Source organism: Schistocerca americana, chromosome 8 (genome assembly GCF_021461395.2).
Source record: "Schistocerca americana isolate TAMUIC-IGC-003095 chromosome 8, iqSchAmer2.1, whole genome shotgun sequence".
NCBI lineage: Eukaryota > Metazoa > Arthropoda > Insecta > Orthoptera > Acrididae > Schistocerca > Schistocerca americana.
In genome coordinates, this window is record NC_060126.1 from 28,082,768 (window position 1) to 28,154,856 (window position 72,089).

The 72,089-nt window shown below is 43.2% G+C and overlaps 1 protein-coding gene across 1 annotated transcript; it reads left to right on the forward strand.

The window, feature by feature from the left end:
- Positions 1-33,017: 33,017 nt before the first annotated feature.
- On the forward strand, positions 33,018-51,603 carry LOC124544944 (snake venom metalloprotease inhibitor 02D01-like). The gene is made up of 4 exons (XM_047123690.1): positions 33,018-33,120; positions 36,378-36,529; positions 36,850-36,995; positions 51,327-51,603. Exons 1-4 carry the CDS (start codon positions 33,018-33,020, stop codon positions 51,601-51,603), a joined length of 678 nt encoding a protein of 225 aa, XP_046979646.1.
- The last annotated feature ends 20,486 nt before the right edge of the window (positions 51,604-72,089 follow it).

The following is a 72,089-nucleotide window of genomic DNA, read 5'->3' on the forward strand; positions in this document are numbered from 1 at the left end:
GAAAGGTATAGGTTATTGTTAGTCAGGGCCATTCTTTTGTAGGGATTATTGAAAGTCAGATTGCGTTGCGCTAAAAATATTGTGTGTCGGTTTAGTGTTGATCAGAATAGGTAAAGAGCGAAATGTCTGAGTACGTTCAGTTCCACTCAGCTGTTTGAAAATCAAATAATGCAAGAGGTTTACCAGCACAGTAATTCATTAATTTTTCTAAGGGGACGTTTCACAGGGTATCCCTCTCGTGGCAAATCTTTTTGTCTTGCCCAACGTGATTATTGGCGTCCCCCTAAGAATGGATTTTCTTACAGAATAGAAGGCAGTAATGGACATGGGCCGTGGTACCATTGTATTAGGAAAAGGTGGGGATATCTGTATCCGGTTTGACGACGAAGTCGCAGAAGGTCAAATTCCGTACCACTGTTTAAGACTGGAGAATCAGGATAATGAACAGACTGACAAACGTTCACGCTACAACCGAGGGCTAAATAACAATATCCAGGCTGATACATCAATGTGTGAAGTCCACCATGAGAAATTAAATAAATTAACTGAAATAGGCAGAGAGATTGGGCAGAATTAGAGGAAATACTCAGACGCAACGCCGAGATATTTCTACCGAAACCTAGGCCCTTCAAAGGATTTCAGTACTGGTGCCAGGTAAAAGAGCACCGACCATTTCGGGTACCGCCCTACGTTATTCTTCAGGCGTATCGAGAGAAAGTACAGCTGGAATTGCAGAAAATGATAGACGATGGTATAGTAGAATATACAACATCAACACATAATAGCCCGGTGCTGTTCGTGGATAAGCGGGATGGGAGTATCCGCCTTGCCCTCGAATCACGCCAAATAAACACATTCGTTGTAGAGGAAACTGACCGGCCAGAGAAACTGGAGGAGCTACTGTAGCGTTTCCATGGCGTTTCAGTATTCACATTCATCGATCTTCGCTCCAGTTTTTGGCTGACTGAGTTGACGCCGGGGTGTCGGAAGTACACAGCCTTCACTGCGTTCGGACGATGTTTCCAATTCAAACGCCTATCATTCGGCCTAACTATGTCCTCTGCAGCGTTTATTCGCGGTCTGGGAACGATTTTCGACCATAATCTTCGTGAACGGATAACATGTTATGTGGATGACATTTTGATAGGAGAACGCAGTTGTAGTAGGCACAACGAAGTACTTTGTGCACTGCTAGACAAGATGAGAGCACCTGGGCTGACTGCTAACATTACAAAGTCCAGTATAGGGGCCAATCAGGTACTTTTCATGGGTCATATAATTTCAGGTGATGGAATATCACCAGACCCAGGAAAGTAGGTGGCGATAGCCGAATTCAGCATACCCCAGACTAGAAAAGAGTTCCGTGGATTTTTGGGAGTGGTCAATTTTTATAAAAAGTTCATTTATGTAGAACAATTAGCCACCCCAAAACTGTATTCCATGACCGGCAAGGAAACGTCATTTGTGTGGGACGAGATGACGGACAGCTAGTTTCACAGTTTAAAGGCAGGTTTGCTCGCAGCACCCATTTTCTCACACCCGAACCTGTCGAAAGACTTCTGCATGGTCACAGACAGTTCACAAACAGGTTTCGGTGTTGTCATCTTTCAGGAATACATGGAGGATGGGAGGATGACACACAAAACCATCGCCTTCGGAAGCAGAGTGCTCTCGAAGTGCGAACTAAACTTTACTGTAAAAGAACAGGAAGCTCTGGCGGTGGTCCGGGAATCCCAGAAATATAGATGTTTATTATTTGGGCAAAAGACGCGAGTGTACACAGACCACAAGCCAAAGTTGTTGGGATGGTGGATTTCCATACTCCAGGAGTATGACTTCGCATCGAACTACGTCCCAGGCCCCACAAACATCATCGCTGACGCACTGTCTCGGTCTCGCATCGGAGCCACGAAGCGGAAGGGTAGAGATGCTGAGGACGAACCCTTCTCGATTTACTGTATCAAAAAGGTGGCATTCGAAAACTTTATAGTAGAATCAATGAGGAATTTACAGGCGGAACAAGATAAGCACCCATTTATTTAGAACTAGGACACAGACGCAGCTTAGGCATCATTACCTTCTCAGGAAAAGAGTGCTTTTCTACAGGTGTAAGGTGAATAGGACCGTCTCGGTAGAGTGTGTGCCAGATGACACTGTAAACAAAGTAATCTGGTACACGCACCTCAGTAGTTCTCACTTTAGCTCCAAAAAGTGCTTCTTAAAGTTGAAGAAACTGCGTCATTTTCTAATGCAAAGTACTGGGAATTTGGAAACACTGTCAAAGTGCCAAACCACTTACGGTACGCGGGCAGGCAAAATGAAACCGATTGTTCCCTCCAAATTGCGGGAAACAGCAGCCACAGATTTCATGGGTTCTCTGCCTAGAACACCAAGAGGGTATACATACATTATGTTTGTAATTAAGTTGACGTCCAAGTCTGTGACGTTGACACCTCTAAAAAAGGCAGCAGGTACGTCCATCAGCAACGCATCGCCGTCGGCACTTCTTGCAACAAGTGGGGCCCGTCGAACGAATGCTGTCAGATAAGGTTCCACAATACAGTTCACACAAGTGGCGGGACACATTGCAACAGTATAACATCAGACTGACATACATCAGTTCCAATCCAAGAGAGCGCGTTGTAAAGGACCTTGGGGCCCTTTGCGGAGTGTATTGCGCTAAGAAACACGCGACCTGGGACGTATACTTGTGAAACTTCCAAGCCGCAACCAATGAGTTCCCACACGGCACGACAGCTTACTCCCCGGTCATAGTGCTAAACAACAAGCACCCTCCGGAATTAATACGTGACATTGTAGACTTCCCACCAAGACCCAGACTTAGGCACAAGGAAATCGTTCGTCAGGTGCTCCAACATTCCAACATAGAAAGATACCATTGCAGAGACGCAAAGAACGAGCAGACAAAAAGGCAACAGTCAGGGAATTTTTGATAGGCCGGAAAGTCCTCGTGAAATCCCACCGTCTCCTCACTGGCAGAACAGACTGTGTCATAAATTCTCTCCGGCCTACTATGGACCTGAACGTGCACGCAGGATCGCCCATGCGAATTCTGTTGAGCTCGTAAGTCTGAAGTCCGGAAAATATCTTGGTGTACATCATGCCACCCACTTAAAGACATAGGTAGAATAACAATAATAAATGTGTAGTAGTTAATAAGTTAGTTATTTTGTCTTTCAGTTGTAAGGTACATGTGATTCTAAGTGTAAATCTGTAACGTAAAATGTACAACTGTGCAAGTCAGGAATTTGTTTGAGTAAACACGTCAGGGAAGAGAATTTTGGTAAATGTCATCGTTGTTAAGGTAAACTGTGCACTGAATAATTTTGTTTTGAACAATAAATTCATGTTTTGGTTGTGTTTGCAGACACTGGGCTACTTAGGCGTGTTTTTTGAACCATAAAATGGCTCTGAGCACTAGGGACTTAACTTCTGAGGTCATCAGTCCCCTAGAACTTAGAACTATTTAAACCTAACTAACCTAAGGACATCACACATATCCATGCCCGAGCCAGGATTCGAACCTGCGACCGTAGCGGTTCCAGACTGAAGCGCCTAGAACCGCTCGGCCACACCGGCCGACTCCTTGACAAATACAGTTTTGCATAACTACGAAGTGTTCAGCCTACTGAGTTGTCAACAAGGACGTTTGGTGTGCCTTGGGCAAGTCAGCGACTTGCGTCTTTTTATTTATTATTATAAAGGATATGTTCACCGCCAAGACCCGACATGAGGTAACTCAACGGTAGTAGATGGGCTTTTTGCAGATGCAAGGGCAAGGTTACGGTTTGTCTCAATGCCGATACCTGGTAAAGACAACCATAATTTAGTAGGAATGTGTGGAGGAGGGCTTGACGCATTGCGCACAAGCGACCGAAGAATGCAAGGACACAGGACTTTAGACGGAAGAGGAAGAATAGCTCGTGAATGTCAAAACTGTATAGTCATGTGCACTGTTCGATGGGAAAATTAGAAGTTTCGGGGACGTATCGGTATGTATGTAATCCATCATCAATTCGACAACTAATGTTTAAAAAAATTCTTTTCACAGGAAAAGTACATTACAGTGCAGTTTGTGTAACCAGAGGAAGCAGTGGGGATAGCTATTCTGACCAATGGAGTAGCTGCACATTAGACAGCAAGTGTTATAAAAGGAAGTTTTAATATTCCATAGAACGGGACTAACTAGTAGTTTGTGTACATGACTTGCATGGTATATAACACTAAAACATTAACGTGTTATGTATGAATGCAACAGAATGGAGGATCCTCACCTTGTGTTTTTTCATACTTTTACTAAGTATACTTTCTTAAGCAGTAAGATCATATGTCATACTTAGACAATGTAAAATTTGCTTGTAGCAAACTCTATTTTCAAGACATTTTTTAATAAATTTGATCAATTTAGTTTTTAACTTAGAGATTCTCAAGTCATTTTTGTAATTTTGTCATTTTTACTTAATTCAACCCCTTCACATACGTGAATGTATGGGAGCTGAACACTTAGACGACTGTGGTAGCATAGCTGAAAGAACAGTGGAGGCCTCGAGGACTCCCCTCGACCTAGTACAGGCAGCCGCATTGAAAGCGAGAGCTTTCACTTGGCGCACAGCTGAGCTGGGCGGTTCAGGTCTTCGACGGAGCCGAACAATTGGCACAGAGTGCCGGCTCACCTCACGGTGTTTTACATGGGTAATACAGGCTGTGGCACAGCCACCACACACACACACACACTACAGACGATACTAGTGAATCCCCCTGAATGACTAAAAGACCTCATCAGTGAGCACCTCTCGTAACGAAACAATTCTCTTTCGACTTCGTAGGACCAAATGTCAGTCCAGTAAACGATTACATGCAAACTTACCAGTCAAGCTTCCATAAAGTTTGGACACAATCTGTCAGTGCAGAATTTCATTATTAATTTTGATGTTTTGGGGTCATTTTTGTATTTAAGTTTACCATTTAATTGTATACTTGCACAAGTTTGTTTTGTTTTGGGCGCTAATTGCCATTACCCCATTATAAAGTTTGGGTACATGTTGCCATTGCAGAATTTCACAATTAATTTTGACGTTTTGTGGGGTTATTTCCAGATGTGCTACCATAATGTTATTATGCACGGTTTTGGACAAGATTCATTTATGTTTGGGAGGACCAATTCTAGCAAAGATTTTTTTAGGTACAAGTTTCCATTTAATTTTTTTTCAGAATGGACTTTTATACGATTTTATTCAAGTTTCCACACAAGTTGGTATTTGTAATGTCTTCTCAAACATATTTTGTTTTACACGGTAACATTTTCACATAACTTCTTAATGTCTCATCACAGACGCCTTTTTTTGTTTTACATGTTACCATTTTCATATAATTTCAAATGTAGCGCAACACGTTGTCTGTACTTTAATGTTTTCTTCTACTTTTGTTTTATGTTCAGTTCAGTTCACGTAAACTATTTTTTATTTTTATGTTGATACAGGTGTTAAATGTTGTAGAAGTTCATATTTTGGCGGATACAACTTGTAGCGCGAGTATGCTCTGTTTTTATGATGTTTGCTGGTGATAACCCTTCAACTCACCTTGCACCTTTTCAGTCATTCATTAAATGTAAATGCACATCACGTCAGAAAATTCCGTGTAAAGTAGTTAAAGTTGCCCAGTTTGTGATGCTGCTTGTTTGACGATTTAATACCGCTCCAGAAAAGTATGCAGATCACCGTAGAATCATTGCTTTAAGTTAACTGAAATGATACTGCTAATTGGTTCTAAAGTTTCATGTTTTTGAAATTAACAGTAAATGTTCTGGTCACAAGAACTGAACAGAGAGATAAATCATAATACCGCTGATCCTCTAGTTTTGTCATTGTTTTTATATCAAAATAATCTTGGAAAGAAACAACAGATAACGAAACTGTAATATTAGTGTAGTGTGCGTACTGTAAGACCCACGGTACACACACCATCAGATTATTTGACTTGTCGCTCTAGCGAAGTAGGCGAGTGTCAGCAATATGTCTCGTGGTCTTATCATGGCGTGTTTATCTTCTGCCGTTAGGTCAGACGATAGAAATGCCACTTGCACGGTTAGAGTAGCAGATTGACGGTGACCAACTTTAAACAGAACTTGATTAATTTTCACACACATTTATTAAAATAATAAAAAGCATAAACCTTACTTAACTTGATTCTGGATGCTATTTACAATTGACAATCAGAAGTTCCTTCGGTCTTGGTACGTTAATCTTATTCTCACATATCTCTGATACTTGACAAAGTGTCTATTCATTTATCTTCATGGCTATGTACAGGAATATGATAATCTTATTAGGCGCAGACTGAAGCTTGACTATAGACTGGTACAGACTAAGGCAGACAAATGCAGACTGACTAATCGGAGGTCTGTACACTCGTTATAATACCTCGAGTGTTGAGGTATCACTGCGCGAGTGTGATCCGCGAGGAGAAAAGGTTCTACGTTAGCAGCAATCTCATTGGCTGCGTTACATCTACATCTACATCCATATACCGCAAGCCACCTGGCGGTGTGTGGCGGAGGGTACTTTGAGTCCCTCTGTCTGTGTGGCTCTAATCTCTCTGATTTTATCCTCATGGTCTCTTAGCGAGATATACGTAGGAGGGAGCAATATACTGCCTGACTCCTCGGTGAAGGTGTGTTCTCGAAACTTCAAGAAAAGCCCGTACGGAGCTACTGAGCGTCTCTCTTGCAGAGTCTTCCACTGGAGTGTATCGTATCATCTCCGTAACGCTTTCGTGAATACTGAAGGCCTGGCCAGACCAAATGCGGCTTGGCCGTCCGGCCTGTGGCCTTGAACCGCAGCGGGCAGGCCGCACTGTTGAATCGCTCGTTATTGTATGGCGGCGGTCACACGGAGTGCGGCTCTGGCGCACCGGCAGCCGGCCTGCCGCAGCGGCCGCCGCCTGCTTGTCACAGATTACAGATTCGCCGCAAGCCGGAGCGGCTGCTTGCCTCTGTTGGCGCACTCAACCGCTCTGCTGTCACACTGGAAGCAGCGGCGTGAGGCGGTTTTTGTCTTGCAGCTCGTAGTGCATGCGCACAGAAAGACTTGTATAGGAGGTGAGAGAATACAACTTTTTGTATGATACACGCGATCCTGATTTGGAGGTAGAATACATTTGTCCTCGATATACTCTTGATAGAAAGCTGAATAGTGTTGTCACTGTGACGTCCATAACTTCCAATATCAACTACTGTAAACTCGGTAGTATGGATCAACGATTGCCAGGAGAACTAGCGAAAAGAACTGTTGTAACAGGAGAACTGGGATCCACTATCCTTCGGGCATTTTAACCTGACAGCCTTTCCGTCTATGCTTCCAAGGCAGTTCGGAAACCCCCAGTTCTAAAAATCCTTCTTCAGATTTCTTCCACATCTCTGTTGTAGGAGTAGGAAAATACTTGGGCTGTAGAACAGTCCTTATAGTCTGGCACACTTGTTTCACAATATCTGAGAGTGTTGAACGTCCTAACCGAAAAGAAAAAGCTTTGGTCTGGTGACTGTCGCCTGTAGTCAAGTATCTGGAAAAGATTAAAATCAATTATGCCGATAGAACGAATAGATAAATTAACGACCAAAGATATGTTTGTTTCAATTCAATGACAATGTTATGAATACAATGAAACAAAATAATCTATTAAGTAGAAAGTTCTCTCTAGCGGGACATACAGAACTAGATGTTACTATCGTTTGCTGTATTCGTAAACACTGCAGATAAATTTATCACTCCACTCGTAACTACGTTGTGGGATAGCACTTTCTTCCGCCGAACCTTTCATATGATACAGCAAAACTGAAATGGAATATTTTATATGACTTCTATTTCAAGCACAAAGAGGCCACAAACGGTAAAACTTACCTCAAACAAACGGCTTGTCTGTGCCTTGTATCAATTGGCTTTCTCCAGTTCGTTGTGCACTTCTCGGTGCTACCTTTTTATCAGGCGATGCATTTCCTCGAAACATTCTCGCGACATACGAAAATATTTGAAGAACCTATATTCGTCGGACTCTCTATCAATACACAGACGACGGTATTCTCCTAAGCTTTCTCTCTTTTTATCAATGTCGTGCACCCAACATCTCCTCTTCTTGGTGTCATTTCGTATCGCTAGTGCAAGCTACTCATTTCTGCAATAAAAAAAATTAAAAAAACTCGCACAAAGATACGTGTCCCGCGTGAAGATTCCAAATCGTCTAACGCAAGACAATCGCACTACGCATGCAAGCTTAATAATGGGTTTCGGCCCCTTCCACAGTGTGACACAGCTGACGCATCAAGAGCCGCTGCGGCCGGCCGGCCGTTGCCTGTGTGGCGTCCCTGGCCGCTGACAGGTCCGGCCTACACCGCTGCGCCTGCGCCGTCCGTCGCAGCGGCAGGCCGGATTCTGTCTGGCCAGGCCTTAAGTGATCCTGTAACGAAGCGCGCTGCTCTCCGTTGGATCTTCTCTATCTCTTCTATCAACCCTATCTGGTTCGGATCCCACACTGGTGTGCAATATTCAAGCAGTGGGCGAACAAGTGTACTGTAACCTTCTTCCTTTGTTTTCGGATTGCATTTCCTTAGGATTCTTCCAATGAATCTCAGTCTGGCATCTGCTTTACCGACGATCAACTTTATATGATCATTCCATTTTAAATCACTCCTAATGCCTACTCCCAGATATTTTATGGAATTAACTGCTTCCAGTTGCTGACCTGCTATATTGTAGCGAAATGATAAGGGATCTTTCTTTCTACGTATTCGCGGCACATTACACTTGTCTACATTGAGATTCAATTGCCATTCCCTGCACCATGTGTCAATTCGTTGCAGATCCTCCTGCTTTTCAGTACGATTTTCCATTGTTACAACCTCTCGATATACTACAGCATCATCCGCAAAAAGCCTCAGTGAACTTCCGATGTCATCCACAAGGTCATTTATGTATATTGTGAATAGCAACGGTCCTACGACACTCCCCTGCGGCACACCTGAAATCACTCTTACTTCGGAAGACTTCTCTCCATTGAGAATGACATGCTGCGTTCTGTTACCTAGGAACTCTACAATCCAATCACACAATAGGTCTGATAGCCCATATGCTCTTACTTTATTCATTAAACGGCTGTGGGGAACTGTATCGAACGCCTTGCGGAAGTCAAAAACACGGCATCTACCTGGGAACCCGTCCTATGGCCCTCTGAATCTCGTGGACGAATAGCGCGAGCTGGCTTTCACACGATCGTCTTTTTCGAAATCCATGCTGATTCCTACAGAGTAGATTTCTATCCAGAAAAGTCATTATACTCGAACATAATACGTGTTCCAAAATTCTACAACTGATCGACGTTAGAGATATAGGTCTATAGTTCTGCACATTTGTTCGACGTCCCTTCTTGAAAACGGGAATGACCTGTGCCCTTTTCCAATCCTTTGGAACGCTACGCTCTTCTAGAGAAAATGAAGTTTGCTGCACAAGCTGGGCCTGCTGACACAATATGCCAGTGCTCGTGATTAACACCGGGAAAAACCCGGCTGTACCTCGCCAGCTACCTGTTACAGCTCGCAGTCATACACCATTATTGCTGTGTCATACAGAAACATTCGTCTGTATTGCACCCACGTAGCAGCAATTGTCAGCAACACTATCTAGACCACACGTTGCTGTAAAATACGGCCGATGTCAATGCGCCTTTTATGATCACAGGTTGTCAGAGCGAGCAAGCCTGTGGACGAGATAACCCTTCCCTCCCCCTCCCACCCCCCCCCCCCCTCATATTAGCTCGGCATCCACCTCCCCCTTTCCAAACGCGGCGCCGTCGGGCTCTGCGAATAGACGGCGGCCACGTCACACACGCCTCCCGGCCGCGAACAGCTGCCGCTACCGCTGACGTCACCGCTGAGGAATTTTTCAATCACGGCCTGTGCTAATTCTCGCCCCTTCCAACAGGCCGCTCTGTCCAGCAGCCGTTATTTCTGCTCGGCGGGTGCTGCCTTACGTAACACTCGCCTTCTTTCATGAATGCCCCCGTCGCTGCACAACGGCTTCTGTGCCGTACCTCTTTGTTTTAAAGGCTGCTATTCAACGATGAGGTGACTCAGAACTTCGGTGCCAAATGAGACTCCGTGGACCGAAAAATGTCGTCATTTGTCCAAGTTGCCTGACCTGGTCGTCCAAGCACCATTGTTGTGCTCTGGACCTGCGGACGTAGCGTAATAGGGTCTTACTTTTCGTGCTGGACATTTTCTTTGTGTTACACAAACCCTTTTTTTCATTGCTCAAAAAATTTGTTCTGTGTAATTTGAGTTAAAACAAGAGAAATTGAAGGGGTGTACCAAGGGTCCTCAATTTGCGAAAACTAAAAAAAATGTTACAAAAATCTATGAAGCTACTGTTTACAACGTTTGTGGAGCAAATATGACGTCTGTGATGAGGTCTCTTTTTGTGTTCTGGAAATATATGAGGATACTCAGAAGCCACCTGAAGCAAACTCTGCATCTGTCTCCAGCATTTAGTTCTCCATTAGCTTCAAACCTCTTCAGTTTCATGACTAGGCGTCCTGTATTGACGAATTCTTCATTTCCATACCACTCTGGGAATCCTTCCTAAAAGACATCAGTGCAACGAAAACTCTTATTTTATTTAAAAAATTATTTAACGCTGTTATTATTATTGTCTTACATGCTTGTTCCTTACTTGAAATCATTTCATATTTTAGTCTAACTGTTTTCTACCTCATGCCTCAGTGGGCTGGAAGGTTTCATTTTTTTATTCAGAACATTAATTAGGATCGAATATGGTCAAGGTAACAGAACGGGCAGTGTGAACCATAAATGATTTTTCAGTTTTTGTAAAGCAGCATGAATAAATTTGACAACTCACAAGTTCATATTTATTAATTTTTGAAAGAATACAGGTACTCAGATACGGTAATTCGTCTTCAAAAGGGGCACAGAATCATGTTTTCACATACACATCACTAACGGATAGTAAAATTATCACGTATTAGTTTCTCCCATTGTAGTGATTATTTAAATTCATCATGGAACTGAAACATTATCAAGCAATTAATAACTTTTCCCAATGTACAGCATGATGGATAATCTGTGGTTAACGGAAAAAGTTCCACAAATATGGTGTTTCGACAACAGATGCCACAGTTAATTTTTAAACTTCAATGTCTGTATGAATTTCCTCCTTCTGTCAACCAAACGTGGTGCACTGTCTGGAAAGAATCACTGTGGGGATAAGAAGCAGCCACATATCAAAGAGGTGAGGATGCAGTGTAAACCACAATACAACAATACCCAAATTTTATTCATCCAGTATTTGAGAATGAGAACACTTAAATAAGAGATTTGAAGTAAACGTTACACATACTTTTAAAACTTCGCCAAACTTATTTTCGCTGACAACACCCATAAGATGATGAAAGGAAGGAAGTTTATCGCTTACTACATTTCCGTTCTTCATGCAGTGAAGTATGACGTTAAAATTTATTACTTCTTTACTAATCACTATATTCGTGACACATTTTACAGGCAGTATTCACATACACCACTAAATGTACCAGAAAAATTACATCACTGTACAAAACATAGTTCAGGACATATGATGTAATAAACGTTGAATGCCAGGAAAACTACCGCACGTTGTAGGACTTTTAAATTTATTACTTCGTTGCTACTAGCTCTGTTCGCAACACTTTTCGCAGACAGTATCGAGATTTTCCGCTGAATGGAACTACAAAAATATGTCATCGTACGACGCATAGTTCAGAAGATATGAGGTCAAATACTGAGACGCGAGAAAAAACTGCCACATCGTGTATTACTTCTTTACAACTAATTCTATTCTTAACACATTTCGCAGGCGGTAGACACTTACCAAACTGGATGTAGCTGCTAAATTACACCGTTTAAAGAACATACTTCAGAAGATACGAAGTCATAAACACTGAGCTGGGTGACAATAAAACCGCAGGATGAAATAAGCTAGATATATAGGTGAAATATGTGTACAGATACGCGTGAAACATTTTAAATATATGTGAAATATATTAGACTTGTGTGTACGCCAGAAAATCCAGGGTAAGAAGCTCATCTTAAACCCCTGGAACGATTTCAGTCAAATTGCTACATTAGTTATAATCTGGAAAGAAATGCAGTAGGCATAAGAAGCATCAGTCGTCTACTGGGGTGAGTGTGAAGATGTGGTGAGAGAGTGAGGGGGAAAGAGAAGACAGGCGAAGCTAGGAGGAGGAGGAGGAGCAATTGGACAGGGAGGAGGTAGTGGAAAAGGAAAGAGGAGATGGACAAAGAGGCAGGGGCGATTCTACAAGTCGGTCAAGGGGGGGGGGGGGGCTAATGGGGGGTGGGGTATTTGGAGGAATGGAATATTGCTTAAAAATAAAGAGCTGGGGTCCTCCACCGACAAATTGGTAAAATTTGGTTTTGCTTAAAGTAGTTTTTGGTAACTGTTTTGGGGTTCAGGGTAAAAAATATGCATTAATAAATAATAAGACGCCCATTTTAAATGATATTTATTGGTTTAGATAGTAAGCTATTGGCCGCTCTTATTCTTTCGTTGAAATGTGTTTCAAATACATTGCAACTTATATTGCTACATAATTATATATAAAAAAAAGATTGACTCTGTTGGAGTAATACACTCACTGATTTCTGAAGTCATTTTATCCAGTGTAATATGATACTCCTTTGGGGGGAGGGGGCTATAGCTCCCATAGGCTCTCCCCTTGCCATCGCCCCTGCAAAGAGGGGAGAGGAGGAAATAGACGCAGAAATAAAAGAGGAGGAGATGGACAGAGGAAAGGGGGGGGGGGGGAGGAACTGGACAAGAGAAGGAGAAATGGGTAGAGAGAGGGGCAGGTGGAGGTGGGCATAGAGTAAGAGGTGGAAGAGGGGGGCGGGGGCGGGGAAAGAAGGAGATGGGCTAATTGAAGATCTGAATAGATACATACCTGGGCAGCTAGTAAGTGAATAAACCATAGCTCGTTTGTCACGGCTGCCTCTGCTCAATCAGAAATTCTTCTCTGTTTCTCAAATATCAAGTGATCAATTCCTTTCATAAACTTCTGCCTTCCTTGCAGTCGCTGATTATCACCCTCGATGTCAGTCATACTGTCTATGCACTCAAGATCTGATAAAAATCTCCAACGATCTTCCAACATATTTCTTTCCTTTTCATCATTACTTATACTAATCGTTGAATTATGTTTCTGTTTTTCAGCTCTTCTGGCAGAATTCATGAATTTTCCTAATAAATCTCCACTCTCCGCATCGTAAATGTGGCACTTAATGCACAGTTTCCACAAACTGTAAAAGAAACTCCTTACCGTTAGTTCGGCGGTTGGGAATTTACTTCCGACTATTGTATGAGAGTACTGCCAGAACAAATACACTGATCAGCCGAAACATACTGACCACCTGCTTGACAGTGTGCTGGTCCACATTTTAAACACAATACAGCACCGATTTTGCGTGGCACGGATTCGACGAGTCCTCGGTTGGTTTCGGGAGGTGTGCCGCAAATGACACTCACACTTCTGTCAATACTCGTGGTTGGTTTGTGAGCTCGGAGCTGATCCCCGACAGCGTTCCATCGGCTTCAGATCAGCCGGATTTGGTGGTCAAGACATCAACGTGCAATCGTGCTCCTGAAACGACTATAGCATGATGGCCTTTCGACCCGACCCACTTCCTCAGCACATACCTGGATGTGCTCGACATTGCATTCCTCAACGGCCCTGGGCAATTCACGACTACCACGACGAGAAACGTGTTTTCATCTGCATCTACATCTACATTCATACTCCGCTACCGCTAGCTGACGGATCAATTCGTGCCAAAGTCATATTCCCCCCCCCCCCCCCCCCCCCCCCCCCGGTCTGTTCCACTCCCGGATCGCGCGAGGGAAAAACGACTGTTAGAACGCCTCAGCACGAGATCTAATTTCCCTTATCTTTGAATGGTGATCATTGTGCTATTTGAAAGTTTATGGTAATAATATCTGATCTACATACTCGGCGAAGATCGGATTTCGGAATCTAGTGAGCAGCCCCTTTCGTTTAGCGCGTCGTGTATCTGCAGGTGTGTCCCACTTCAAACTTTCTGTGAGATCTGTAACGCTCTCGCTATGCCTAAATGTACCAGTCACGAATCTTGCCGCTCTTCTCTGGACCTTCTCAATCTCTTGAATGAGACCCAACTGGTAAGGGTCCCATACAGACGAACAATACTCCAAGACTGGACGAACTAACCTATTGTAAGCAATTTCTTTTGTTGAAGGACTGCATCACTTCCGGATTCTACCAATAAACCGCAATGTAGAGTGAGCTTTGCCCGTTACTTGTGTAATCTGATCATTCCATTTGAGATTATTTCGAATATTCACACCCAGATACTTGACGGATATTACCTCTTCCAAAGACTGGGCATTTATTTTGTACTCGTACATTAATTGTAATTTTCGCCTTGTTATACGAAGTAGGTTACACTTAAAAATATTGAGAGATAACTACTAGTTATTGCATCACGCATTTATTTTCTGAAAATCCTCATTGATTTGTTCACAACTTTCGTGTGAAACTGCTTTCCTGTAGACTACAGCATCATTGGCAAACAGTCTTAAGCCGCTGTCAATACCATCAACCAGGTCGTGACTACGTTTCAAATGACTGTGCAAAATCCTCTGCTTTCTCAGCAACTTGCTAATATGTTTGTTGTACCAAGGTGAATCCTTTCCCTCCCCTATATTTTTGCTAGGCACATACTTTTCTAGCACGTGGTTGACAATACCTTTAAAAAATATTCAAATGTGTGTGAAATCGTTTGGGACTTAACTGCTAAGGTCATCAGTCCCTAAGCTTACACACTACTTAAACCAAATTGTCCTAAGGACAAACACACATACCCATGGCCGAGGGAGGTCTCGAACCTCCGCCGGACCAGCCGCACAGTCCATGAGTGCAGCGCCTAAGACCGCTCGGCTAATCCCCGCGCGGCGTCAATACCTTTAAATCCCGACCAAAGATGCTAAATATCTTTGTGTCCCGCGGTGAATGCTTGGAGCTGACTATGAAGATATGAATTAATGACACATTTATTTGCTTTCCCAAACAAGAAAACTCTACGCTGTTTGTTTGGTATTTTTGAACTTCAACTGACATAGAAGTCACAATGACATTATGGTCACTAATACCTTCTTCCTCAAAAAGATAAGGTCTGTCTGTCGTCAAGATATCTAATATGTTCCCATCTCGAGTTCGTTTTCTAAACAATTGCTCAAGAGTGTATGTTGAGAGCGCTCTTAGAGTAACGTCACACGAGTCTTTGCTGCTGCCCCCCTGTGATAAACGTATAATTTTCCCAGTCAATGGATGCCATATTAAGGTCTCCACCTATAACTAATGGACAATTTTGATATTTATTTCCTATGTACTCAAGACTTTCGCTGAAACGTGACTTGTCCGACCAGGAGACTAATTTCCACTGATCTACGGTTCAGTCTCGATGGTTCAGTACCAATTGCAATCGTAACTGACGATGTGACTGGGCAACCTGGGATTACGTGTGGATCGTATGTTGCAGATACTCATGTTAAACAATGTCTGCAGAAAGGTGTGCTGTGGAACACTTTACTGTAGGCTGTAGCCTTCCCTGCTTCACAGAAAGGGTAAATCTCCGTCCCCGGCGTTCTTTGATGAAACGCGGACTCCACCTTACAGTTGCCTGGTCGTAGCTTCACCATCGTTCAGTCACCGTCCATAGATATTCACGACAGTAGCATAGAACAACGGACGAGCTTTACTGTTCCGGAGTTGCTCGTCGCAGACGCATACACTCCTTGCTTTAGTTGCCTTCCTACCACGTGCCCGCAGCGCCTCTAGGAGTATTTATCGACCATAAACGATCTGAAGACGAAGATATTGTGAGTGCTGCGACATTTACCTTCCCTTTTCTCCGTCATCGAACTGAAGACCAAGGCATTGTACTTTCTACGAGTGCCACCTTCCCTTGCCATTTAATGCTAGTGGGGTGTACATGTTGGATTGTAAAAAGTTTCTCCTCGTGTCTTCTAGTTATTAACAAGTCGACATCCCAAAGGCATTCACTTTAATTGACCGATGTGAACAACCAGCATACATTAGGCAATGAATTAACTGATCATTCAGGAAAACTACTTTACGAAGCTGATGATTTTATCTTTTTATGGATTTTCCAATCATGGAAGCCCAGGGGTATTCTCTCTTCTTACCCTACACATCCCAAATTACACACAGCTCGTTCTAAGATGCAATAGAATCACATTCAGAGGTAGCGCAAGCAAAATAATAAGTGAACGCAAAAAGTTCCCCACAATGTCCATTCTAATCTAAATCAGGACTCCGCAAGCGAATTTTATGCAGGAGGAAGGACGGTCGGCACCTATCTATAATACACCCACGTTTATCTAATAATAACTATGACATACACGACTCAACCAAAACATTACGACCACTGACAATCGCGAGATTAATGGCTGACTGCACCAGCTTCAGTCAATAAGCAAGATAACCGAGGACCCACGATCACGGTTAGAAGTAAACTGTGTTTAAAATGTCTGCACCGACGTTAACCTCCAGTTAGCAAACCGTTGTCAACCAGCCATGTGTCTGACTGCAGTTAACTCCTTGTATTGCAATGGAAGGTCCCCTGGATACGAAAAGAGATATGAACTTGCACATTCCTTGTTCCCATCAGATCACCGAAGTCGCGCGATGTCGGGCGTGGTCGGCACTTGAATGGGTGACCATCCGGGCCGTCATGCGCTGTTGCCATTTTTCGGGGCGCACTCAGCCTCGTGATGCCAATTGAGGAGCTACTCGTAACTCGACCGAATAGTAGCGGCTCCGGTCAAAGAAAACCATCGTAACGATTCTCAGCTGGGTATGGCACGGCGGCCTCAGTACCGCAGATCTTCATTTACGACAGTCATCATCATATTCGTATCCTTCCAGCGAGCTGGGTAGGGTGTTTATTGACAGTTTGCTTCCAGTTTGCTCTATCTTCATATACTTATTGTTTTGATAGTGTTTCCCAGTTTTCTCATCTAGTCTTCAGATCTTCTTTAATTTGATCCAGTCAGAATGTCCCTTTTCAGATTTCGTTCTTTTTATTTATTATTTTCAGTTTTCGTAGCTGTGGTGATAGCTGTGTGCACCATATTCATGGATTTCACGTTCGTCCTGTTTGACCATTCCTACAGTTCCTTAGACAACAAATAAATCGAATGCGTTTACGTATGCGCCAACTGTCGATCTCAAGCGAAACACACTGTTCTGCAAAACTTAAGGACCAAAGCAACTACCGCACGATGTGTCACAGTCACATTATATAGTTCCATGAAACGTGGGCCACACACACAGAAATAACTGCTGCAATAGGTAACTGAAAGCAGTACGCAATAAGACAGTTCTGTGCGCTGTTGAACTTTTATCGAAAGACAAAAGTTACGCTGAAGTTACCGCCCATTACAAAAGGCAGGGCACGTTTCTCAGTGAGCTATGTAACCACCACGGACTGCAACACACGGTGTGTGGTGGGCTCCCAAGCTGGCCACGAGATTCATAAGGAGTTCTTGTGGCAAGGCGTTCCATTCCTCCATCAGTGTGTTTGACAGCTGCTGGATGACTCGGGATAAATTCGCTGCATGCAAATATGTTGGTATCGGCTGTATTAGGTGTATATGTACTATCTATTGGTGACATGAAAATTTGTGCCGGGCTGGGGCCCGAACCCAGACTTCCCGTTTCTGGCGAGCGGTCGCCTTAACCACTTCGGATCTCCGTGTATTTCTCCCGGACCGACCCAAACTTCCAACTGTAACACTCTCTACATCCCTATACTATAGTCCCCTACGTTATGACCAGACTAAACAACAATCGGCGAGCCATAGCTGTTGGTTCTTTGATTGCTCTGAGAGATGGCTCATCGAACTGGAACGTATGAAATATTAGTTTACTTTGATACAACCCTCCGCCACAGATGTGTCTGATAATTTAGAACTGTTATTGACTGTCAAAGCATTCCTTGATGCGTATAATCACAAACTCTTCTCCTTCTGTGCACTGTTGAACTTTTACAAAAGTACATGTCCATCTGATACCTGACTAACATTGGTCTTACTGTACGATTTAGACTACCTCAGCAGCGGTCAAGAGCTGGAGGCGACTCTAAATTGACCTCCGTGCGAGGGCTCTGCTGTGCCGAGAGAGAGGGCGAGTCTTGTTAGCATTTCCCATTCGTCGTTGCTGACTGTAGCGGGACATCGCTTTGTCTGCGGTGTCCACGTGCTGCGTTGCCAACTTTGGTGGGGCGCCGCTATCTTTGAACGATACCGCGCCCTTCATTCGTCACTTCATGCCCGCAGCTATATAATCTATACCCCCACACCAGTGGCAACGAGACCATGAAGAATCCAGATCGACGATAACATCATCAGGCAGCGGGAACCGGCAGCTGTGGGCGGACGCCGTGCCGTCACCCCTCCTGCCCCCCCCCCCCCCCCCCCCCCCCCCCCTCTGCCCGAGAAAGGCGGCCACCGGTGGGCCGGTTACCGCATAGCGGGCCCCTGAGTCGGCGGCCGTTTGTCTGTCGCCGGTCTTAATTGGCGGCCCGAGCTGCGTATTCCCGGTGGGCAGCGACGCACAGCTGGGGCCGCGGAACGCGGAATACGAGTGCCGGGGCTGGCCTGGTCTGGCGGCTCGTGACGCGGGGCAGACGAGAGAAATCCGATTTCACGGTCGGCGCCCCGCCAGCGGGCAGGCGCGCCCCTGGCCACGCGCTGCGCGTCCCGTCCCGCCACCACTACCGGGATCCCACTAGACGCGTGTAGAGCTGAGCTGCGTGAGCGACGCTCGACGCTCCGTGTTACATGAGATAAGCTGCGAGTTAAGGCGCGCATCCAAAAAAGTGGCGAGTGGTCGGGGGCAGGAATGAGAGTTGGCCTCTTCCCCCAAATGTCAGTACCCGAATACCACACGAGGAAACTTAAAATGCCAGAATGAGATTTTCACTCTGCAGCGGTCCCGAGTTCAAGTTTCGGTCGGGCACACAGTTTTAATTTGCCAGGAAGTTTCAAACTTAAAATGGCATGACTACTGCTGGTCTCAAAAATTGCAACGAATTCTAAGACTTAGAAGCAAAGCTCAGCGTGCAGTACTTTGCAATTGCTGGCGTGAGGACCTGCCCAAGTAGATAGTCTTTCGACCAGGCTCGTAACATTCCATTCACAGACTGACCTACCTGCGATGGACAACAAGCCCAACACGGTTCAACAGAACACAGGCAAAACCGGAACGCAACGGGAGGCTGAATAGTGGAAGACATAAAGCACTTCCCCACTAGGGGAAGTAAACTGTCTTCGAAAACCGAAAGAAACAACGTTCTCCTAACTGCTATGCTCGTGCAGCCAAAGTCAGTAGACCAGCACAACAGACTAGTGTTCAAAATGGTAGTCTTTAGTGAAATACTACACTCTCAAAACAGTTAGGGGAACATGACTCTGGGCGCCTGCCATACTCCATTGAACATTGGCTATGTTACCAAATTACCGCACTTTGCGGACTCTAAGGTGCTGCCACTATAAGACAAAACTCAATTTTTAACAGTTTTTAAAAAAATGACATTTTTACCATTTTTATTATTAGATTACGAAGGCACACTAAAGAAAACTTCTTAGCTTATAAGACCTGACTGACCTTTAAAATCCCTGAAAATCTTCATAATATCCTTCTTCTTCCTCTTCGTCGTTCTCTTCACATATAAAACGGTCTTCATTGCCACTGAGGGCATTACTCATGCCGTACTTCTTGAAATATTTAACAATAATATCTTATCTCTCTCTACATAACGACTCTTTTATCCACGCGCGGGGTAGCCGCGCGGTCTAGGGCGTCTTGCTACGGTTCGCGTGCCTCCACCCCCCTTCCCCCCTCCCCCCCGCCTCACCCGTCGGGCGGTTCTGAGCACTATGCGACTTAACTTCTAAGGTCATCAGCCCCCTAGAACGTAGAGCTACTTATACCTAAGTAAGGTAAGAACATATCACACATCCATGCCCGAGGCAGGATTCGAACGGTAAGAGTCGCGCGTTTCCAGACTGTTGCGCCTAGAACCACTCTGCCACCCTGGCCGGCGGTCCAATACAACTTAGCACAAATTTACTGTTTTATCCACTTACGCACGTGTTTGATTGTAGGTCGTTTTAAAGGTCCCTTCGACGTGAATTCATGTTGGGTTTCATCCATCATCCATTTGTTCCATTCCTGTCTCATATGCCCTTTAAATGGGTACTTAGCGGCACGGAGTGGCCAAGTGGTTTGAGGCGCTATGGCACGAACTGCGCGGCCCTCCCGCCGGAGGTGTAATTCTAGGGACCGAAGACCTCAGCAGTTTCGTCCCTTAGGAATTCACACGCATTTGAACATTTAAGATGCGTTATTTGTCAAGACACCAAGACGCTGCAATTGTGAAGTAAGTCCTCCCAAAACAACAGTCCATGTCTCAATTATTCTTTCATAGAATTTTTCAACTGGCTACTAAATTGATCAGTCTCAATAAGCGAACTCTTCTTCAACAAAACTACTTTCCATCTTTCCCAACCTCTGTTAATCCGTAATTCCATACCAGCCTCGTCCTCCAAACCTTATCATGTACTTGAAAAAGAACACCTGGGGGCATTTCAGAAGGTTTTGGTATTGTTTTGCGCTTGAAAGTGATCCGTGGATTAACTTTCGTAACGTCAGCACAAATTGAAAGGACAACAGTTTAGTGCATTTTTTCCATGTCCACTTTTTTATGGTTACAGTTTTAGCAGCTTTCATGGCGACAGTTCTGTTACGCAGCTCATCAAATGTCAGAAGAGTTTCGTCCATATTCAATAGTTGGCCTAGTTCCACACTGTTTTTCTTTCGATGATGAACAATAAAGCGACGGAAAGATAATAAACTGAAGAGCCAAAGAAACTGGTACAACTGCCTAATATCATGTAGAACCCGGCGAGCCCACAGAAGTGCCGCAATGGAATGGACTCGACTAATGTCTGAAATAGTGCTGGAGGCAATTGACGCCATGATTCCTGCAGGGCTGTCCATAAATTCGAAAGAGTACGAGAGGTTTGAGATCTATTCTGAACAGTGCGTTGCAAGGCATTCCCGATATGCTCAGTAATCTTCATGTTTGGTTTACTATCTTTTTGATAGTCTTGATCACAACTTATTTATTCCGGTGACCGGTTTCGACCACTACTGTGGTCATCTTCAGACCAATGAGTAAGAACCTCCTTCTGCTGGTGATTGTCCAGCAGGAGGTTCTTATTCATTGGTCTGAAGATGACCACAGTAGTGGTAGAAACTGGTACCCGTAATAAATAAATTATGATGAAGACTGTTTTTGATAGTAAGTATTTGTAACACATAGATTACTGTCAATCCCATGATGTATTCAAAAGTAATTCATGTTTGGTGGGCAGCGGAAGTGTTTAAACTCATAAGACTGTTCCTGGAGCCACTCTGCAGCAATTCTGGACATGTGAGGTGTCGCATTGCGCTGCTGGAACTGCTTATGTCCGTCGGAATGCACAATGGACGTGAATGGAAGCAGGTGACCAGATACGATGCTTACGTACGTGTCATCTGTCAGAGTCGTATCTAGACGTATCACGGATCCCATATCACTCCAACTGCACACGTCCTATACCATTACAGAGCCTCCACCATCTTGAACAGTTCCCTGGTGACATGCAGGGTCCATGGATTCATGAGGTTGTCCCCATACCCGTACACGTCCATCCGCTCGATGGAATTTGAAACTAGACTCGTCCGATCAGGCAACATGTTTCCAGTCATCAACAGTCCAATGTCGGTGTTGACGCGGCCAGGCCAGGCGTAGAGCTTTGTGTGATGCAGTCATCAAGGGTACACGAGTGGGTCTTCGGCTCCGAAAGTCCATATTGATGATGTTTCGGTTAATTGTTCTCACGCTGACACTTGTTGATGGCCGAACATTGAAATCTGCAGCAATTTGCACTTCTGTCACGTTGAACGATTCTCTTCAGTCGTCGTTCGTCCAGTTCTTGCAGGATCTTTTTCCGACCGCAGTGATGTCGAAGATTTGATTTTTTACTGGCTTTCTAATATTCACGGTACACTCGTGAAATGGTCGTGCGGGGAAATCTCCACTTCATCGCTACCTCGGATATGCTGTGTCCCATCGTACTCGCGCCGACTATAACACCACGTTCAAACTGAATTAAGTATTGATAACCTCCCACTGTAGCAGCAGTAACCGATCTGACAACTTCGCCAGACACTTGTTGCCTTGTATAGGTGTTGCCGACCGCAGCGCCGATTCTGCCTGTTTACATATCTCTGTATTTGAATAGGCATGCGTATACCATTTTCTTGGCGCTTCAGTCTATTTTCTCTTCATACCCTTGTGGCATTTTCTGAGATGTTGGTTTACTTCATAAACCTGTAGCACCAAACAACTCCACCCTAGACGTCAGTTAAGTTCCTCTGTAGTGCTAGCTTACGAGCGTGTATTTGAATCGTTCTGATAATAATTCCAATGTCATTTTGAAGATGTGCCTGATCAGTTGCAATACGTCATCTTCTAGTTTTGGCCATTTTGCGTTGTCCTCTATTTTCTCGTTTAATCTTTCACATTTTTTCCCGTTCTTCTCTACTATCCAGCAAATTGCGAATGGTTTTTTTCTGTTCGTGGAGAGACGAAATGTCACTCAGTGGCTCTTTTTCCATTTCTTCTGCATATGCTATTACTTTCAATTTATAGTCTGTATCGTATGAATACGATTTTTTCCTTTGCGAAACCAGCTCCTGACAAAAATATTGTACTGTTACCGGTAACACGAATCACTTTCAATTAAAGTTGACTGGTACTGTAGACTGCAATGACGCATCGTACGCTAGACAGTGTTCTGGGTTTGTGATGGCGGGGCGGGAAGGAGAGAGCAAGCTTCTGAACCCCCGCAACTTGCGTTTGTCGCATCGGTGCACTGCTGCTGCCAGTTGAATCCAATGTTGCCAGATAGAGAAAGGTTTCCCGCGGCATCGCAAATATGGCTCTTTTTAAGACAGTGCGGAATTTCAAATCAACCACTGGAAGTTTTTATATTAATTTCGAGCTAAGACGCACCTGAATTTTGGAGGCAATTTTTGGAACAACAAAGTGCGTCTTAGGCCCGTTTCAGACTGGGACGGACACTGGTGACGGTCGCCAGTGGCGATCACCGGTCATTGTGGTGAACGCTCCTGGATCACCAATGTCCGACACCGCAGGTATTGCCAGTTAGTGAAATAGACTCGAGCGAGGAGGAACTTTTGTTGGTACTTCTAAGGAGGAGGAGGAGGAGGAGGAGGAGGAAGTGAATGAAGACAAAACGTTTATTAAACGTACATCCACTGCTACATGATCGGCTGGAGAAAGGATTGTTTTATACTCTTTATGTTCTTTGAGAATAAGTTAACTATTTAGGGATTGCAGGACATGTCACCTCGTTTAGTCCGTGGAGGGAATATTGCGAACAGATGACTTTGCAAACTACTTCGTTAGCCCTGAAGGTGAAGCGGCTTGGCAGCAGCAAAAAGCGTAATTGCTAGAAATGTTACGTGAACGTTAATGCGGTTAGGCCTCATTGTTCATCTGGCATCGTATTTGTGATGTACATTGTGCAGTTATTACTATGCTGACTGTAAGAAGTCACATTATTGTGTTCAGTGAACTGAACTTAGAGTTAAAATTATAGTGTGTCAGGAACTTGTACCTTAATAATATTATAATAAATAAATAAAATTCATTATTGTAGTAGCCACGTATGCGTAAATAATTGTAATTAAGTATAATATTTTAACTCTATTTTTTTGGACCATAAGGCGGAACGCCTGAAGACGCAGAAGAAAAGGGGCGAGGGAAGCAAATGTGCTTGAAGGTTACTACCCTCCTAGCTACCACTTTGTTGCTGGAGACTTCCACAATTTCCCCGCATTTCGGTGTACATTCGGTCAATTTATACCTATTGGCTCGTCATTTTTCGAAATTCTATCGATTTTAGGTCAGAGCTATCAATGCGATCGTGACATTACATCTCGTTCTGTGTTTTAATTTGATTGTAAATGAAGCACAGTACTGTGATAGCAAAGGGAGGAGTATGTCTAGTTGTAAGGAAGGTACAGGTTTCCATTTCCAGAGCCACAGCCATCGGCAGGGTGTATTTTTGATACTTCGCTCATTGTCGAATGACGTTCAATTCTTGATCGAGCTGAAATTCGACAAGATTGTACATGGAAATGCGTTTGCGTTGGACCGTTATTCGCTCCCATGTAAATTGTTCGGTTGAGTGCTTCTGAACATTTCGCGTCTTTAATTTAGTTGAGAGAAGAGCGATTGTGGTGTGTGCATCTGACATGTGGAAGAATCGTTTGCCTGTTCTCTAGACATGGGAAAGACATTAGTTGGCTTGTAAATTATATGTAAGATTTAGAGCATGTTAGATCAGCGACATCCGTATTTGCGGGTGGAAATATGATTTTTCATATGTTTGTTTCTAGTTAGTCAGTGGTCTAGAGCACGCTCCACACAGCTAAAGTTTCTTGTTTGTAGAGAAATAATTTACAGTCTACATCTCGGGAATTACGTTGTGTTAGCGATCAGTAGGTTGCTGCCTAGTGCTTGATATGGAGAAGTATAGCGAAAATGGTATAATAATATGGCGAAAATATGTGTGTTCTTGTAATCCCGGAGTCTGGAGATGTGCACAGAAAAGCGAGCATGCAAGGAAGCTGAGATAGTAATGCTTTGGTGTCGAGGGGAAGCGATCCCGAATTTATAGAACAGTTCTGAGAGCGACTTCGGTCCGCTGATGTAAAAGGGGTAATTTTGTACGGTGGAGGATAAGAACTGTATGTTTACTAGATCTACGCGGTACTCGGTGATATATTGCTGGGATGGTGATCGGTTTCACGCTCCAATATTCTTGCAAGTCTCGTATGTAATCGATTATCTGTAGACAACTTTGTGAAGTTTAGTTGTTGGTGCAAAATGGTGATCAGTGTAAAGTAGTTTATTGTGGCTGAATGTCGCATCTGTAGAAAGAAAGGAAAGGCTGACAGTGCTTCCCTAGGACTGGGGAGCATCGTAACATATAGCTGGTGTGGATGTAGGCATATGACAGTTTTTTCGGGTGCTGTACAGATATAAAAGATAAGTGAATTTGTATAAAATGTGTATATATTGTATTGTAAAGTTAGCTTGGCTTGCATGGTGTAAAATGCGTATATTTTGCATTGTAAAGTTACTATGGTTTATGTTGTGGCATGACTAGAGAGGATGACTGTGTGTCCTATCGTGAGGGCTGTACAGATTCAGCACATCCTTGCCAACGAGTGAATGAGAGAGAGTTTTTATGTGGAAAATTTTATGCGCTATAGATACTGAAGCACAGTTGTCAAGAGGAGACATTACCTGTACATTGATTCGTGTCAGACTTTAGCAGCTAATGTAATATTTAATTGTAGTTATAGTGATAAATATCTTCCTGGCTTGCAATATTCTTGTGAATCTTGAATGTCTTTGATAATGTGGAGACAATTTTGTGGGTTTAACTGTTAATGCAATTTAGGGATCTGTGTAACATAACCGCTGAAAGCCCCAGAAAGAATAGGTGGATGGTGCTTCGATACCGGCGGCATAAGTAATTCGGCGTGTAAATTCGATAAGAGCCAATCAGAAGGCTTGATTCATTGACGTCGTTTGTGCTGGGATATAGGAGTCTTTACATAGCGGAGGGAACATTTGCGTATGTTGAAATCTGGAAGGGTAAGACGTTAGGAGCGCTAGGATGAGTGCATTTGATGTTATTTTCGTAAACAGGTTCTGCTAGAGTAGGAATTTCCGTGCATACAAGCTGAGACATCTAGAAAGCAAGCGTTAACTATTTCTGGGACACTATACAATTGCCGAGAGGTCGAAGCAATGGGACGTAAGAATAACATTGGGAACGTTGTTAGATGGCGAGCCGCCATGCAGACGTTTCACTGGGAGACGCAGCGTGTGCCGCGCTGGGGCGCGTACACACGGCTGAACACGTCACATATGTTCTGTTAGATGGAAGCAGCCTGTGCTAGTCTGCCGTCAGCGGTAAAGACAGTGCTGGCCTGAGGTGTCTCAAGTATTGTGACTGCGCCTCGTGACGTCGGTGTAGCCGGCCGGAGTGGCCGAGCGGTTCTCGACGCTACGGTCTGGCGCCGCGCGACCGCTACTGTCGCAGGTTCGAATCCTGCCTCGGGCATGGATTTGTGTGATGTCCTTAGGTTAGTTAGGTTTAATTAGTTCTAAGTTCTAGGGGACTTATGACCTCAGAAGTTAAGTTCCATAGTGCTCAGAGCCATTTGAACCATTTTTGAACGTCGGTATAAGGTAAACTGTATAGACGCAACTTTCACCTGCGTCGGCCGCATCGACCGGACGGGTGCGCGGCACATCTTTAAGTGTCTGCACTCTGTATGTAAGTCTTCGCTCCCATCCGATCGCGCCATCACCGGCGTCTAGGTGAACACGTATTTGGAGGGAATTTCTCTAGTGTCAAGTATGAAAATGGGTATATCCGCGTCATGCCAGTGGGCAGCTGTGTGTGGTTTGAGAGCTGACGGCCACGTCACTTTATGGGGCTGTTGGTAGCCTCCAATGAGCTGTAGTGTACAGGGGGCGGAGTGTACGTACATTGGTTGCATGTCTGTTGCATTATTTTGTGAGCAGCTCTGTAGACTGTGCTATGCATTATCGGGACAGTTTAAGAGCACTGAATGTGACTACGCATCACTGTGCTGTATTATTTAGGAGGTGTCTGAATGTCTGTACTTAAATTATTTGGGTGGATTAGGAGTTGTTTGCGTGTCTGCAGAGCGTTATTTAAGAGTAGTTTACAGATCTGTGGGCTGTGTGGTATGACCCCAAGCATGTGTTTTGTATCAGTGTGATAAATATATTCAATAGGTAATTTAAAATGTTCGAAAATGTATAGAGTGCACTCATTCCTTACCCTCCCCATCAGCCCAGCGCAGCCTGAGTCATTTTCCCACCATTTCCAGCCCTACAGACCACCATCTGGGATTAGGTCGTAGAGGGGATGATAGAAACCTCTGGTGGCAGTAATGTGTACAAGGTCAGTTGGACAGTAAATCTCGTGGTGGAGACACTGCCTACAAATATAAAGACTTGTGTTCAGAGCAGTTTTCTGGCCATTTCACCCCACCATCTTGGATGAGGTCATGCGCTGTGCACGTTAGTACAGGTCAGTGCACGTTAGTACACATTAGCCCACCAACATGTGTCGGTAAGGGGATTTGGCGGTAGGTTGAGAATCGTGGTGGAGAGTTTAACTATTTCCTTCCAAGTTCAGGTGGGTTTGGCATTCGCAAATATTCATTTCATGTCCACAGTAGAGCACTCTGGTGGTGTCAGTATGTACTAGGCCTCGTGATGAACACATTGTATGCCACCATCTTGAATAATGGTACTTGTGTCATGACCTGTTGGCACGACAGCGCCCTCTGGTGGTGGCGGTATGTACTAAGTTAGTTGGAGTCTGGAGCGATTGGTGAATGCACTGGGTATCGCCATCTTGGATTACGTCACAGATGAAAGTGCCCTCTGGTGATGGCGATGTGTGGCAAGTCAGTTGGAGTCCTGATCTTGTACTGAACACATCTGCATGGAATTGTTTGAATAAAGACTTATGTCCAAGTCCTTTTCCCACGAATCCTTAGGAGGAGGTGGCTGTCTGGTGACTGAGGTTAGTGCAAGTGTCTTTTTTTTTCGTGCTATTTTCTTCGCTTAGTAGATAAATTGAATTTTGTTTACTGCCAAAATTAAAAGGTGGTGCCAGTTCGTAGGAAGAGGTGACGGTCGGCTGACTTAGGTTAGTGGAGGTAGGCCAAGTGCGCTATTTTCCCGCGATTTTCTTTGCTTAGTAGAGATGACAGTGTTGTGATACATTATCCTGTTGGAATTCAAACTTGGCGCCGTTTCGTACGAGGAGGTGGCAGTCAGATGACTTAGGTTAGTACAAGTGACCTATCTTCACGCAATTTTCTTAGGTTGGTAGCGAAACCCCAAGTGACCTTTGTTTACTGCAAAAATTCAAACTTGGCACCAGTTCGTAGGAGGAAGTGGTGGTCGGGTGACTTAGGTTAGTGGAGGTAGTCCAAGTGGCCTATCTTCCCACGAAGTTCTTTGGTTAGTAGAGATAACCGAGGTGTGGTGCATTATCCTGTTGAAATTTCAACTTCGCACCATTTTTCTGGGGTAGGGGGTGTGTCACTTCCCTGCCAAAATTCAAACTTCCCACCAACTTAAATGTCGTTATGGCAGCCATCTTGGATGACGTCATGCGCTGTTGCCATCTTGGATACATCTGGCAACAATGCAGAGTGGCCTGATACACAGGTTGTCCAAATACTCACCACATACCACACATGAGAATCAACCACCATACCCTCGATTTTTCGATGCACTCCCTTGCATTAATCTTCAGACAACCATCAAAACTTCCCAATCGGCAGTGACTGTTGCTTGACATGTCTTTATATGTTATTGACATCCAGTTACATGATGTAACTCGAATCAAGTGATGACTGTAGACATAGTAATTAAGTCCCCCACAGATTATTCACTCAAAAAAGAAGCATGTCAGCAACAGTCGATAGTGTAATGTTGCCTTTCCTTTCCTTAACCATAGCTTCTAAAGACAACCCAAGTTCTGTGTAATAAAAGGAGGGATCCAGATAATATGTGCTCAGCCATAGGCTCCAGAATTTCTCCAAAAAAGCGCACGTCTGTGTCTATGTAAAGCTGTGCTTAATCTCCTAAAGTGGAGATGTTGAATTCCCGCCAGACATTCACAGCATGCTCATACTCTGCATCAATCGCCTGTAAAGTTGCTGTAGAATGCAGTTATGTTGGGTAGCCTAGTTTTATTGAGTTTAGCTGTACTATCCAGATACTCATATGGAAAAAAAAACCTTCCTGGTCACAAGTTGAAATTTTTCCTCGTCGGGAAATACATCACAAGTGATATGCATATCTTTCCTATCTAGAGTTTCAGCAAGTTTCTGGAGCAGTGCCTGCATAAAACAGAACAAGTCAAGGAAGCAGAGGTTAATTCTTGGGGTCATTCGTTTGGAGACTGATATGTATTTCTCAACACTCTCAGGTAGGACGCTAACGTGATTTTTCTCCCACCTGAAATCAACTAAGTGCTCAACAAGAAAGTGAGAGTCATACTCGCTTGAGTTATGAAAGAGAACTGGTGTGTGCCATGCTAACTGATACTTCAAACTGCATGTATTGTGAGCTGCTCATCGAACTTCGTCGTAAGATTACAATGATCCCTAAGAGGAGTGTCCGCTAATGGCAGTCCAAAAATAAGATAATCACCCGTGTCACTGCACAAATCTTCATTCTTCTTCGATTTGGTCATTTGAACGTTGTCGCTGTAAACATTATCAATCACGCACGAAAGTTTTTCGAGCCCAGTGAGCGGCCAAACTGCAGGATTATCCTCGTCATAAGATTTGTAGCCGTTGAAACTTGAATCACAGAACGATACACCTTCACAGTGGGTCACAGAGCGAGGAGGCATTGAAAGTCGGTTTACACCACAAATGGGCATCGCTCCTGACGGTGAACATTCTCAAACGCTATGAATTTCTTTCCTCAGTAGGCATAATAACACGTATCGGGGCCTTGGAAGCACAATCTTCTAGATGCTGTGTTAAAAACTCATTTTTTGAAAGGGCATTGAGGCACCTTAAGGAAATATGCTTCTTATACTTGTGGTTACTCAGCTGGGAGGAAAGGAGTCGAATATGTCCTTGATCCAGCAGTAATTATAATTGTCTTTCTCTTTATTTTTCTCATCTGGGGATAGTAACGTATTTACATGCATCTTACTGTCACCGGCAAATTTTGAGAAATGGAGGAGTCCGGTGACAAATATCCTCATTCTGTACATCTGATTTGCGTTTCTCCAGGCTGTAAACGTGAACTGTTATTCTGATATTCTGCGACTCAAATATAGGTATGAACTGGATCTTAATGGGTAACTCGATACCATCGAAGTTATAACACTTATGAATATCAAGGAATGAGCACTCTGGGTTCTGTTTAATATTTCTTTTGCAAGCCAGGACTGACCATGTCAAACAAGGCTGGTCTGCTTCTTATCAGCTGTATCATTAGGAAACTTGATACAGCGGGACCTTCCATTTACTCTACCATAGAGATGCTTATGGTTGTCAAGGTGCTGGATTCGGCTGAGAGCTTTAGCTGAACCCCCTAACTTCCATCTCGAAAAACGAGTCCAGCATATGACAGTTGATGTGTTCCGTGTTATCTAGCAATTTCCCTACCCCACACCCCCAAAAAGATAGTGAAGGCTTGCGTCTTCAATGCCAGAGGCATGTTTGATGGGTGCAGCACAGCCCTGCATTTAATGTCAGGGTACTGTGGATCATTAGCTTCGTTTCCAGAACAGTAAGGTACATTTTGAGAAACGCTACAGGATCTCAGTACTGTTCTGCAGGATTCTCGATTCTATGAACGAGATTCGTTCTTCAAAGGTATTCACAATCACCAAGTATTTTAATTGCAATATGGTTTTTTCTTCACGAAACGGAACTGCCGCCAGCTGTAGGGTTACTACTGATATTACCATAGCTGGAAATGGTAGTGGACAACGATGCTGCTGCTGGTTGCATGGAGGAGGTGCACATACCCCCTGGTTCAGGTGAGAATTCAGGGGACGAGGAGATTGTGTGTTGTCCCAGATTTCTTCATTGTTCCCAGTACCGGCATCGCTGCATCCTGCATCTTGCATCATGGATGGTGGCGCTGTAGAGACCGAATAATGAGAAATAAACACATCATTTCAGACATCGCTTGCTGCTTCAATGAAAAAAAGAACACTGGTTATTTGTAAGCAGTCCAATCTATATCGTTCTGGCTGCATGACATTTCCCTCAGGTTATCCGACATCTCCTCATGATGATGCAGCTTCCCCTCCATCTACTCCCTACACTGTGGATCAGTAGATCGAGGTCTCTGAAATCACCTACACCAGCCGCCAACTGATTTAATAAACATACGCACATACACAAAAAATAAGAAAAAATTTGTTGAACAAATGTGTACTTATATGACAGCTGTGATGCGGATGGCATCAGAACCTCTGTTATTTGCTGCTTCTTCTACTCGAAATCATCTACAACAACAACAAAGAATATGCAACGTTTTATATATATGATGAAATTTTTGTCTAACAGCAACATATTACGTATACTTAATACTATGAAGAAGAAAGATCTATACTACTTCCAATGCTGCTGCTGTTGCTGGCTTTCAGCAGCCAGGTGATAAATTGTCCGATGGGCATACACTTAAGCAATAAGATGAATGTATTCAATGCTACGAAATTCTTAATAAAAAAAAAAGTTACTGTTACGTCTGCCACAGACGGCCCCTGCCACGCAGACTACACTCAAGACACCCCAGTGTACCATATAACAAACACAAGCACTTGCAGGCGCAACCAAGAGGAACACAATTCTTCGAAACAAACAGAACATGCTAGAGACTAATGCGAACCTGTTTCTGCAGAGGTCACCTCACAGATACAGGGAAAGTGGAGTACTCCGCCGGCTTTATAAGGCCAGCGCAGCAGCAGTACAGCCTTACTCCTCCTCCCATCTCCTCTGCCATTGTCATCTTTGATCTCTCCCTCCCCCCCCCCTCCCCCCCTCTCTCCTTCCCCTCTTGGCATGTCCCCGGACTCGCACACATTACGTGAACATTAGCGCGCCGGAGATCATCGCCATCCGTTTCTCGTCTGTGCCGTCGTGTTTAGTGTTCACCGTCACACTGCATCGTTCACATGTGCCATCGGCATCTTCAGTGCTTGTGCGTCGTGCCAACAGTTTGCAGTGTGGGTTATCGTCGAGTGTGAACGGCTCCGTGTTTTTGTATTTATGTGTCTACAGTTTTATTAGCCTCCATTATGTAAATTATATGTATTCCTTACGTTTTTCTCATTGTCTATTCTACGGCTGAAGAGCGGCATAGAATGCTGCTGCCAGCCTGCCTGTTGTACAGGTTTTAAAATCACAATAAAGAAAAAAAAAGCAGTACAGCCAGTTCCTCACCGAGCTAGGACCAGCTCCGACGGACCTCACCGACGCTCTTGATGAATGGTCGTATACAAGTTATTTCTTTTTGTGTGTATGTAGTGATTGTTCGAGAAGTGTAGTTCAACTTCAATAAACGACATTATACTGAGTGTTCTACAATACTGAGTATTTCCCAGTGGTGACGAGAATAGTGGAACGAACCGACGAACGTCATGGTTACGACAGCAGCACCTACGGAATGGCCACAATTCTATCAAGGACTTCTGCACCAGTTTTTGGAAACTCAGACACAACTGATCGTCGAAATCCGAAGCCTCCATCGTCCCGCGACGCCACCGCCGTTCCAAGCATTCAGCGATGAAGTTGAAGAATGGGAAACATACGAACGACGTATCCGGCAACACTTCACGATTCATCAAGTCACCCAAGAAGACAGGCAGCGCGCTTTTTTCTTTTCACGGAACCAATCGAAGATGTACGTCCTGCTAACGAAACTACAGCCGCTGGACCCCGACTCCCTCACCTTCACCGCCATCTGTGCGACGTTAAATGCCTACTACAGACGCCGATATCATGTACTCGCAGCCCGCGTCGAGTTCTACCAATGCCGGAAGAAACCCGAGCAGACCTATCGCCAGTGGGCCGCCGAGCTGCAAGGTTTCAGCAGGAAATGTAAGTTTCACACACATCTGTCCGAGGAATCGTACGCTGGTGACATGGTGCGTGACCACTTGATACAGGCAGCGCCAGACGCCGCCTTCCGCCACGACGCCCTCAAGTTAGAAGACCCGTCCCTCGAGCAGGTCATAGAACTAGCCCGTAAGTTCGAAATTTCTACAGCCGCCGATCGTCGACTGGAATCCTGGGCAGACGTAGCAGCAATCCGTGACGACGCCACGACGGACGCCGAAGACGTCGCAGCAATCCAGGGCTCAACGCCGCGCTCCTACCGCCGCCGCGGCGCCCAGACCGCTGGGCGCAATGCACACGCTGCGGCAGGGAAGGCCATTTAGCGTCCGTTTGTCGCGCAAAAACCATCACCTCCAGCAACCGCCAGCCCAGGCCATATCCAGTCGGCTTGAACAACACCACAATGGACATCAACCAGGTAGACAACTCCCCGATATCAAAAATTTTTATAGACGTCACTATCAATGACAAGCCTCTGCGTCAGCAAATAGACACAGGCGCAGCAGTATCCTTCATTAATTACACTTCATATGCCAACATTGGTTCACCACCCCTCTCTCCAGCCCCTAAGCACCTACTGGCATACAATGAGCAAGAGGCAGCTCTCCTAGGACAATTCACGGCTCAAGTACAAATCACCGTCCAGCCACGTTTCTGGTTGTCAACAATTCCTCCACATCAGACTTATTCGGACTGGACGCCTTCCGCTTATTCGGATTTTCCATTGTGGACGATGCTCACCTAGTGTCTCAGCACGTACCTTTTCCTGAATTTGATGCACTCTGTAATGAATTACAGGACCTGTTTTCACCGGGCACAGGCTGTGTCAAGGACTTTGAGGCTTCGCTCCAACTCCGTCCCGCCGCCCGGACCCGCTACTTCCGGGCACGCCAGGTACCAGTGGCACTACAACAGCGGCTCAAAGAAGAACTCCAACGTCTTCAAGATGAAGGGGTTCTCCAGCCCGTACGGTACAGCTTGTGGTCCACGCCTTTAGTCATCGTGCAGAAGCCAGGCCGCCGCCTTCGCCTCTGCGGTGACTTTAAGTCTACAGTCAACCCTCAGCTTCTCATTGACGACTATCCCCTTCCACGACCGGAAGATCTTTCTCGCAAATTGGCAGGGGGCTCCTGCTTTACCAAAATCGACCTAGCAGAAGCATGTCTCCAAATTCCTCTTGATCTTTCCTCCCGACTATACACTGTTATAAATACTCCTTTCGGCCTCTTCCAACTACACCGACTCATGTTCTGATTAGCCAGTGCTCCAGCAATCTTTCAAAGATACCTTGAACAACTTCTCACTGATATCCCGGGCTGTATAAATTACTTAGACGACATAGTTGTCACGGGGTCCTCCTCCGAAGAGCACATAGCCAACCTCCGCCTTCGAACTGCAGGTCTGAAATGTAATATTTCTAAAGCTTCATTTTTCCAACAATCTATTTCCTATCTGGGTCACATCATTTCCCAGAATGGCATTTCTCCATCTTTCTCTTATATCGACGCCATTAACAACCTGCCCCATCCCCGGGACCTTCATCAGTTGAAATCCTTCTTCGGCAAAATTTCGTATTACAGGAAATTCGTTCCTTCTGCAGCTCAAGTGGCAGCACCCCTGTACCACATCTGCCGCAAAAATGTCCCATTCTGCTGGACCCCAGTCTGCGAGACCATCTTCCATACCCTCAAACAGCAGCTCCAATCTGTCTCATGCCTTATGATCCAAATTTTGCTTTGGTACTTGCTACGGACGCCTCTGCGTATGGTGTGGGAGCCGTCCTGTCTCACAAATTGCTGGAAGGCACAGAGCGCCCCATAGCATACATCTCAAAAGCTCTCTCCACAGCACAGATATTCCCAAATCGAGAAAGAAGCACTTACCATGGTTTTTGCCTGTTCCAAGTTCTATCCCTTTCTCCATGACAAGTCCTTTCACATTATTACTGACCAAAAACCGCTCCTCTCTTTATTTGCGCTTTCCCCGCGATTACCGACCAAAACATCCCTACGTCTCCAGCGTTGAGCGCTGTTCCTATCGCAATTTCGCTACACCATGCATTTCCGTACCACCTCCCAGCACGCCAATGCGGACGCTTTGTTACGTCTACCACAAGGTCTGGACCCTGCTTTTGACCAGTTGGACCTCCTCGTTTTTCAGATTGATGATGACGTCCAAGAGGTCCTGAAGGCATTTCCCGTTACAGCTGTCAAAGTAGCTTCAGCCACCACAGAAGATTCCCTCCTCCGAGTCGTCCGACACTGTGTTCTGCATGATTGTCCATCCCCGCCGCTTCCTCAGGATCAACGCCACCTGCGGTTATACTATTCCATCCGACACCAGGTTTCGGTGGCGGACGGAGTCGTCCTTCGCTTAGATTCAGCAGAACCGAGGGTCATCGTTCCGAGATCCCTGCAGCTGATGATCCTCCACATTATTCACCAAGGGCATTGGGAGATCGTTCGCACCAAATCCCTCGCAAGAAGGGATGTTTTTTGGATCGGCCTCATGGCTGACATCACAGAGATGGTGCAGCGCTGTACCGTCTGTGCCAAACAATTGCCCTGTCCCCCCAAAAATTCCTTCCCTGGCCTATGCCGAACGGCCCCTGGGAACGCATCCACCTTGACTTCGTGGGACCAATTCTGTGTCACCAATGGCTCCTAGTCAGGGATGCATTTTCCCATTTTCCGTACTTCGATCGGTGTTCAGCAATCACCACGGACTTTACCTTATCAGTCCTCCCAAAAATATTTTGCTTGGAAGGATTACCGAAGGCCATAGTCACGGACAATGGAACACAATTTTGAAGCCAGGATTTCCTCTCCTTTTGCACCGACAACGGCATCCAGCATCTTCTCACCCCACCTTCCATCCCCAATTCAGTGGAGAAGCGGAACGACTGGTCAGAACTCTCAAGACACAAATGCTCAAATATGCCAAAGACCACTCCCTTGAAGATGCTGTGACGCTATTCCTCAGTTCCTATTGAGCCACTCCGATAGGGGACAAAAGCACAGCGGAAGAACTCCACGGCCACCAACCCAGGACCCTCCTACATCTTCTCTTGCCCTCTCCAGGAACTCAGACTCCTCCTGGACAGTCCCGGTTCTTCCCTGGGTCTTTAGTCTGGACCCGAGGTTTTGGCACTAAAGCAGGTTGGCTGCTCGCCGTCATCCAGCGTTCCCGGGGTCGTCAACTTTTTGATGTCATCTTGGGTGGCCACATAGTCCGTCGCCATCGAAATCAATTGCGTCCTCGCTACCCTGTGCCACCTGCACCGCACCCTACGACACGGACCACCACCACCTCTACGCCCCATTCCGGACCACTTACCCAGACCCCTTCACTAATGCCATCTAATCGTTACATGGGTGACGTTTCAGGGCATCAGTCGCCACCACCAGCACCACCAACACAGCGGCCGCAGCCGACGGACCAACTGCCCAGCAGCTCTTCGGCGCCTCCCCAACACCCGATGGCCACCGATGAAGACGAACCGATGCTACTGATCCCACCCATGCCGCCATCACAACCAGTACGCAGGTCAGCCCGCATCGAAGGACGTTCAGCACCACATTCTCCAAGAGGCAGCCACCACAGTCTCCTCCAGGGAGCCGCAGCTGCAGATCTCCACGACGCAGCAGCTATCGATCTTTCGCGCTGCTCCCCCCCAACCCCGGAAGGGGGATATGTTACGTCTGCCTGCCACAGACGGACCCTGCCAGGCAGACTACACTCAAGACAGCCCTGTGTACCATATAACATACACAAGTACTTGCAGGCGCAACGAAGAGGAACACAATTCCTTAAAACAAACAGAACTTGTTAGAGACTAATGCGAACCTTTTTCTGCAGTGGTCGCCTCACAGATACAGGGAAAGTTGGAGTACTCCGCCGGCCTCTGCCGGCTTTATAAGGCCAGTGCAGCAGCAGTACAGCCAGTTCCTCGCCGAGCTGGGACCAGCTCCGACGGACCTCACCGACGTTCATGATGAATGGTCGTATACAAGTTATTTGTTTTTGTGTGTATATAGTGATTGTTCGAGAAGTGTAGTTCAGTTTCAATAAACGACATTATACTGAGTGTTCTACAATACTGAGTATCCCCCAGTCACAGTTACCGATTTTGTTCCTGGGAATAGTGTACAACTGCAAAAGCTCACTGGCTACTAAATGACTGCACCATATTGCTGATACAAAGAAGAAGATATATACTCCTTATGATGTTGGTGCTACTGCTGCTCCTAAGTCTCTACCTCCAACTCACCCACGATTTGGTAGATGTATGCTGAACTAACAAGAAAAAAGTTAACACTGAAATCTGAACAAATGCTATAAAATATGAACAAATGCTACGACACCTTTTTAGCTTCGAAATCTGAACACACAGTGATTTGATACTACCAATATTTTTACGAAAATTTACTTCGAAATCTGAACACACATGATTTGATACTGCAAAACCTTTTTACGAAAATATACTCTAAGAAATACGTTTTCAGGTTATGAAATCTAAACATGAAAGAAAGCTATGATACTGAAATCTGAACACGGTGTGATTTGATACTACGAAATATTTTTTACGAAATTATGAACCTCGAAATCCGAACTCGCGCTATGATGTTAAATATGTGCTTACCTGGTAATTCTCCTTGTCTCAGGCGTTTGGCACTGTCACTGGTGCCACTTGAAAAACGCTCGTCTTGCAAGCAAATTAACACTGAAACAGGCAAACTTATGATGAAACTAACGCAACAGTGGACCATAGCAGAATGAGGATAACAGTGGGTGGGTGTAGGTTTCACATACCGTCATTGATCCATCCTTAACCAACAGCAACGCAGTATTCTGAAGAGGCATGAAAACCTCCATCTGCGTGGTTGGACACGTAGGTTCACACACAAACAGAAAGTAGCCACTTGAGAGAGAGAAGAGATGGTTTCCCAGGTATCAGATATCAAAGGGTTGCTACCACCTGAAGCTTTTGTTCTGGAGACTAGTACAACTTCCTGTCTGATCACCACATGAGTCAGCAATGTGACCTGAGCGTGTGGGAATACATGAGGTGGTTGGTGCAGTTGTGTCTCCTAGCACATCTGCTACGTGGTCAGTGTGAAGTCATTAGTGGAAGTTGTTTATCACTGTAATTACATGGAGTGATTTATGTTGATGTCGGTTTCTCAACAGTATTCCTTGCGTGGTCAGAAAAAAACAATCTTTTTATGCATTTTATTGCTTCTTTTCAATGTATTTTACAAGACCTGCATCTTGCAAAACAGCAGAGAGTGATGAGCTTTCCCCACCAAATAAGGAGATCCAACTTCTGCAAATGAACGGAAAGGGGTGAGGGGTGGGGACAGGATGTCTTCTGGTGGAGGTACTGTGCAGTAGCTCAGTCGATCCCTCCACGTCAAGGTGAGCTCACAAAGGAAGATTTTCCAACAAGGCAACATCTCCAATGTTTAATAGTGTAATTACTCAATTAGATCATGTAGTTGCTGTACAAGGTAATACTTGCACCTTCCAGTCCAACAGCTCAGCACAGGCTGAGCATTTCCCACAATTTTTCCCGGTGGAGGGGAACAGATGGAGGGAAGGGCTGAGCTTTTCCTGCCAATATCCAGCAGGGTGGCACCCAAAATAAAGAAAATCAACTACCCTATGTCCTTCCTCTCCAGCACAGACTGGGTCTTTATCCCACCAATTTCCAGATGGGGTGAGTAGGGATGGAGCAAGGGAAGGAAAGGCTGGGAGATTCTCCAGAGGGAGAGGTTAATTAATTTATCTATTTAATTAATTAGCCAAGTAATTTGATACCAAAAAGTGCTTGTATCAGCGAGGGGGAGAGGGGAAGGGTTGGAGATTTCCCAGAGGGTTTGCTGAGGAGGACAAGTAGGGGGATGGGTTTGGGGGTTCCTCAGAAGTGTGAATTATCCACAGGGAGTCATAAATCAATTAACATAACAATAGGTTAATTGAAGGGGGAGGGGTGGGGCACGACTGATTAGGTTATCCCCAGGGGGTCATAAATCAGTTAATCCTCAAGGTGTCATAAGTCAGTCAAATTTGCCCCTGAATGTGTGCAACCCCCAAACGAACTGCACCACAACCTGAATGTATGCAACACACACAAACGAATTGCACCACAACCCTATCGCTGATACAATACAAAACTATAAAACTGAAAAATAAGGAAATAAAATGTGGCCTGAACAGCAGGGTACCTTACGCCCTTCTCCAAACGAGAACTGAACTATTTGGGATTTTCGCTAAATAAAACCAGTTTCTGCTGAATACTGATTTTCGTGTTAAGCAGTGGCTGACAATGTTGTTTCCAACATTCTGCAGAGTTGGTGTCTCCTTGAAGTACCATCTTTGTATTAATTTCAGTAATCCATTGAAATACTGGCCATGGCCCAACTCTGTAACACTTGTAGTCGTGCGAGAAGCTACATGCTGTGCCCTTGTTCCAAACTTGTCCTTATTCAGCGACTATACTGAATACCATTACAGAGGCAACTGCCAGACGATTGGAAATGCGGACCTAGCCACACACAGGATCTCTTTAATTCGAGTCACGTACAAGATATTCTTAGCATGTTTTCTTCAAAGAACAGTGAACGTAATATAGGAAAATATCAAGTGGGTTTTATATCGGGATTTCAGCCATAGAATTGACCTTCAATCCGCAAACAGTACTAGTATGTAGGATGTAAAATATATCTGTTTACAAGTCGAGACTTAAATGTTCGATGCAGGGCCTTCATGAGGGGAAGGACTTATCCGATGGGATGGTGGAAGAACAAACAGGAGTCGATAGGGAAGCGATAGGGGATAAAGTATTAGAATCAGAAATTGGAAGATTTAAATCAAATAAGGCAGAAGGGACAAATAACACTCCATCGTAATTTATAAAATCACTGGATGCAATGGCAAGAAAACGATTATTCACGTTGGTGTGTAGAATGTGTGAGACTAACGATACCCCATCTGACTTTCGGAGAAACATCATCCAAACAATTCCCCAGATTGCAAAAGGCGACAAGCGCGAGAGTTATCGCGTAATCAGGTTAACAGCTCATGCATTCAAGCTGCTGACAAGAAATATAGACATAGGGACGGAAAAAAATTGAGGATTTGTTGGATGACGATCAGTTTGGCGTTAGGAAAGGTAAAGGCGCCAGTGAGGCATTTTTGACGTTGCAGTTCATAACGGAAGCAAGACTGCAGAAAAATCACAACACGTGTATGGAATTTGCCGTCCTGGAGAAAGCTTTTGACAGCGTAAAGTGGTGAACGTCGTTCAAAATGCTCAAAAAATAGGGTAAGCTATAGGGGAAAGACAATATGTACAAAAACTAAGAGGGAACGATAAGAGTGGAAGACCAATAACAAAGAGCAGCGATTACCAAGGGTGTAAGTCATGGCTATAGTCTTTTACCCCTGCTTTACAACCTATACATCCAAGGAGCAATGACAGAAATAAAAGAAAGGTACAATGGTGGTATTAAAATTCAAAGTAAAAGACTATCAATGATATAATTCGCTGATGACATTGCAGTGCTCGGTTAAGGTAAAGAATAACTATAGGATCTGCTGAAAGGAATGAATAGTCTAATGAGTACAGAATATGGACTGTGCATAAACTGAAGAAAGATAAGAGTAATGAGAAGTAGCAGAAATGACAACAGCGAAAAACTTAACATCATAATTGATAATCATGAAGTAGATGAAGTTAAGAAGTTCTCTTCCTTAGGCAGCAAAGTACTCCATGATGGACAGGTCAAGGAGGACATCAAAAGCAGACTAGCACTGGCAAAAGAGGGCATGCCTGGCCAAGACAAGTGGGCTAATATCAAACATAGGCTTTAATTTAAGGAAGAAATTTCTCAGAATTCACGTCTTGGAGCATTGTATTGTATGGTAGTAAAACATGTACTGTGGAAAAGAGAATGAAGCATCTGAGATGTGATGTTATAGAAGAATGCTGAAAAATTTGGTGGACTGATAAGAAAAGGAATGAGGATGTTCCTCACAGAATTGGCAAGGAATAATGTAAACACATAATGTTTAAGTGATAATACAAACGAATGTGCTTAAGTAATAAATCGATGTTTCGTTATGTGTCCTTTCGAATTGTTACCTAATAACTCTACAACAGCATGTCTCATTCAATTCCTCAAGCAGAAGTGGATGAATTAAAGACCTGAATTCAAACTGTCATTCAACAGAAGTAGTAGGGTAAGGAAGCTTCAAGCGCATTTTGTTAGTGCGAGCTTCATACATCAGGGGTAAGCATACATTTAGGGTATTGTTATGCTAAAAGATTTATGACCCCTGGATATAATGTGTCCCTAACCTCTCTTAAGTGGTTTTCCATATCACTCCATTCCACTTGTCCCTCACCTGAGCATATTGTTCTGTTCCATGTCACCCCTCCCCACCCCTTAACCTATCGTCCCCTTATACCTATTGTTCATTTGTAAGCCACTTTTTGTCATCTGCACCCCTATCATCTATTATGCCGCTTTTTCGCCCTCCCCTCTCCTTCAGAGAAACCCGACAGAATTCCTAGCTACCCTCCCTCACAGAAAAAAACTGGTGGGGTAATCGCTCAGTCTGTGCTGAGCTGTCAGTGTCAAAGGATATATTCTTTATTTTTGGCAATTATAACTGTCATCCTGTTGGAAAATTTTCTCGGAATTGACTGAAACAAGCCCTCTTTGTGCTCACCTCAACATGGAAGAACCAAGTGAGCTAGCGCACAATGGCACCATGAGGGAATGACCCTCCTTCCACCCTTCATACCTTCATACCCTCTCTCCCCACTCTTCCCAGGAAAAACTGGTGGGAAAAGTTGCTGAGCTGATGGAGAGGAAGGACCCCATGATAAGAAATTCAGGTGCATTGCACAGGACACAATAATAATAATAATAATAATAATAATAAAAATAATAATAACAATAATAATACATTGTTTATTTATAAAAATTAATTTGCATCAATCCAGTCTCAGGACTGAAGACCACAACAACAACAACCAATTTGCAGGGGTTGGATCATCTTTTATTGGGCAGGAAAAGCTCATTATTCTCTGCTGTTTATTTAGTTTTGGAACATGCAGATCTCGTAAAATATACTGAAAAGAAGAAATTAAATTTGTAAATACATTGCTTTTTTCTGATTGTGCAAGAGATAGCTTCATGAAATTAATGCCAACATAAAATACCAAGAGTACATAACTATGCTGTTACAGATCATGCTAAACATATCTGTGAAAAAGCCTCCCAATTGTGTCTTCCTGTGCGTTGCACGGCACCACAGGTGTTCGACCACAAGCAACCCTTTGAGTCAAGACTGTTGGACTGGTGGCGCCTGTGAAGGAATGTGTGATACCACATGTCAGCTTCCTTCGAAATTTGATAGCAGACTCACTTCCTGTTTTGTTCCCAAACACACACATTCCACAGCTGCTCAATAAGCCCACCTGACAGTGCAGATATTGACTGGTTAGTTTACAATACCACCAGCAGAGATTGCTGGGAGACGTGACGTACCCATTCCTCCTCCTTCCAATGCCCTCCTGCCCCCTCACCCACCCATTACTTCCTGTCAGAAAAAGCATCAGGTGGTGGCAGTGCTTTGATATTGATACTTGTGAAACTCCCATCGAAACACACGCTGTCCCTCCCTCCCTCCCCCCCTCCCTTTTTCCCTCTCTGAGTAACTCTGCGCTGGAGTAAGCTGGCGCCAGCACACCATGCAGCAAAGAGGTTGCGAGACGATAGACAGAGGCTGACAACAGTCTCGCAGGAAATGCGTCGCCAACGCCGCCAGTATTTAGGATCGCTGCTGCAAACCAGAGGGTGAGTCTGAGTCTGTTGGAGTCTCTCGTACTGAGTGGGTTACAGTGTCACCAGTCATAGCCAAGCAGCAGCAGTTAGCTCCGCCGCTAACTCTTGAGACAGGCAGCACTCAACGATCATACAGTGAACATAGCGGACTTTGTACTTCACCAGCAGTGAGGCTAACGTGGACTATACAGAAGAGCTTGTACCACAACGAAGATCTGGTGTTAAGTAAACTTTCTATTCTTATGAATAAAGAATGCAGTTAATAAAAGCGTTAAGTTTGTGTTAAAGAAAGAGGATATCAACCACCAAATAATATCCTCTCCTACCTTCCCATGGTACAGTCGTGCTCAAAAGTATCCGAACGACCTGAATTGCATTTCGTCTGATTCGCATGCAACCCACATAACGCAGCTGCCTAGCAGGTCCTCTAATCGCTCCTTGGTACAGTCGTTTGACTATTGAAATTGGATCCAACAAGTCACCACTAGAAAACACTGCTCTGTATCGCAATAACTCAAGATGTAAAGTAATACCACGACACTACAAATATCAAGGAACACCTCATCACAGATAAGACTGTTCTTAAGGCTTGTAAGCTCACCTTTATTACAATAAATGACATACCTGAAATGTTACCACTCTCATTATTACGTTCAGATAGGTAATGCACGTAGTAAGTTCGTCGTTTTCATGATTTCCTCTTCAATGTAACATACCGTACTTATTATTTAACACAAAATGACATTAAAAATTGACATTACTCACTAGTAGCTAGTTGAGAATAAGTATGAACTTCAAATGACACGTCGAACTGCCTCGTTCTGCATATGGATTCAAACCCAGATCATGCAGACTAAGATTTCGTGACTGACAGAAACTCACAGTCATTCCCGACTAGGCATACAGACAGTGATATCCCTCGATTTTAGGCAGTATCAGTATCAACTTTAAGATACATAACGTAAACATTTTTAACGGACGCGAATTCCTACCCAGCATCTATTGTCCCTGTTAACGAACTAAGACAGACGTTAAATATTGCTTCTTCACAACTAACTTACTTGAAATGCCGTGAGGTAAAGCGTTGTGTTGGACAGGGATTCGAACTCAGAATCTAATCGGATTGTTATCGAAGAACAATCAATTGTGACATATCGGTTTTTCTCGGCAGTAAAATGGTTCAAATGGCTCTGAGCACTATTTGACTCAACTTCTGAGGTCATCAGTCCCCTAAAACTTAAAACTACTTAAACCTAACTAACCTAAGGACATCACACACATCCATGCCCGAGGCAGGATTCGAACCTGCGACCGTTGCGGTCGCGCGGTTCCAGACTGTAGCGCCTAAAACCGCTCGGCCACTCCTGCCGGCTTTCTCGGCAGTAGCTAGATGTTTTAACTGAAATGACGAGACGAAACATTACTTTTTTCCCTCCCAGGACTCCAACCCGGCACCTATCGCTGTTATATTCTAGGGAAAATGAACGTTAAATATGGGTTTGTTACACCAGAAGCGACATGTGAGCATGATTGAACTAGAAATAATATGACGATGAGCTCTTTGCTGACTGGCAATTGAACCCCACACATATCGTTGTTGACTGCACACAAAGAGACGTCAGCTACAGAACTTTTGTCCACCAGCAGCTCGGAATAACATCCTTGTCTTACAGTGATCTCGCAAATAGTTCTGTGTCTCACTGGGAGTCAAAAACGTCAGATATCGTTAGTGTTGACAACGAATGAAAATGTATGCTAGGGCTTGATAACACATAATGAAAACTTTAGTGCCGGGCCAGGATTAGAACCCATTCACGCGCAATATGTGGAGATGTTGAGGAATCTGCAGTTTTGAACAAACAACAAATAGTAGTCGAGCTGTATTGTCACGAAGGGATCAAATTGCGCGTTAAGGGCGGTCTGAGTTGCATTCCCCGTTCAGAACCAATTTTATCGACATACATAAGCTCAAATAAAAGATGGAATAAGTGTCCTGTGACCGTACATAGCGATTGTTTCGTCGCTAGAAATAAATAACTAGTATAAGAAACGTTACTGGTGATAGAGATCCCACATTTCGCCACTCCTGACTTTATTGTCGTTCAACCTAACGTCTACTTGGTAGAGAAGGAATATCATGTTTAATGTGAATTTCAGACGACAATTCTATTGTAACTTCTTCACTTCGCGTAACCAGAAGAGAACAGAATCTGTATCTCCCTGTTAATAATCATCAGCAGAAGTTGGAATTGAACCCACAACATCATCATAGGACCCTAGCATCAATCCAACAGACCACCAAATAATTTCTGTAAGACTTATTTTGTATCATAACACCGTTGCGGCACACTCGATGAGAATTCTGACACACAGGCTCCATGTAGTGGTTTGCAGCATGTTCAGTACATTCATTTACTTGGTTGACCGAATCGCCATGAACTAGCTGTCTCGGCTACCCAGTGCATACATTCGACTCTATTTTGTAATCACCGAAATAAAATCACGTAACTGCCACTTACACAGAACTGCCAACAGTGTAGTATGCAGAAATTTAAATAGGAAGTGTTCCTTTCCATTTGAGCTACTCTATTGCGTTCTGGAGGAACTGCTGTTGACTTCTGGAGCTACTGTAGCTATATGATTACTAGTAGCGTAACGGTAAGCGTCGCTTACCGTAGATAAGACGTCGCGAGTTCTGTTACATTCGCTGCTACATTTTTTAAAACGCAATTCTGCTGTCTGCTGATGTTATCAATTTAATGGAACTTTGAACATAATTCTTTCACTTCTCAACCCAAAATGGTCGCATGTGGAAGAAGGGCCAACTACTGCGACATTTTGTTCTTTTCAGGTATAATAGACGGCCAGGCAGCAGATGCATCTCGAAACTTTAGTATTATGTATGGGGAGAGAGCATCATGCCAAAATACGTCAGAAAATTATTTTCTACATTAGCTGTCGTCTCGTAGTGGCATTTTATTCTTCATCAAACTTTGACAGCTTTAACTCAGAACAATTTTTCTACATGCATATGATCAATAAACTGCATGTGCATTGTCAGACTGTTATAGATAACATAAGAGAATTCGCGTATATCGTTGATGATTAATTTCTCTCTCATGTTTAGTATTATTTTAACAACACTAAAAGAAACCCTACGAAAATTGTGCACTGTATTATAAGAAGTTAAATAAAACTACCCACGATAAACTTGCGACGAAAGTCTGTTTTAATAAAACTGAGTATCTGTACACAAGCGTTCCTCTATCGGCACAAATTAGTAAAATACTACTCACTTAGATTTCGATTGGGTCTGTGTTTAATTGGTATACTGTGTCATACTCAACAGGTATGCAAATGTGGCATTTCATAAATAGTTATGTATTCCTAGAAACTTTCGCTGACTCTTTTCTATTATTTGCTTTGTTTTATTATTACTCGCGTAATAACAAATAGATGAGATAAAATATGTTACTACGAAAAGAGCCGCGAAATACCTTTTAGTGATGCTGTGCTGTGACTTTCTTTGGATCATTAATTTTCAACAAAACATAATATACTATGTTCTTATTCTTCTGGATCTGGCTTTCTATCAACATATCTTCCTTACTTTATAGTTATTGAAAAGGTTAATGAAAATTACTTTGTTATCAATACTGATGTTACAGTACGCAATGATTGTTCAACATCAAAATTTTGCAGTGGATTTTTGTTAACAGTAAAATACCAATAAGTACCACGACTAACACGAGAACATGAGACTATTATCGGAGAAAAAAGATGTTTTTACTATAAGGTTGCCAGACCAGAACTACACACAGCAAGATATCTTTTATGTTATGAAGGTAAATTATCTTTTTGCACTGTTAGTAATATATTATCAGCAGCCCGCGTCAACCTGTAAAACACATCATAAAATCTGCTGCTCTTCTCTGCAATTCCGAAAGCTGAAAGAAATAATTTTACTTCACTATTACCTGCCCGCTTCTTTGCGATGTGATGGATTTCATTTAATGCAATTTGAATGCGCCGCGGCAGCGGATCGTTCGTTCGTAGCGCAGCTCTGCACCACGAATAATATTTAAATAACTGAAAATGTCTTAAAGGGATGGGATAAAATACCAGGCAAGCTTATTACAAATCATAATGCAAGGTTTCACTAAGTAACTCTGTTCAAAACATTTAAACAATTCTATTAATTACACACCTTTCCAAGGCTATGTCTAATGGCGTCCCTCTTACAATCTTGACAAAAGAATGCTACGCTAGCGTACAATATAACGCCACAGGCTATCCTACTCACGTAACTCCAAGAAGACGACAGAGAAATTAATGTTCGTTCTGTATTATTTACACTAGTCACATTTTCTCATCTTTGTTTAAATATTTAATAAGTATCGTCTGCGGCGGTTTCAGTACTCGCCGACACAGATATTATCTAAAATAAATAAAAAAACAGTACATAATTTTATACAAGAACAAACAGGACACATAACGCTTTCTCTTTATCACATAATATGTATTTTGCTAATAGACGTTACAAAACCTAAAATTTGCTTATCGGCAGCGGAAAGAGGCGTTACCTGTTGTGCACATTGTAAGTTTTTCTCCATTAACTATGAGCTGAAAGTATTTTCTTGCGATTTACTTATCGATGTTTGATCTGACTGCCTGTAGCTCTTTCACAAAAGACATAAAAACGTCACAGTCAGCGAGACTGGAACCGCGAACCACAACAGACGCTTCTTCACAGGTGAGCACATCCCCAATGTTTTTTTTTTTTAATCTCTGTTCGTTTTCGATCGTTGCATCTGCTCGGGGCGGACGTCGCAAGACACCCGTTTCATTTCGTCGTTGATCCATTTACTCAGTTTTTTTATTACAGAGGGCAGCTAAACCTCTGATCGAACACGCTGAGTTACCGTGCCGGCTCCCCACAGAGCTCGTGAACAGGCGCTTTTCTCTGACGAGGCCAATAGTGGCTAGAACTCGTAAACCGCTATTTAAATGACGAGATTAGTTGCGATTGCCATGTGCAACGGCTTTCCTGGGCTGAAAACCGTAAATTTACAATCTTTTGTTACACCTCAAGCGATAATAACTCAGATTATTCAATGGAAATGACAGGAAAATTCAAGTGAAATTTGAGGCTTAATTCCGCGCACACCAGGAATTAATTCGTCGATCACAGAGTTGCCAAACATACCTTGACTTTTTGCCTAATCTCAGTTACAGTACCAGCAGGAAGAAGACGAACCGATGTGTTCCTACAGAGGTCTGGGAAGTGACCATAGCTGGTATCTCAAAGACGCGGGAGGCACGGACTGGAATACGTAATGCGTCTGATTCGCAATTTTGTAACTAGGTTTAGGGACTGGAGCGTAGTTACTAATAATACTCTGAACTGACTACAAACTAAGCATCATAAATCAGTGACTCTCATAGTTGTTTTTATATTTCTTTCGAAAGTGTACTCAAAACTAAGAGACTAATTCATGGACGATTTCGTGCCTGGCCGATAGTCGAGCACACCAAACAAATAAAAGAAAAATGTGTGTATGTGTGTGTGTGTGTGTGTGTGTGTGTGTGTGTGAGAGAGAGAGAGAGAGAGAGAAGAGAGAGAGAGAGATAAAAATAAAAAAGAATGACAGAGGGGGTAAAAAATTGTTGTAAATAACTTGAATATTGGTACGTAAAGAAATCTTTCATTAAAATGACACGTTCCACATCACTACGAAATGTCGTATTCATGATCTATAGAATAAGTATTAATCTAATCTAATCTAATCATATAATATTGCTGACTGGCCGTGAAGAGTCATGAATTATCGAAATTTTCGCCAATATCAGTAACCAAACCTGAACTTGAAAATAAAAGACGACAGTTTTTGTAATAAACCGGGACTCCTATCAAGACCCTTTCGAATTTAAAGATGAAGCACATGATTTGAAGGTTTGTGACGGAGATACGAACCCAACACGTAATCGGATTGTTAACTAAGTAAAATCAAATGTAACTTGTCGGTTTTTCTTACCAGCTACTAGGTGTTTGAATCTGCCTGAGCGACAATCGAACCGCACTCCTATCGTTCTTCTTTATTGTCCACGAATGTAGCTTAAGTATCAATTGATTACTCACCAACATAAGATGTGTGCGTGTTTGTCCAGAAATTGTTGGCAACACATGAACAGACATTACAAATGCACGATAATTTTCACTAGCAGGCCGGTGTGCACGTGATAGGGCTTTAAATGAAATCATGAATATTTTTGTACTGGATCAGGAATCGTACCCACATATTGACCTTTGGAAGAGACCTAGAGAAGATTGCAGTCTTGAAAAAAGAAACGAAATGATTGAATTATACTGTTATGAGAGAGTCAGATCCTCGAAAGAGGAGATACGAATTCGAATCACAGTCCAGCACCAAATTTTTCAACGTCTCTAGTTCTATCAAGTGCAAGTAAAATAAGAGCCCTGTTCCTTTAAATGGCTATCGGTTCATGAAATAAAATAAAATTTTCTAATGTAAGTAAGTTTACTGGTGACAGTATTTCTGTTTACTATGACCTCCAACTATGTCATTTCCCAACGTAAACCGGCTCTGCCCAGTTGGGAATGAAAGAAGGTGATGGTTAATGCGGATTCTGGATTATAACATCTATTCTCTTGAGGTAACCAGAGGTAAAGTAAATCTGTTTGTGCCTCTTAAAAGTAAATGCCTGAACCCACGCATTGCACTTGTGATAGTTCGTTCCACCAGACCATTGTGGCCACATTTCCCAGCCCCAGGAGTGTGTTGTAACGGATCATGTGCTTAGCAACTGCATCAGACGCCGTTTCACGAACTCACAAACTCGGCCAACGGTTAACAGTGGCAACTCGGCCTCCACGTCAGTAGCGACGACGACGGTTTACAAAAATCTATTCATTAAACCAACTTACGATTGTTCCTTGTCGTGCGAGTAAGGCCACGTGACGCAGAGAACAAACTGAAAATGCAGCATTAACTCACACTAATAGCAGCCCAGAGAAAAACGAACAGCGTTCCACACGTGTGTGACTTAACCCACACAACACCACTACGTCACAGCTCAGTGCTGACGCGCCGTATCGAACGCTCAAGTTGGCCGAACGATTTTATCAATGAATTGATAACACCGAGAATGTTTCTGGCCATAAACGCGTATCAACCGACCGACCGACCAACATAGTGGATGTGAATCTTCAGGTTTTGGCGGCGCAAAGACTATTCCATTAAGTTTCGGGTGTGCAGCCGCAAGAAATCTCCTTCTCCTTCTAATATTTCGGCTGTATAAAGAGAGCAGAAGAAGATGAAGAAACCTTTAAATCGGTGGCCTTCCTGCCATTATGTGGGTAGCCTCTCATCAAAAATAGGACGCATTCTCGGCAGACACAAAGTAAAAGTGATTTTTCGTCCTCCACCCAAGACAGCTGCACTCGTGGGCTCCATCAAAGATGATTTGCTGCTCCGAAAATGTGGAGTTTACAAAATTCCATGTGAATGTGGCCTTTCTTACATCGGACAAACAACTCGTACTGTCCAAGAAAGATGTACAGAACACCGGAGGTGCACACGACTTGTGCAACCTAACAAGTCGGCAGTGGCAGAGCACTGTTTTGATAATGGTCACAGTATGTTGTATGACAACGTCGAAATTTTGACAACTACATCATCCTTTTGGGACTCGATAGTGAAGGAGGCAATTGAAATTCACTTAACGACGAATTTAATTAATAGAGATAGTGGTTTCAATCTCGATAAATCATGGAATCCGGCACATGCTGCAATTAAGTCGCAAAGACGTCGTCACAGTGTAGCTCACAATGATATATCGATATGCCAACACAGATCAACTGCGGAGTCATAGACACAACTCGCACATAATGCACGTCTCTGCCGCCGACCAACGTCTCTGGCGCATTTGCATCTGTGGCCCCATGCGCCGTCGCCCGGTACAAGAGTATAAAGAGACGAAGCGAGCACTGGAGCGGCAGTCTTGCGGCTCACTCTGAAGATGGCTGAACGTTATACAGCCGATTTCTTGCGGCTGCACACCCGAAGCTTAATGGACCAACATAGTGGAGGTTTGCAGGCGCTTTCGGCAACCGACCGACCAACTATCCTTGTCAGTAGGTCTGTTGCGTACGACCATTGGACAGACGACCCGCCAACCACTTCAATCACCCCCACCCCCTTCCCTTTTTACTAAAAATAACGGTGCCGTTGTAGCGCTGTCGTTCCAACCGCCCCCAAAAGTTTGTAACTCTGTCATTGTAATGGGCGAGTAAAGTCGGTCGGGTCGTGTGAAAGTTGCACACGAAGTTGATCGGTCGGATGATTGGTGCGTCTCTGGGACTCCTAAGTGAGCCTACAAGAACAACAGCAGAGTACAGATGTGGGTGATTTATTGAGAGCGCCGGCTGCGCGGACACAGCCTGTAGTTACACCGCAGGCCGGCGCGGCCCGGCTGCGGTCGCAGGGGCGGCAGCGGCGGCTCCGCCTCCGCGACACGCGTCGCCTCTCCTCGCTGCTGCAGGTCGAACTGCTGGGCGTCGGCGAGCGGCGGCGGGGGCGGAGGCGGAGCTCCTCGCGGCGCTTCCGCCTCCGGTGCGGCGCCTCCCAACGGCTGTCGGAGTAGTAGGCGGCGAGGGCTGGGGCCGACGTGTCCTGCACGACAGGGTCTACACTTAGCGGCGTCGCATCAACTGCTGAGACCGGGGGCGCACTAGCAAGACTGGCAAATTTCTGCGAAACAACAGGGAATTTCGCTGCAGTTGTGATAACCTGGGTTTACAGCATATGTACGAGGGGTGTCCAGATAGTAAGTTTCGATCGGTTGCGAAATGGAAACGACTATGAAAATCCGATAAAGCTTAGCACAAATGTGTTGGTAAGTGTCTCTAGTATGACCCTACATAGTATCACGTCGCTATTTTCATTTCTGAGCTCACAGTGAGCGCGTAAAGATGTCTAGAAAATTGTGTCTCCCGCCAAGTACGAGGGCCTGTTGAGAAATTTCGCCTGAAGCTATGCAGCCAACATTACATAACTGTCATGCAGTTCCTTCTTCAAGAAAATTCTCAGCCGCATTCTGCAGGTGCAATGAAGATGCTCCTGCATCGTTTTCAATTGGAAATGTTTGATTACCCGCAATACAACCCGTAATTGTCTCTCTCTGAGTTTCAGCTCTGCTCACATGAACCGCTGGCTATGAAGACAACATTTTGGCACAGACAACGAGCTGTAGGCCAGCGTAGAGAATTGGCGGAAAGCTTCGATGGAATACCTTCGATGGAATACCTTCTTTATTTTCAAGGTTAATAATTTTTAAAAAAATCGGAGAAACTTTTATTTTATTCAGTGATTACTTCAGTTTTAAACCGTAACTGCTAACACAAAAACCACAATAAGATTTTAAAAAGTAATTGGTACTGGCAACATATAGGAGCCGGCCGAAGTGGCCGTGCGGTTAAAGGCGCTGCAGTCTGGAACCGCAAGACCGCTACGGTCGCAGGTTCGACTCCTGCCTCGGGCATGGATGTTTGTGATGTCCTTAGGTTAGTTAGGTTTAACTAGTTCTAAGTTCTAGGGGACTAATGACCTCAGCAGTTGAGTCCCATAGTGCTCAGAGCCATTTTTTGAACATATAGGAAAATACCACCAAGTTATTGACAATTTTTTTCTGGAGCTTGAGATATTCGCTATTTTTGACTTCATTAAAACAGCAAATACGAGTAGTTAATACTTTCAGCCAGAAGGCAAATACTTGTTTGTAAATAATGATTAATGTATAATGAGGCGTCGCATAGCGACGGTGGAATTTTCTAGTGATGTAATTTGTCGTCTTTGGGCGGCAATAAAAACAGAAAAATACGGATAGATATACGATCCTTCACTATTTTGTTCGAGGGAGAACAAATGAAGCCTGGAGCGCTAAGAAGACTTGTACTGTTTTTCTCAAGTAAGACGGACGCAGATTTGTGGCAGTCTGATCTAATTTTTTACTAAATGTATAAAAACGTGTTATGTTTAAGTTTGAGTGAAGTGTAAAGAACTGTTATAACTTACCGTGACGACGCACGAGCGACTCAAAGAAGACAATGGCTATATAAAAGAGCGCTAAATGGACATGATACGGACATAAAAATCTACCGTCATTGTTGTATTAAGCTTAAGGTACGATATATGTTTTAGTTATAATAAATATTTGTTCTGGGAATACTGAATCATTTAGCAGTGCTCATTCCTATTATCTCCTCAGTATTATTTTCATTTTAATTACGCATTTTGCTAATATTACAGACACCAAGATCAGCAGTCCAATGTGCGTGTTACATTGATAAAAAGAAAACTGTTTTATCGTCTTTTTGCATCAGCTTTAATATTGAATTTCTCTTTTGTGTGATGTTACAGTTGTTTTTGCGCCCTTAAGAACTTTCTGGTCCCTTAGGAAATTTTTTTTGTCATAACAATAACTTCACAACCGGGTATGATCGTATCTACGATCATGAAGTAATTAGAAAGACGATAACGCAACTTCTTAATCAATAGCACGCTAGTTGTGACTGCCTCAAGCCACGCGAAACCGCAAGTAAAAACTATTCACATCTCATAATGCAATATTTTATGACAATGGTCAATCCATGATTCTTACGCCAATTGTGATTGATAAAACAGTTAGTTAAATCTCAATTTCCAACTTTCCATCGAATAACAACATCACTTCTATTTTGTAACATCACACTTGGCGCCCGAACAGGGACTTGACCAAAAATTAGTTCAGATTCTTGGAAAATTTTCTATGTGCTTGTGTTAATAAATGTTCTCTCGTTTCATGTACACATCATCTCTCTGTGAGTAAGACAGAAAATACGCTGGTCGATAACGCAGTTTAATTATCGAGAGAAAGGAAAAGAAAAGAGACGCGAATTTGCTGAGACAACATAGCGGTAACCAAGCCATCAAAAAGTAAGTCAGAATTTTGCATACGCAGTGTAGTGCTTCAGTAGCAACGTTGCTTTTCCAAGTCGATCCACATCCTTTCTATCTCCTTCCCGCTATAGAAAATCTGCTTTATTTTATCTTTCAAAGTAAAATTATTCGTAGTCTGATAATAGAAATTATTTCTCCCCATTGTTAGTATAGCTGTATTACATTTTCAACATGGTGGATAGTGTGTGCAATTTGCAGTGAAGAGCATCTTCATTCATTTGTCTGAAACGTTTAGGTTCCATCTTGTCTTCTCGCAAGATAGAATTTCATTTGTTGCTCACGCGAGAGCGGTGCTCTTAGCGGACTCACCACGTCACTGACAAACGACGAAAGCCTTGCGTAGCACGTGATTTACTGACGAAAATGGCAGATAGTAAACAGAGATAGGTGACAACAGGAGACGGGAGTGAAGACGTTAATAGTATTCCATACCCTTTACGATCGCGAACGGTAGGTTCCCGTGTGGAAACTGAACTAACCATGTCTGTAACAGGGGAAAGTGACCCTAAAGTCCAAATTCTTCCCGCTGCAGCTACAAATGACCTCGGTGCGTTAATGGAAATGCTGAAACAACAGTTTGACGCAGTAAATGAGACTATAAAAACACAAAATGAGACTGTTAACGCCCGATTAGATGCTGTAAGCGAATCAGTAAAAACACAAAATGAGACTATAAAAACACAAAATGAGACTGTTAACGCCCGATTAGATGCTGTAAGCGAATCATTAAAAACACAGCTAGGCACAATCAAAACAGATCTGCATAAAGAAATTACGGCTGAATTAAATACCCATTTGGGTGAGGTGCAAACTAAGATCAGTGATCAAATTCAGAAAATGCAGAAACAGGTGAAAAGTGAAATAGCTGAAGTATCTGGAACATTAAACACAAAAATTCAGGCAGCTACCAAAGAAATAAACTCAGTTAGAAATGCAGTATCTGACATTGAAGGTGTAGTGGAGGATCTGTCGAGGCAGATAGACTCAATCAATATCGAAGAACAGGTTAAGAGCACCGTGAAAGCACACGCGGAGGCATTGTCGGAACACAACAGTGAATGGATAAAGGGTAAAGATATTTTTATCGAAAAGAAGGTCAGGGAGGAGCTTAGGGAGACTGTCAAGGATGTAACTTATGAAATCTTAGCTGCTCCTGGTAAGTCGGGAGACACAGTAGTTTTTGAATTGGGACAGATTCGGAGGACACTTACACGGGATCTTCCCGAGTGGAAGCAGCAAGTAGTGGACGAAGTCAGAATGCTGAGAAACTGGGTAGAAAATCCGCACACACATACGCAAACTATAGGGAACAACTCTTTAGACGGTGACGAATGTCAGTCAACTCCTTATCGTTCACCGCCTGATTACATGCAAAACAACAGTCCTGTTGAGTCCCGAGTAGGGAAAATAAATGATCCGCCCACAATCGTGAGTTTAATGCAAGAGGAAAGTGTGATTAAGCATCGCACTTTTCCTGTTTTTCATCCGCAGAAGCGAGAAATACACCCCATCGTGTTCCTAAAGAATTTTTCCGGCATATTTCCCAGGAGCTGGACAGACAGACAGCGTATTCAGTTCGTCACTGGCTTTATTTCTGGTGATGCAGCATTATGGGGAACGGAAATGGTAGACACGTGTAGGAATTATGAAGAGTTTGAGAAAATGTTCTTGGCAAAATTTTGGAGTAATGGGGTACAGCAAAGATTAAGGAAGGAGGTGTATGGTGCGGAAATTTTCAATGATAAGCATGGAAGTCTCCGGCGATACTTTGAGAAGTATCTAGCAAAAATTAAATTCTGGGATTCTCCGATTTCTTCCAAGGACGTAATTATGATTCTCAAAAGCAAACTCCCTGTGTCTATTAGAGAGAAATTAGTAAATGTGTCCGAAGAAGACACGGATGTATTCCTTTCTGTGCTGGATTCCTTAGATTTAATTAGCGAGGATGTGCGCTCAAAGGTTGGCAGCGGCAAATTCTTCCCTGGCAGCCAGCAGAATGCATCGCACGCGGACAACAATACGCCGAAGGAGAGAGCGAGCTACTGCGACCGCTGTTGCCAACCTGCCAGCCGTTATGAAAACGCAAACGGCAATAACTTTAAATGGAAGCAGAAAACCAATTACAGTAATCAGCAGAGATACCACCCAATTTACAACCACCAGGTACAACATCAGTACGGAAACCCACCCTTTAATACTGCGCCGGACCAGTAGGGAAATTCTCCACAAACGATTGGTAATTTTTCAAATGGGCCAGTGTACAATCAAAGTTATAGGTCGAAAAATAGCAAGTGGCATGGGCAAGGCGGAGGCCACCCAGCACATCAGAACAACTTTTCACAGAATAGAGGACCGCGGAACAATTTTCAAACGGTACCAAATGCGAACTTTCCTTCACAAGGAAATGATTTTGCCGGCAACCAAAAGATCGGGCGACATCAGCCTTCTCAAGTATTCTATTCACAAGTGAATGCACCCAGTGGATTTTACCCCTCTACACCGGCATTTGTACCACATAACCAGCACCAATATGAAACGGAACAAACACTTAAGGCCATGAATGACAAACAGGTTAAACATCCTGCGGAAAATTAGAGGCAGCACCTTTCAGCCTCCTAGAGGTCGCTGCCGGTTCCAGTGGGGGTACTAACGAATACTCTGATTCTGAGTATGTTAATGCGATACGGTACGACCATGAGACCGACTTACGAGATGACCTTGCACCTGACCTAGAAGCTCAAGACATTAACAACATTTATGATGAACAGGTCCAGGCTTCGATTAATATTTATAATGCCAACATTCCTTTCACAGCCATTGTTGATACAGGAGCAAACATCAATGTGATGTCATCATGTCTCTTCAGACAGGTGTCTTCTGTTACAAAAGTTTTATCGTTGCCGATTCAGGGTTGCTCCATATCGGGAGCGATTGGTCCATTGAAACAGAGAGTTAGTTTACAGACGCAGCCTCAACTGCAGATAGAATCTGTTTCGGTTTCTTGCTTCTTACGTACTGGAAATTTCCTTGTGTGAACTGTTAATGATAAGTATTGTGTTGAACAGCGCACTGACTACATGGTAACGGCTATTACATGTAAACTTTAAGTATTAAATGCTATGTATGGAAAAATTGTTTATAGTGATGGACATGAACTGATATTTCTTCAACAAGCTGAAGCAGGAAATTGAGGTTGCACCAAGAATTTCAATTTAATTTTAAGTTAGTGATAAGAAAAAAAGTGCTTGCGAGGTGATTGCCCGGAGCTAAATAAAATATGTAAAGGTGAGAAATGGAGGAGGATGCGTAAATAAGCACTTCTCTCAAGGTACAAGAAGATAGATTTATTTTTAGTAATGTAAGTACTTGAAGTTCTGTTGTAAAAGCCCAAATTACCTGCTTAAAAAAAAAAGGGTACATGTTCAAACAGTCCAGACAGTGGACAGGAGTAGAAGAAATAGCTTAAAGTTCAGTTAAAGCGTGCTGTTAAATGGAAAAACAAGTGGTAACCCGCATGTGTTCACGCAAGGAGACAATAAGCTGTAGTAAACTAAGTTAGGTGAAATACAGTACAAATAGAGGCAAACCATGAAGCATCAATAATGTAGCGTAAGTGCTCCACGACGCCATTAATTGCTATGAAAGTAAACTATTTCCCTGTGATCTGAGCCCAATGTAAAGAGCATATGAGGAATGTTAGCTGACGAATTGATTTCAGTAGAATCGAGGTACTAAATAACCACACAGCAAGCCCCCTGTATCATAAATAAGTCCAAGTAAAGATCTTCAGAAGATCTGTAGTGTAATCTAGCGACCATTCAATACCCTAATTGAAGGCTAATCTAAAGAACAAGCAATGCAGTGATATTTAAACTTAATATTGACTATAACCTGAGTAAGACGTAGAAGTAGCAAAGCATGCTGTAAGGAAGGAGGTTGAAGTTTATATATGTGCCTATGTTTATTAAGATAATTTTATTTACATGCAGATTTTATTGCAAAAATGTCTCCTAAGACACTCCTCTTATGAAATCCATTTTCCTTGTGCCTGTTCCTTTTGATCCTGGTTCATTAACCCAGACCAAGGGTCGACTTGTAAAAGGCACGTGTGCTTCGAAGCAAAGCAGTGCTTATGAGAAATGAGACACGTAGCGTGATGAACTTCGCTAGCTTTGGTAATGTTTGTTATGGACCGGTTGCGTAAACCCAGTGAACTGTCGGTAATTCCATTCATGCGAAAAATAGTAGACACGCGTTACCCTATTTTTTTTTAACAGAGAACGATTGCTGAGTACATGAAGCGAAGAGGGAGAACTATTGTTATCCAGTCTGCCCTCAAATATAAAAAAAATTTGGCAAGCACAAAGGAAAGCACAAAAAGAAAAAAAAAAAAAATTCAGCGTTAAATGCGTACTCGTTATGTAGTAGATATGCTGCGTGGCAGTAGAAAATGATCTTGGGTGCACTAAAGAATAAATGCAACGAGTGTTGCGAAGCCTGTAGTTTTCATAATGAGGAGATGAGCACTTAAAAGAAAGTTTGAAAGAATATTTTTAGGTTCACTAGTGAAAGCAAATCTTGAGATATAAAGAGTCCATTCATAAAGCAGTTGTTCACTGGACTTAACAAAAGGAGTGACCATTAATTGTAAATATTAGCTCGTAAGTGATCTTTTGTAAATAGTAGAATATAAGTCTTTCTGTACCAATGGAGGAAACCTGCAAAATTAATTGTTTTGTAAATGAACTCCATCGGCGAAGGAACTAAGCACGAATGCTGTGTGAAGATGCACACTAAAGTGCGACGTGCATAATAAAAGTAACTGTTCACTGTATATTAGTGGTAGTGTTGTACTGCAAGTGTAAAAAGAAGTCAAGGCTACGACAACAGGTGCAACGCAAAGTTCAGTGTTGTTCTAAGTGCAGCGACAGCTAAAACATTCGTCGTCACTTACCTGTGAGCCTCATGGGAGGCAGTTGACAGAGAAGTATGGAGGCAGCGTCAGTGTCCAGCTCCTCCGATGGAAAACGCGCGCGAGGTGTTTGTATCGATGCACTCGTGTGATACGAAGTTCACAAAAAGAAGGAGCAATCTACGACCAGCAGCTCTGTTACAGCCTTAGCGCGAACGGATACTGAGTATTGGAGCTCACGCAACACTGTGCAGCCGCTGTGAGTGGCTGACGTGTGGGTGACGAAACAATCCAAACTTTAAACTGCTAACCGCCATGACTTCCATCGTACATGCTGGAGGAAAGACATTTGTACACTTGTGTGACTACATTTTCATACGTAAATTAAGCAATTTTCTTGAGTTGAAGTTAAGATGAGTGAGAAGTAGATTGTTAGATTACTCAGGCCTTAAAGCCATTAATACCGGCACTCCTGAACACTGCTAAAATGAATTATAATCCTGTCTCTTGATGGACAAAGAAAATGAATGTGCACTATAGGAAGACCCTAAACTCCAGACCAGTCCCGATCCTTAACAAATGTATCCAATAGGTTATAAGTTATACTAATAATTTTCCACTTCTTCTGTTTCATATTGTAAATAAAAACCCGGGAAGCCACTTGAATTCCTGGCACCACAGTGGAAAGGACAGATGTACTGCATGATGAACGCCGTAGACAGCTAACACAGAAAGTGAAAGCATCACGAAGTGTAGTGCTACGTTATTAAACTGTAATTGAACCACAAGGAGTCAACAGATGCTCGAACATTGTCCACTCTAGTTTAGTGAAAATAAGCACTCACTGTACTTATGTATTAGTTGTTAAGCTCAAGAGAAAGTAATTCCTGAATTCTATCCCCTGAAGTGCGAAATGAACGTTCACTTATTGTTATAAGCAAATATGGACCAAACTTAAATATGCACATAAATGTTAATCTTGGTATTATGGAATGAAGTGACTGATGAACAAAGAATGAAAAACTTTATTTTGAAAAATGATAAATATCTGATATATGTTTATAAATGTAATTTCAATTTAAGTACATGGTACGCCAGTAACATTATGTAAATGTCACACCAAAAATCACGAATATCTCATGAGGACATGAGGATCGAGGTAATCCTTCGGCATTCCCTCTCTCCTCATGGGAGGCAATGAGATATTCGCTATTTTTGACTTCATTAAAACAGCAAATACGAGTAGTTAATACTTTCAGCCAGAAGGCAAATACTTGTTTGTAAATAATGATTAATGTATAATGAGGCGTCGCATAGCGACGGTGGAATTTTCTAGTGATGTAATTTGTCGTCTTTGGGCGGCAATAAAAACAGAAAAATACGGATAGATATACGATCCTTCACTATTTTGTTCGAGGGAGAACAAATGAAGCCTGGAGCGCTAAGAAGACTTGTACTGTTTTTCTCAAGTAAGACGGACGCAGATTTGTGGCAGTCTGATCTAATTTTTTACTAAATGTATAAAAACGTGTTATGTTTAAGTTTGAGTGAAGTGTAAAGAACTGTTATAACTTACCGTGACGACGCACGAGCGACTCAAAGAAGACAATGGCTATATAAAAGAGCGCTAAATGGACATGATACGGACATAAAAATCTACCGTCATTGTTGTATTAAGCTTAAGGTACGATATATGTTTTAGTTATAATAAATATTTGTTCTGGGAATACTGAATCATTTAGCAGTGCTCATTCCTATTATCTCCTCAGTATTATTTTCATTTTAATTATGCATTTTGCTAATATTACAGACACCAAGATCAGCAGTCCAATGTGCGTGTTACATTGATAAAAAGAAAACTGTTTTATCGTCTTTTTGCATCAGCTTTAATATTGAATTTCTCTTTTGTGTGATGTTACAGTTGTTTTTGCGCCCTTAAGAACTTTCTGGTCCCTTAGGAAATTTTTTTTGTCATAACAATAACTTCACAACCGGGTATGATCGTATCTACGATCATGAAGTAATTAGAAAGACGATAACGCAACTTCTTAATCAATAGCACGCTAGTTGTGACTGCCTCAAGCCACGCGAAACCGCAAGTAAAAACTATTCACATCTCATAATGCAATATTTTATGACAATGGTCAATCCATGATTCTTACGCCAATTGTGATTGATAAAACAGTTAGTCAAATCTCAATTTCCAACTTTCCATCGAATAACAACATCACTTCTATTTTGTAACATCACAAGCTCTTGTTTAACACCTGTGTTCCACAGAACAGAATTTGGGAACCCTTGCTTTAAGGAAAACTGTTTACGATAGTGGCCGGAATCCATTCTTCGCAATTTTACGGTACCAGTGATAAAATACAGAGAGTGAAAGATTATATACAACTTGCACAGAAACCCGCTGCTGTTTTAAGAGTCCAAGGACGTTGTTATTAAGTCTGTACATCAAGCAAGCAGTAAATGAACCCAAGGAGAAATTTGAAAGACGAATTGCTGTTGGGGCAGAAAAAAAAACAAAAAAAAAGACTTCGAGGTTTCGGATGACTTCGCAATTGTGTCACAGACAGTGAAGACCTTCAAAGAGCTGTTCAGCGTAGAGAATAGTCGCTTACGAAGTGGTTATGAGATGAACGTCAACAAAAGTAAACAGAGGGATATGGAATGGACTCAAATTAACTCAGACAATTCTGGGGCTATTATATTAGGAAATGATACTCTAAAAATGTTAGATGAGTTCTGATGTTTGAGAAGCAAAATAACTGGCAATGGGTGAAGTAGGGAGAAGATAAAATGCAGATTAGTTACAATAAGTAAAGAATTTTGGGAACAAAAATGGTTTTCTTCACATTTAATGTAAATTTAAAGCGTTAGAAAATGTTTTCTCAAGACTTGTGTCAGGGATACAGCCGAGTACAGAAGTGAAACGCGCGTGATGAACAGATAAGACAAAAAGAGAATACAATCTTTTGAAATATGGTACTTCAAAAAAATGCTGAAGATTTGATGGCTAGATCGGATAAGTAATGAAGAGGTACTGAATCTACCTGGGCAAAACAGAAAATTGTGGTACAACTTGACTAAAAGAAGGGATCAGTTTATAGGACACATCCTGAGATATCAAGAGACTTGTAGGGCTAGTCAAGGAATGAATACTCTGAGAAAATTCAAATGGACGGAGGTTGTAGTAGCTATTCAGAGATAAGGAGGCTTGCACAAGATAGACTTGCGTGAATAGCTGCAATAAACCAGACTTCAGACTGAAAACCACAGCAACAACACCAATGTTGCCTGACCGTTGAAATATGATCCTTACACAAGTTATGTTCAGTTTGAATGGCAAGTGTAATGTGTAGTTGTCGAGATAAAAAAAATAAAATAAAAAAAAGAGATGTTCAAAAGTTTGTGAAATCTTGTGGGACTTAACTGCTAAGGTCGTCAGCCCCTAGTCCGGCCCCGGTAGCTGAGTGGTCAGCGTGACGGAAAGTCAATCCTAAGGTCCCGGGTTCGATTCCCGGCTGGGTCGGAGATTTTCTCCGCTCAGGGACTGGGTGTTGTGTTGTCATCATCATCATTTCATCCCCATCGACTCGCAGGTCGCCGAAGTGGCGTCAACTCGAAAGACCTGCACCTGGCGAACGGTCTACCCGACGGGAGGCCCTAGCCACACGACATTTCAATTCATTTCATCAGCCCCTAAGCTTACACACTACTTAACCTAAATTATCCTAAGGACAAAACACACGCACACACACACACACACACACACACACACACACATGCCCGAGGGAGGACTCGAACCTCCACCGGGAGCAGCCGCACAGTCCATGACTGCAGTGCCTGAGACCGCACGGCTAATCCCGCGCGGCTGTCGAGATCCTTGGGTGACCAATCTAGCTACGAAAATTTCTTCTTAAGTCTTGGTACCACTATCAGACGCAACACAGTACAGGGTCTATGGTGCCTTTGCCCTTCCTAATGTCAAATTACCGAGCGAGGTGGCGCAGTGGTTAGCACACTGGATCGCATTCGGGAGTACGACTGATTTACGTTTTCCTTGATTTCCCTAAAGTAATCGAGACCCACAAATTTTCTGCAGCCTAGCAGACCTTTCGCTCAGCGTTTTATTTATTTATTTATTTATTTTTTAAATAGACCTGTTCCGACAACCGTGTGGAACCAGGTATCCTTTTAACCTATCCTGCTTTTACAGAGCGGGCAAGCACACGACCTCCATGTTCTGTGATGAGGCGTTGGCGTCGAACACCTTGTCGGCTACAAGTGTCTTCGCCGTCCTTCAAGCCACTTTCCATAGACGCTGACGGCAGTAGACAGTAGCATGCCTACACCCGACCAGCTTCGCCGCTGCCGAAATGCTTGTTCACAGGCGCCGGGCGGTAACAATCCGCCCTTTGCCAGCGTCACTTATGTCTGTGAATATCCCAGTTTTTGGTGCGTGTTGTCGCTAGAATGATTTCCCACTCGCCGCTGCCGCGCTTATACGCTTTGTTTACCGCGTCGCTTTGAGTCTCGTGGCGGGCTATGGTCGCACTGTCTTCGTCCGTTAGCATATACTGTAGCTTTTCATCCACACGTATTGAATTAAGATACACTGATGTTTAACATCGCGCCTACGTGTACTACCCTTCTAACACTACACGAAGAAGTGTGTAAGTGAACTGCCCATCGCTCCTGGCAAGCAGTAGACAGCTCTTTCCATCTCTGTGCATAGTCCACTCTCCCACAAAGTGTGTTACTTGTCGGGACAAGGACTGAGAAACGTGAGAAAATCTCAGTGTCATCTGATGATAATGGCAGCCTTAACTGTTAAAAATAACTGAGGACCGAAGTAATTAATGGGCAAACCTCTGTTGTCGGTTATGAACGGAAGGTAACAAGTGGACGCACAGCTACAGCCTGCGGCCTAAGTCTACAGAGATGCTACTCACCCCAGATGACTCCAACGTCAGCCTCAAGAGCAGCCCACCGTACAGCCCGCAGAAATCGCCAAGGCAGGTGGGACTGCCCTGTCAACAAAACGACTGATGAGCTGCACGGTAGCCAAAATCTGACTATACTTCCTGATTTAACATGAATACGTTTAAAGACACAATAAAAGTTATCAAGCTTCAGTGAAATTAGACAATACCGACTTGAGGAACTGTAACCAGAATTATGTATTCTTTCGATTAGACATCGCATGCCAATACAGTGTCTTATGGTTGGTGGTGCTGACCAGCGCCTGCAAACACCACTCTCCCATTTCACTCACACACATGCAACGAAGTAGCGGAGAAATCACTCAACTGTTCCCTAAATTTCTTTATTAGGGCAAAATCAAAGGACTGGAAGCTATAAATACCTGTTCGAGAATAAGGGTTTCGTTTCGTATAAGTAAGAGCGATAATGCTGCAATTTGTCGATTCAAGATAGTTGCATGACTGCGACTGGTGGGATTATTTTATCATTCGTTAAGTTTCTTACATTTAATTCTTGTTTAATATATCCTGGCACATCCTCCACGTATATTTTTTCCGATTATTTTTCAGTCTAGAATTTATTTTTGAATTCCATTCCACAATTTTATTCTATTTTTCCTTAAACTGTTTGGACTTGTGTAACTCTAATCTCCAATATAATTTGAACTATCCATTCTATTTCCACAGCTGTTGCTAACAGGGATACACAGTCCCCATCAACGTTGTTTGCATCCGTTAGCCGGGCACAGTGGCCGAGCGGCTCTAGGCGCTTCAGTCCGGAACCGCGCGACTGCTCCGGTAGTAGGTTCGAATCCTGCCTCGGACATGGATGTGTGTGATATCCTTAGGTTAGTTAGGTTTAAGTAGTTCTAAGTTCTAGGGGACTGATTACCTCAGATGTTAAGTCCCATAGTGCTCAGAGCCATTTGAACCATTTGCATCCGTTAAATCATTGTGTATGGAACGGTTATCATATATCTGCAAAAGGTTGGTTCAAAATGGACTCTACAGTACGGCCAGTGAGTGTTGTAATTATTTGTTGTAAGTGTTGGTTTAACTAAACAGTTGATCGGGATGTAATAATGTCCTTGTATACTTAATGTATTCAAGACCATGTATCAATACACTTAAGATACAGGTGTTGTTTTATGCAATTACTGAATTGCTATATTTTAGACCAAAGGCCCTACTTCTGAAACATGCAACACTTTAAAGCTACAAAGTGAAGAAAGTTTCGGTACAAATCGGTTCATTTAAGAAAATAAACGCAGATGTTAGTACTGAACAAGTAACTGCACTTTCATGATATGTATCAATTAGACAAAATATGTTGTCTTGACAATTTTAGTTCCGTGTACATACGTTATTTACACATATGTAATTAAAGTAATCAACTGATTTCATGATTCACAGTTACTAAGCGCACTGTATCTAATTTCTTCGATCCTTCGGAATTTCAAAGGTCTATCACCTGTACATTCCTAGCATCAAGAGACATATTGCAAGGCTCACAGCGATACATTTAACAAAAGCAAGTGGGAATCCGTCCTAAACGTACATGCGAAATCTCCTAACAGACTACCTTGTCAGATCCACTCTTTCTAAAGAAATCCTGAGAAACTACGCTCTTTCGAACAACTTTGATCAAACTTTTAGCACAGCTTCAAGAATGTTTTTGTGAAATGTTGCACTATGATCCTTACCTCATACAGCTGTATAATTGTATTCTTTTTTTATCAACTGGTAATATATTAGTTGCCGTTAAGAGGAATGTACTTGGTTTTATATCTCAGTAAAAAAAATTCTTTGCGTTTTAACTGGAGAACAAATTAGCTGCATCTTTATATTCTGTTGTTTCGTTGTACCCGCATTAGGCTATCCGCAAACGTTGCCAAAATATTATACTCCCCACAGTACATGGACCATTCTGTGTAATTTTATTATGGTGTCGGTATTGTCGACTGAAGGCTTCAACATAACAAGCTTATGATTTGCTTACGTGATGTTTTTTCCTGTGTTACTTCAAACAGCTAACATAGGATGTAGGGTTTTAACAATATGTTTGGGTTCATGCTTGCCGACTACCTTTAATTTCCGCCGACAGAAGAGTAACCGCTCAACTCTTTGCCAGAAACAAATCGACGACCAAGAATGTCTTTCTTTAGAGCTCCAAGAATATGCAAATCGAATGGGGAGAGATCGGCACCTATTGGACGATGTGTAATGGCTTCCGAGGGAAACTTGTGCAGCTTAGTCGAATAGCTCTTAGCGGTATGTGGGCATACTCGAAACAACCTCGGCAACACGTGGACCCGCCTGAATGTTGCCACGGTTGTTTCGACCACGCTGCACAAGCTTGCCGGCCGGAGTGGCCGTGCGGTTCTAGGCGCTGCAGCCTGGAGCCGAGCGACCGCTACGGTCGCAGGTTCGAATCCTGCCTCGGGCATGGATGTGTGTGACGTCCTTAGGTTAGTTAGGTTTAATTAGTTCCAAGTTCTAGGCGACTAATGACCTCAGAAGTTAAGTCGCATAGTGCTCAGAGCCATTTGCACAAGTTTCGCAAGGAAGTGTTTACACGCTTTTAGTCAAGTCCCAATCTCTCCACATACGATTTTCATATTTTTGGAGACCTGAAGGAAGAGGTTCGTGGTTGTTGATTTGCTCCGAAGGAAGAGGCGCATGTCTGGCAACAAGCATGTTTTTGTCGACAACAGTAAACATGTTTGCATGAAAGTGCTAGCCGGCTTTTCTAACTGTGGTATAATTGTATTAACAGACGCAGTGATTACTTTTGAAATAATAAAAAGCTTACTTATTTTTATTCCATCTGCCTCGTTTCTATTTGACTGTCCCTTCCTAAAGTACAGAGAGCGGTTCTCTAAACTCGAATGACATTTCATTCGTGTTATTATAAACATGGGTACAGAGGGATACGTTCATGAGTAGTGGCATAAAAGATGGAATTCGACCATATAGTGTTTAAAACTATGCGTCGCTAAGTAATCTTGCTGTTATCCAGAAGCAGTAGCAGTAAATCACAATACCGTATAACGCCCCGGGCATGCTAAACACAATATGGCTGCTGCGAAGCACTGCCGTGTTTTAACGCCTCTAGAGTGACAAACCAGGGCGACCCTCACCTGCACAGTGTCCCCCAGAGTAACTGGACAGGACGCCCCCTCCTCCTCCTCCTGCTTCTGCTGGACACTCCTCTCCTCTTCTTCCTCCTCTCCCCTCACACAGCACGAAAACCAGCGACGGAGCTCCCGCCACATCCTTGCGGACAGAAAGCACATTAGCTGTAGTTGAGAACCTCAGCTGCAATTGAAAGTTATAGCAACGAATAATGCTGCAAGCTCATATAACACTAGTGACACCATGACGCGAAGTCTAGAGATCAAAGGATTTAGGTAGCACCGTACTATAGCGAAAATGCAAATTGCACGAAGTACCTAATTTTTATTGGTTTCATAGTGCTAACAACGAATATAAGAAAGGAAAAATGAAACTTAGCTTAGGCATTCATTTTACAAAGGAAAGTAGAAGAAATTTATTGCCAATGCACGTATTACAGCTACATACGTAAAAAATGAAACTATGTAATGCAAACATTATTCAATGCTCAGATCATATTAGTTCAGTATATTACGTCAGTAAGTACTATAGTCAAAAATTTATAGTTATAATAATAATTTATAGTTATGTTTTCTTCTAAACTGATTTTTATATGTTTAATGAAAAATTTTATAAGGAAAATAAATCATGAAGGTGAGATCTATACGGAACTGAGGGAAAAGCTGCCACGACTGAACGAATCAAAAGTGAGAGTATCTTCGTTGACCCGTAGAATCCGGACCTTTCCAGAGACAAGCAGTTTGATGAAACGTTAGATGAGAGAAGGACGCTGCTTAGGAAAGTTACAATAACGTTTGCTTCAGTTACGTGGGTAATAAGAGAGCACATAATTAAAAGTCACTTGTGGGTGAAGAGTTTTGTACGATAACCTTTGCTGTAACATATCTCTAAAAAGACACTTCCCTCATACCGACCTCGACTTCTATCCAAAATATTGCAGAAGTCTTCCTGACGAACGCTTCGAGCGATTTTATCAAGTTATTGCATTCACTCGGAAGAGGTATGGTACGCAGGGAAGTTTTGACAGGCCCCTGTTGGACTATTGTTGGATATGCTCTAGCTGTAACTTACCAGCGTTAAGGCAAGCAGAAATGCGCCGCCGGTTTATAGTGTGATCAAAAACTCTTCTAAATGTTACATCAGGACACTTACGATTGCAAAAGTGTTTACAGTACTGAAATTATACGCTTCAGCCCTATCTGCCGCTATTTTGTTGATTCACTAGTAGAGAAACTTTGCGTTGCCCAGGTGTTTATTTATAGCTGTGTGTCTGCGCCCGTACCGTGCAGTGTCTGGTCTTGTGCTTAATGTTCATAATTTCATGCCTTTTGAACCATGTTTCGTACAATGATATAATTTTGCAGGCACTATTAAGGCGTATGTGGATACTGTCTGCAAAAATGTGTTGCAAATGGTTTTCACAGTAACGAAGTAATAAATTTAAACGTCATGCACGACGCGACAGTGTTTCACTCATATTATTGCTTATGACGTCATACTCCTGAACTACGTGTCACACAATAATATAGTTTTCCGGTTACATTCAGTGCTATATGTGCATACTGTCTGCGAAATGTGATGCGAATACAGATAGTAGTAAAGAAGTAATAAATCGTAACGTCATGTCTCATACTGTACTTTTACTGCATGAACAGCGGAAAAGTGGTAAGCGATGAACTCTTTTTTTCCTTTCATCATTCTGCAGGGGTTGCCAAAGATAAAAAATCTCGTAAAGTGTTGAAATTTTATGTAAAGTTTGTTGCAAGTCGCTAAGTGCTGTCATTCTCAAATGCTGGATGAATAGATTCGGAGAATTCACAAGGCGCTGGCTACGCTGCTTTCTTATCCCCATCCCCACCCTCTTGCCAGCCGGTGGTTCTTATCCCACAGTCTGATAGTAAGGTACATGTATACCAACTTTGCTTGAAAAAGGTCCCGTGGTTTAGGAGGAGATGTGGGTCGGGCGTACTCTCTCTCTCTCTCTCTCTCTCTCTCTCTCTCTCTCTCTCACACACACACACACACACACACACACACACACACACACATATACACAAAAACACATCACACATACATACTTCTATATCCATTTTCGTGATATATGTGGAATATAAATTAGTGAATTGTTTGCGTATGTTTGGTAATATTAATAAGAACCTGTAGATAACCAGTAGGGAAAATTCTTCAGCTGTGCCATGGTTGGCACTGTTCCAACGTCTGACCTAAGTTGGCATTACTTCCACCGTCTGCGTTTCACGAGATCGCTGCCAGAAAGAGTGTTTATCTGCGGGCCAGCAGGGAGGAAATAGATAGTGACAGTATGGTACAGGAGGAGGAAGTGGAGAGATGTGACGGCTTTCCTCGTAAACTGACGTCCGCTGCTGGTCTGGTGTGTGTCCTCAAGTTTATCCTCTGAGACATTGTACAGGGTGAGACCCTTAAATCCGGGCAAATGAAACATTTCTTAAAAAGCAATTTTATAATAAAATGGAAATGAAAATCCTGCTGCATATAAATAGTTGTATCTTTCAAGAGTAACGTTACTCGATATGACCTCCTTTAGCCGCGAAGACCGCCTCTAGTCTTGTCCTGAAGCGATCGCACCAACACTCTAAAAACAGCACTCTCCATATTCGCGAATGCTGCTTCAATAGTGGTGCGCAGAGATGCAACATTAGGATGCGTCGTGTTGTTGGTAACTCTTTAGACTACGCTCCGAACACAGTTGTCGATGGGGTTCAAATCCGGACTGTTCGGCGGGGGGGGGGAGGGGGGGGGGAGGAGGGGGGCTGTCACTTCTTTGACCAGAACATGTGAACGTTATCCGAGACCCAGTTTTGACCTAAATGGCTCGTATGAGGTCCTCCTCTGCCATCCGAGGCATTGTTCCCTCGCTGACATACGCTACTGACGTCAATTTCCTAATCGATTGCCGGGGTCCTCCAAAATCAGCGCCTGGGCCTTTTCGATGACTGCCGCAGTACGTGACACGCGTTTCCTCGAATGAGGTTTCCTCGCCACGTTAGCGGAACCTTTTACCAGACTTCCCCGAAGCATTAAACTTGACCACAATACCGTAAACAGTTGATGTCGTGTACCTGAAGAATCCAACTATTTCAGTGGGCGAACGCCCAGCGCGAAGACGTTCGATAATCACGGCTCTTCGGTTGTACTCCGCACTTCTCCGTAACATCTCGGCCATTTTGAGGTTCTGGCTGTTACTAGATGCCTATGGCTTTCTAGAACGCCAATCGCGACCTCCGGGAGAACTGTGACTGGCGGGAAATTCAAATTGAAATTTGTCTGGATTTAAGCAACGCACCCTGTACATCGGACGTCTGTATCTTGCTGGCCCCTAAGATGGAAGGGTATGCATCTGTGGTGTGTGTATCGAGCCTGGGCTGCGCTTCCTCTTCGTGTTTAAAGGTACGGTCATATTTTCTGAGTTCCATCTTGCAAGGCAGTGAGTTTATTCGAGTCCATCGGCAGATTGCGTTCCTGTATTAAAGCACGCTGTAAAACTCCCTTCTGTGCGACTTGCATTTACTGACGAGCATAGAAGGAGTTATAAACACCGTTGACTGCTTAGTGAGAGAAACATAATTTAATAATTTAGAAAATCAGATACGCACGCAATCTGAGGATGATTCTCTATGAAATCGTTAGTCACAACACACAAAAGGGACTTACATTACCGAGAGAGGTACGAACGGGTTATTTCGTAGTGCAATATTTCATGATTATGGTTAGTTTTACGACCTACAAAAAGAACACCTGTCTCGCTTGAGATCGGTATGGAAGAAGCAGTGAGCTCCCCGGATGAGCTGACCTCCTTTTATTACCTCGAAAAACCGCTAAACTCCTTCGCCTTCTCTCTCTGATAGGTGTGTCACCGGACTGTAATAAAAATTATGTACACCGATTTATTCACTAGAATGGTTATTATTTAATAATGACCGGACTTACTCCCATCTCCACAAAATCTGTTCAACCTTCAAAAATTAAAGACACCAGAATGTGACAAAACAAGATCAACCTTAACATAGTTACCGTGTTTCTACAGAGATCATAATATTCCATCTGGCACCAAAATTATTTATTGTAAAGTTTCACCACAGAGTGTTTCTTTGGGCGCCGACATTTCTGCTTGTTAAGAACAGTGATTAGCGGGTACTGATTATAGTCTGTTGCTGGTTAGATTCCCTTTACAGCTGTTAACTGAAAGAAACGATGCGCCAAATTGTCTGTCACATGTGGGAAGGAGATTGACACTGCTGCAACACGCAGTGGACGAGGGAAGCTAATGTTGTTCGTGCCTTCTATTACAATGAATGTCCTGTATCTATTATAATAGCATTAGTTAAAGGTATTGAAAGATTGCGTTAACACTTTAGAAGCAGCTCCATTGCCTATGTTTGTGTAATGACGTGCCGAAGAGAACCATAACTTCCTTCGGTAGTTGTGGCTGTATGTGTGTATTATCTGCTTTAATCTTTTACTACAATTAAACCCCACTTGCTTGCCAGTCTTAACTGAAGTACATTCTCCTGAAGGGTATTAAGAATTTTCGACACTTGCATTACATGCCAGCCTTTCTTTTTTCTATTATTGTAACAGTTTTCGGAACTCACTGTCACTGGCAAACATCTTTAAATATTTGAAAAGCTATTTGACTAAAGCTGTCTTGATGAGTGGGTTAATGTCAAATTTAATAAAAGTTTCAATAAATGTTTTATGTATAATATGTAGCTTAAGGTCAATCAATAGCTCAATACTTTTGATCCTGATGGCCGAGCCCTCTGCACCACAGTTTCTTTTTGTTCATAATTTTGTATGTTGATGCCTATTGAATTTTGTCAGTGTAAGTGTTTCATATGGTCAGAGTGATTCTTCAGAGTTGTTAAGAAACTACTTTTGTACTTTCAACATTGCAGCACAGTCAGCAATCGTGATAATCTAATATATAAGAAACTATCAGCCTCTATTGCGGTAATGAAACCAACCTTTACCTAGGTTTCAGCCCAAATAATTGAGCCTTCCTCAGAAGATATACCTGAATCTATAATTTGTCTAAGAGGGCATAGTCTAGAAAGAAAACTAAAGCAGCCTGAAAATGTGACTACGCCTATTCAGGCTGTTTTAGTTTTATTTCCCTTAATGAGATATCTGAGCAGACCTAATAAAGGTT

What these genes read in the sequence shown, in the direction of transcription:
- LOC124544944 (XM_047123690.1), top strand. Translation starts at nt 33,018, where the DNA reads ATGGTGCGTGACCACTTGATACAGGCAGCGCCAGACGCCGCCTTCCGC. An exon ending in GCAGGTCATAGAACTAGCCC is followed by an intron (nt 33,121 to 36,377) that starts GTAAGTTCGAAA and finishes GTGACGTTTCAG; the next exon opens with GGCATCAGTCGCCACCACCA. An exon ending in CCATGCCGCCATCACAACCA is followed by an intron (nt 36,530 to 36,849) that starts GTACGCAGGTCA and finishes CTTTTTCTGCAG; the next exon opens with TGGTCGCCTCACAGATACAG.